Source organism: Saimiri boliviensis, chromosome 2, assembly GCF_048565385.1.
Source record: "Saimiri boliviensis isolate mSaiBol1 chromosome 2, mSaiBol1.pri, whole genome shotgun sequence".
Classification (NCBI taxonomy): Eukaryota; Metazoa; Chordata; class Mammalia; order Primates; family Cebidae; genus Saimiri; species Saimiri boliviensis.
Window position 1 is genome coordinate 67,639,175 of NC_133450.1, and position 71,607 is coordinate 67,710,781.

The 71,607-nt window shown below is 45.7% G+C and overlaps 1 protein-coding gene across 26 annotated transcripts; it reads right to left on the reverse strand.

Annotated features, from left to right (window-relative positions):
* Window positions 1–342: 342 nt before the first annotated feature.
* Window positions 343–28,385, reverse strand: TPM1 (tropomyosin 1). 26 transcript variants are annotated; one of them, XM_003939888.4, is made up of 10 exons: window positions 28,139–28,380; window positions 27,242–27,367; window positions 26,925–27,050; window positions 14,583–14,716; window positions 12,121–12,238; window positions 10,531–10,601; window positions 9,680–9,755; window positions 9,193–9,255; window positions 8,825–8,894; window positions 343–1,173 (listed from the first exon to the last, which is right to left on the reverse strand). In XM_003939888.4, the coding sequence occupies exons 1-10, from the start codon at window positions 28,250–28,252 to the stop codon at window positions 1,091–1,093; spliced, it is 981 nt and encodes a 326-aa protein (XP_003939937.1). In that variant the 5' UTR covers window positions 28,253–28,380; the 3' UTR covers window positions 343–1,090. The 26 variants fall into 26 exon arrangements, with proteins under 26 accessions (XP_003939937.1, XP_074249621.1, XP_003939934.1 ...); XM_074393516.1 differs by lacking the exons at window positions 343–1,173; window positions 9,680–9,755; window positions 26,925–27,050 and adding exons at window positions 5,722–5,919; window positions 7,313–7,391; window positions 10,198–10,273 and having other exon boundaries at window positions 28,139–28,383; XM_010350594.3 differs by lacking the exons at window positions 343–1,173; window positions 9,680–9,755; window positions 27,242–27,367 and adding exons at window positions 5,722–5,919; window positions 7,313–7,391; window positions 10,198–10,273 and having other exon boundaries at window positions 28,139–28,379.
* Window positions 28,386–71,607: the final 43,222 nt, after the last annotated feature.

Genomic DNA, 71,607 nt, shown 5'->3' on the forward strand with positions numbered 1-71,607 from the left:
CATCATTTGTTCATGTGTGGCTATGTCACTTCTGGAGACTTAGCCGATATGTCAGAAGAAAAATCCCCAAACCAGTAAAATCACTGCAGAAGTCCTACATGTATGTGCAGATACACACCAATAACATTGAAAATTACATTTGGAAAGGTGCTCTCTTGCTTGGTTATAACTTTGAGACCAAAATAATGCTGCTTTTAGTGTTTCTGAAAAGGTAACACATGAAACCTAGTTTCTCCTGGACTCTGGGATATTGTTCTGAGAACCCATTTAAGCGGGAAGGCAGGTCAGCTGCACGATCAAAAGTTCACAAATTAAGAACATACAAATGACAGGACCACCAAATTTAGAAAATGTCCTACAATGTGCATTTTATTCCATATCATTATACAATGTTTACATATAGTTATAACTCTCAAAAAATGTCCTTTACCAATTTTATGTAGTGTCTAAATCTTTCACTTTAACATGAAGAAACTGAAAAGAGTGGAAATCCACACTGATTATTATCCTATGGACTGTCATGAGCTGCACGTGTGCCAATCAGAAAGGAATGGAAGTCTCAGAAGAGCAGCGTGGCTTACAGACCCTAGGCTTTCGTGAATTCAGGTATGCGGGATCCACAGTCTCATCTCGTAGTAAAACTCAGAACAAAATAAATTAGCGTTGGACAGAGTTTCTACATTGTACAATATTGAACAAAAGACCACAGGGGGACCTTTGTTGAAAGTAGCACCAATCCACACCTGATTGTGTTTCCAACATTAATCTTCCTGTTGACTCTATCATTGGCACTTTGAATGGAACTTTTTCTGCTTTAGTGAGGATTCCTATGCTGACTAAACATACTGTGTTGCTAAATTCTACAAAGTGTGGCAACATCAACCTGGGAGATGGCACATTTAAACCATTATCGCCCTGACATGGATTTGCCTTTTTGTGTGTGTTTTCCCCACCCCCTGACCTAGCTGGTATAATGTGGATGTTTCTGTGACAGTGGTAAAAGTAAATAAAAATGCATTTAAGGGGTAAGCAGTTGTTTAAAAACAAAACAAAAACGAAATGAAAGAATGTGGTCGCAGCTAAGGAGGTTTCACATGTTGTTTAACTCCAGTAAAGTCTGATCCAGCATCTGATGCATACTAAGGTTTTCTTCTTTGGCATGAGCCACTTTCTCTGTGGTGGGATTAGAAAATTAAGTTATGAATAGCTATGCTTTGGACACAATGGTGGTTTGTACATTTAGGCAAGCAAACATCAATCACAAACACAGGATGAGATGATTAGAACTAGGCATGCTTGTAAGACATTACTCATTTCTAGACACGAATCTAAGTCGGGGGGAGGATGTCTTTGACCCAAAGGAGCCATGGAACGGAGTCTCACAGAGCAGTCAGGTGCACCTCCACCAACAATTCACTATGAAGATAAAATGCACATGGGGTTTGGTGAAGGTTCACTGACTGTGCCATGGGAACAGGGAGAGGTAAAAACCAAATACAGCTGCAGCACTGCTATTCAAACTGGAGAAGTTACTAACAGCAGACATTTCCGAGGTACAGGCAGTTAAAAGTGGGAGTTGTGCAGTAACACAAACTCACAAAAACAAAGATGACATAAATAAGTTTTCTAAGAACTTTTAAAATGATGTATTTCTGTTGCTCATAAAAAAAAAAAAACCAGTATGTTTCATGCACACTTCATTAGGACATTCTTTTATTATTTTTATAATGTTCTATTTATTATTAGCATGACATTCTCCCCAGACTCCAACAGCACCATTAGACTGAATAAAGCCTACCTTTCAGACAACCAGGGCTTCTGGCATGAGTTCCTGTTTTCAAAAGCTATTTTGCCCAAGCATAGGTACATTTAATCATATTTCAGACACTATACCAGATATTTATGTTAGGAATATGAATATGTAATAGGAATATACACACATGCACACACATATATATATATACTTAAAGCAGGACTCGTGGCTGTCAGTGGGAAAAAGAAAATTTGCGGGGGGGCGGGGCGGGGGTCCTCATTATCAGTTCAAACAAAAGGACTTGCTATTTCAAAGAGGAGTGCTGAATTGATGTAAGTATTTTACCATAAAAGCTCTTTTGTGATTAAAGAGAATGTAATTATTCCAGCCATATAGAGGAAAATGCAGGCAAGGCCAGACTTTCAGTCAGTTCCTTGCATTTGCATTTCTGCAGAAAGAAACGGTTTTCAACTCTATTAGTTGAAGGTAGGACAGTCTTAGATTTTCTGCACGTGGGCTCCACTCCTAGAATTCAGCCCAAGTTTTTTCACTCTTAAGTTTAATCCTCATTCAGGGCCAGCTTTAGTTCATTAGTGAGGCGGCGGTTTTGCTCAAGTTGCTGGTAGAGTTGATCTGTACAGTCAGCAAGCAGGTTAGCAGAAAAGAGGCAGAAGGAAGAAAGGTTAGCAGACTCAGTGAGAGGCAGTTAATAGAGAACACAGAGACCTCAAGCAGGACAGCACCTGGTCATTTGCTGAGCAGTTTACTCTTACCCCATAGTCACCTGTCCTGTATCGAGGAAGGGTAGACCCTACAAAGCTTTGTAGACTTAGGGTCAGAATTTCGCTCTTGGTGGGGAAAGAGGGGAGGGGCAGCAACAGGAGGAGGAAGAAAGTGAATGTTCCTCTTATACCGCACTAAACCACTTTGTGAGCTGAGCCATATATAGTTTCTGACAATAGGTTTGGGAATGGAGGCCTGGCTGGAGGCGAGCCAGCATGACATCGACCCCTTACTAGGGCTCAGTGTTGAACTCAGCTGAAACCTCGACCTGCCCAGTGCAACCCACCTCTTCCAGGACCCCTTTCCTCTTGTTCCCAGGGCAGGCTTTCCTCTCAGGTAGTACCAACTGGGGGTTACTGCTTTTGCTGCACTTAAAATATTTTGAAATTCGGAATTAAGTACCTGTCCTTCCCCCAGTCACCAAAACACAGGGTCCACATTCTGACTCTCATCTAGCTTTGACAGTGGTATCCATTCAAATAGCAAAAGAACAAGCACTTGTCTCCACTCAACACTGATTTAGAATTTACCTGTTTGCTTCTTGAAGATGATGACATTCATGTGGCTAAAATGAACAAAGCTTGGAACACCTACATGAAGATCAGCGTGATACACGTTTTACACACTGACACGCGATCTGCTCACAGGGCAAGGAAACCAACTACAGGAGTCCGTCTGTATCTGACGATCCAGGGGACACCTAAGCTGACAAACAAGAGCCCGGTATGCACCGGGAACAGCCGGAGGATGCATGGTGGCTTTGAATGATGGTGACAACTTGGATCTAGAAATATGATCTTGAAAAGCTAACAACCCTACTCCTGGGGAAAATGTGCCTGCAGCCCCCAGGTCTGTCAAGAGATTGAGCAGCTCTCACATTAACATTCTCATAAATGGTAGAAGATGGGAGGATGCTATGCTCTTTACGTTTTCTCACTTGGAATATCTGCGGCTCTGTCCTCTTTGCTCAGTTTCTGAATATGCAAAACCCCTGTCAAATGTCAGCTACCTCCTCCAGGGAGCTCCCAGTCAGAATGGTTCTCTCTTCCTTGTTAACTCCAAATGCACATGCCTATTGGTTCTGACTTGCTTCACTCCTCTCTCCCAGCACCAGCCAGCCAGCTCAAGAGCAAAGAACCTTTCCAGCCTGTCTCTCTACCACACCCCCACTTCTTCCCACGGTGTTTTGCATGTGACATATGCTTGGGGGTTGCAAGACATAGCCCCATTACTACATTTACACTATGGACATAGGGAACTGTCGCCATGGGTAGGGAGCGTGTCTGAGTTTGCTGGGCCCAAATGTTTGGCCAGGCTAGAATGGAAGAATTTTGGAGAAGCTGTGGAGAATCCAGAGGCTCAGTGTGAATTCAGCAGGAAGGACGGTGGTCCCTCCCACAGCCTCCTCTGGACCTGCTCTCCTTCAGCTGCTGTGGAGCTGGTGTGCATGGGTGGCCCAAAGGCAGGGACAAGACATGCTCTTATCCTTGGAAGTGTTCTCCCCTCCCATTCTATGGAGACCCCCAGCTGCCTGAAGCTTCAAGTGCCCAAAAACTCAGTGATGCTTTTGGATTGGCCCACTGGAGCAGCTGTGGCTATGGCCTGGCCCTTTGAACCAGAAGCCTGGGCTCCAACAATTTCCTGATAAACCTGACTAGCTGTTTTCCTCTTGCATATGCACACCCTGGGCTACTCCCGACCTGCCCTTCTGATCCAATAGTGCCTACTTCCCCTTGTAGAGTGTACTTATAGAAAGTGTGAAAGTCTCTGGAAGGGTTTCCAAAAAACAGATGTGCGTCTAGAACTATATGAACATCTGCTCAGCAGAACTTTCACACTTGGCATTTTGTCTACGTCAGGAAGCAGGATTTGATCAGAGAAGGGTACACTTCTCTTATTCTGAATTTAAAAAAGAACAAGGAAGGAGTCATAGTCAGAAGCAGGCCCAAGGAGCCTTAAGAAAAGAAAAACATGAAATTATAGAAGTCTTTATACACTCAAGGGAGAGACATTGTCCAGATTCTAAATTTAAAAGTTCATCATATGACTAAAATACTTTAATTCACAGCTTTTTTTTTTTAAAGTATTTCCTCTCTGCTTTGAAGTCTCTGTAGAGTGAGAATGACATTATCTTCAGAGTTTGTCCAATTTATTTGAGTATGGTGGTATATGGGCTAAAAAACTATATACAAAACATGCAGATCATCCATGTTAAAAAAAAGAAAACCAGGAGAACTATGAAGTCAGATTGTCGAGGAAGGAGAAATGTTGGGAATTAGACACTAAAGTCCCTATTAGTTAAAGTTCTAATTTTTGCAATGTAGTTTTTTTTTTTTTTTTTTTTTTTAATCACTTAATTGCTGTTAACCAAAACAGAAGCCCAAATGAAATACAATTGTTGGGGGAAAAAAAGAAACTTTCATTGCTATATTTTAAAAATGACCACAAATAAAAACATAGCCATTGAACACAAAGATTATGTACAATCCCTCCCAAAGAATATGTGCTGAAGAGCACAAAACAAATCACGACTGAACAGAGTAATCATGTTTAGAAAACCTAAGGTGTCATTTTCATGGTCAAAATAAAGGTAGCTGAGTAATAAATATACTTCGAAAAAGCCTGAACTCTTCTTTGTGCTATAAAAGGATCGACAATAACCAAAACTTACATTGTTTGAATCCAAGTTCTTTTTCACCCTTTTCGGTGTATAACTTCCTAGTAACGGGATAGCTATGGAACCATTCATTATGAGCCTTTCATCAGTCAGCTATGTCCTCCCAAGCAGGGCCACTGAAGTATCAACACAGAGGGGTCACTACATCCCAAGCTAAACCTCCAGCAAAGGAAGACACTGATCAAGACAGAACTTACAACTCTCAATAAGCAGCGTCCCCTGTGTGACCCAGACTGCATACCAGAGCCATCACAATCCCCACAAAACCCCAGAGATGTCCAGACCTCACTCTAACCTTTGAAGGGGTGCAGGTCTGGGCATTTTTTTAAAGTTCAACAAGGAACTACTGTGCTTTAGAAGCTTCTGATACAATTCTGTATAGTGTTCAGAATTTAAAAGAAAGCAGCAGCCAAAAACTAACCCTATGTGTGAAGCAGCTCTGTAGTTTTATTCAATGTTGAAACTAAAATGTCAATAAATAAGAAGTAAAAAGAATAGCAAACAGAAATAGCTTACACAGTGTTTATTTGACACTGAAATGATGAGCTTCTGTACAACAGAAAGCACAGTGTGTGCCTGGCTCTAAGGCAGGATGCTAAGAGACAGAACCAGGGTCAGCTGGAGAACAGACAAATGCAGAGCTCAGAGAGGTGGTACATCCAGCTCGACGAGGGAGTCTTGGGAGAAGTGAAGCAAAGAAACTTATCTGCGTGAAGATAAAAAGGTGGGAGAAAAAGGAAAAAAGTGGTACAATGGGAAAAAAAAAAATAAAACAAACCAATAGATGAGAGCACTTGAAACACAGACAAGAAGCAGTCATGCAAAACCCACTGCCAGCCACACCATCAGTAGGACTGCTGTCTTCTCACCTGAGGCCATCACAGGCTGCCTTTGGGCAAAGGTCCATTTTAAGAAGACCCATGAACAGGATTTAAAAACAAATTTTATGCTACACTCATCTTTTGGAATATTTAATCATACTAGATGCAAAAAGTGTTTCCCAAAGAATCACCATGTTTTAGCACTGGAAAAGACCTTAGAGACAAATGATCTGATCCACCCCCTCAATTACAAATGGGGGATGAGAAGACAGACTTTTCTCTGGTTTCCATGGCAACAGTCATGTCTCTAGGGGCTTTTTTCTTGAGTGTGGGGATTCTATAACCTCTAAGGCAGCAGGCACATGCCACACTCTTCAAGTTACCATTTTTTTTTTTTTTTTTGCATAGGTAAATGAATGACAGGTGGGTTTGGAAAATGACATTTCCAGCTTCAATGGAATTTAGGGTGATATTAGAATGAAGAACTCTGAAATATTACAGATTAGAATTTAGTAGAAAAAGTTTAATGTTTAAGTTTGGTTAGTAATATGTAAATTAGTTGTATCTATTCAAGGTTCTTCTCTTGATAATAGGATTACCTACTCCAACTCTTACTGCCTAACAGTAAAATCTGGGCCATTAACTCCTAAGCTCACATTGTACAATCTGTGTTCCATTTCCCATTTCTTTGACACAGGTTATGGTAAATATTCATTTTAATTCCTGGTTATGGTAAATATTCATTTTAATTCCTTTCATTAAAAAAAATTAAAGGCTTTGTTATTCAGCAGAGGGTTCCTTTTACTCTAGAATTCGTAAAAATAAAAGAGAGGATCTTTTATAGAACTATCCTTCAATTTATATTTACTTGATGAAAATGATTATGTTGTACTTAGTTGAATCTCAGGAAACAAATTTTTGACATTTCTTGAGAATTTTCTGTACAACAGCATGGCCATCTAGTTTTACTTGAGTTTAATTTCCCAAAAGGATAGTGCTCAAGGTCACTCATACTAGTTCATTGCTCTCATTTAGCATTTACAAAATAAAAGGAATCTGAAAGGAAAATGGTTTGTATAGACACACTTAATCTAGTTGGCCTTCGTATTAGTAGAAAGTGAAAAAACAATGACTATTCTAAGTTATGACAAAAAGGGTGAACACAGGAGTGCAAAGATCAAGAGTGCAGAGATCAAGAAGCAAGGAAGGGATGGTGGTGCGTTTATTACATTAGCATGAGGGCATGGGTGCAAGCAGGCAGAGTGGATGAACGTTTACATGGAAGTCATATCGTTGAGAGCGTGGTCCAGCTCCTCGCTGATGGCTTTGTACTTCAGTTTCTGAGCGTACAGCTCGTCTATGACCAGGAAGTGGAAGGCAGAGGTGCAAGAACATGAAGAGTGATCAAGAGATGGAGGGTAAGTGAGGGTGGTGCGCGCACCATCCCAACACAGCAGCAAGAAAAAGGCAATGCATTGAAGGGGTTGGTGCCGCAGCAGGTGGCCAATGCAGGAGGCGTGCGTTTTGTTTTAAATAAATTGAAACAAAAACAAAGAGAACAAAACCCATTAGAAAATAAAATGAGAAAGACTCATTACGAAAATCATAGCAAACATGGTAGGTCTACCAGTAAACCATGTTAAATTCTACATGAAACCACAGAAGGCTGTCTCCTGGTCAATGGGGCAGGGGCTAATGAAACATTTTTCTTTTGCAGAGCTATATTTTAATTACACTGGAGTAGTCAGCCACCTGTAGCTATAAACAATGGGGAAAAAACCCAAGGGCAGTGTGCTGGAAGAACAATTTGCAACTACAGCCTGTAGTCCTTATCTGGCTCCACCTTCAAACCACTGACTTCCTGACCACACCAGACCACTGGGATAGCGATTTCTTAGTGTCATTTAAGCTACTCCTGTGGTCTTCCCATTCCAGCTGCCTATTACTGGTCCAGGAGGCTTGAAAAACAAAGAGCGCCACACTTTATATGGCAAGTCTGCAATTGAGTTTTTGTAATTATGCAGGTTTCCTACTTTGCAGCACTTTGGCAGATCATTTTGCAACCATTCGTCATTCTCTCTTCTCTACTATTTTGGTTATTATCTGCGCCAAACACTAGTTCCTTCTCTAATCCCTTCTGTCTGTGATGTATATGTTTGTCTTTTTTTTTTTTACAGTAACCCTTCACAAGCTTCAAAGCTCAACAGTTAGGATATCCGTGAGACAGAGTGGTTATTACTAATATAAAACCTAAATGCCTTAGGAGAGAAATGCTTAACTATATTTTCTGCTCCTCCTTCAGGATCTAAAGTACTTTGCTAAGATAATATATGACTTTAAAAAAAAAACAACCCAAATCCTTACTTTGAATTCATACTTGGAAGAAGATGGATTCTTCTAAAAACAAGTCCATATCCTTCCCAATTTAATTAGGAAATAACACTAAAGTTTGAAACTATACTAGAGTCATTCTCACCTATAAGCACCTCACTCAGTGAAAAATAAACCTGCCACACTTCTGATGAGCATGAAGTTAAGCTAGATGGTGTCTGCCACTATGGCTGGTGGCTAACTAGTCACCTCTTGAGCAGAAGACTCAGGTTTATGAGTTTAAAAGCCACAGAGGAAAACCCCAGAGGACAGACAGAAAGAATGTGCAAGTGCAAAGGAGTCTATCAAGGTAGATGGAAAATTTGAATTGGACAATCTGCCAGATCAGTATTCAATCATAAGGAGTAAACGAAAAACAGTACTTAAGGAGTAAACAAAAAACAGTACTTAAGATCTTACCTTCTAAGTCATCAATGCTTTTCTCCAATTTAGTTACTGACCTCTCCGCAAACTCAGCCCGAGTCTCAGCCTGTAATGATTTATTTGAGTCAAACTTGGGAAGTTTTATGTTTTCCTTAGCTACAAACATAGGAAAAACTAGAGGATGAAAATGAAGCACATCGCCCATAAAATGGATCTGAGACTACTCGTCAGTTTCAGTCATTAACGTGAGAAATGGCAACTAGTACGGCACATAAACTCCAAGGCGACCTTTGAATATTCCTGACTTGGATCATTGGACCTTTAAAATGAAAAGGCGCTGACTGGTTCCATGAAAACAAACTAATTTAAAATCCAGTTGGCTTTATCCACAACTCTCACATTACCTCCTTCAGCTTGTCGGAAAGGACCTTGATCTCTTCCTCATATTTGTCTTCCTTCTGCGAGTACTGTAATTAGAAAGAGCATTCCAGATGTCAGGCTGCCGCTCACTCTACTCATGCCTTCTCATGCAAAGAACTCGCCAGCCCAGCCAACAGATGTTAAGGATGTCTTAGGAGGTAATGGAACCTCTGATATCAAATGGCACACTGCAATACATTCTCTGCTTTCTTGCCTATTGTTTTACATGGGATAACAAGATAACTTATCCACTTGGCACTTGGTTTAAATTAAATTGATGACTCACAGCCCTAACATAAAATAAATTCTCTAGTTAAAAAAAAAAGAATTTGTTATCTAGTAACTCTCCAAAAATCACCTCATAATATTGTCATTTACTAAAATGTCTATGTACTGTTGCTTTCACCGGCAGGACCTCTTTTGAGCAGCACTTAAAAGATGCCTTTCCCCGACACCATGCTCCTGGCCTACCTTCTCAGCCTGAGCCTCCAGTGACTTCAAGTTGTTCGTCACAGTTTTCAATTCTTCTTCAAGCTCGGCACATTTGCTAATGTTTTCGATCAGAGGCAGAAAGGGTGGGAGACAAGCCAAAGGAAGGAGGAGAGAAAAAGGAGAGGGATGGGAAAAAATGAAAACCAAGTCCTAGAGACGGAGGACTGCCTTAAAGTAGCCAAATCATCAGGTATTAAAATGTTTACTTTTGCCAGGAACACTGTCCTCCAACCTTGCAATAGCAGAAGGCAGGGTGACAAAAATCCAACAACTTTGAAGTGCAATAATTTGGCTCCTTTTTTGGCTGCCCAAAGAGCATTTATGAAGGGAAAACAAAGGAGCTCAAAGGACCAAGGGAAAGCACTTAAAGCAAGATATAAATAGCAGAGGGTGAAGTGAAGGTGCAGTCGTTATACCAAACGAATCAGTAGGCATTGGAAGCTGAAAGACGTCTGGGTTGCAGTTAAACCTAAAAACCACACATGAGCCATCAGTACCTTATCCTCTGCAGCCATTAATGCTTTCAAGGTCTGATCCATTATTCTTAATTGTTCTTCCAGCTGTCGGACTTGGCTGTTAGTGGACACAGGAAATGCACAAGGCCATTCACAAAATCAGTGTGCAGGTAAGGCATGCAGTGATACACGCATTCATACATAGACACCCCAAACGAGTCCTCCATGTTCCATACTCGTGGCTCATCCACATCAAATGAGTACAAAAGGAGCCCGGAGCTGAAACAGGTAATGTGCAGCTGCCAGAAGGTCATGCTGTTTAGTCACTGCTCTGTAGCACCCCATTCGTGGCCTCCTGGTGCCGGGCCCGCTTACCCTTCTGAGAGCTCAGCCCGCTCCTCTGCACGCTCCAGGTCGCTCTCAATGATGACGAGCTTACGGGCCACCTGCAGCAGGAAAACACAGAACACACACACCATGGGTCTTGCAAGCTTAATATAGGAGGGCATAGGGGTAGGGATCAGATCCCATCACTCCCTAAGGGTTTTGTCTACAAACAATATGATTCTCTTTCTGGTAGACCAGAGAGAAGCAAGTCTCCATTAGGAGTGCCAGCAGAGGAGATCAGAGGCTTCTGCTCTGACTCAAGAGTGGTCAGTTGTGATTAAGCAGTCTCCGTTGGAAGTGTGACCCAGGTGAGACGGCAGCCAGACCAGAAGTGGAAGGAGGGAGAAAATGCAAATTCACAATCTCAAAAACAGCAGTAGGATGAGACATGATGCATTTTATACTGAAAAGGTAGGAGCTGCCAGGAAAACAAAATAAACCTAAGGCCTCCATTGACCTGGTGGCTGATCTGTCCATCTACCTCCTTACTGCAGAGGACGAATACAAGAGACACTAACATGAGACCAGTTGGTGAGACAACTGACAAAGTCAAGTTTGTATTTAATGGAAGAAACAGAAAGAGGAAGAGAGGCTCTGAAGCAGATCCAAACTAGTGAGCATAGTGTAATCTGAAAGTAATGATAATAAAAAGGAGGGGCAATACTGTCTCAGGATAGCCACAACATGATCCAATAAGGAAAAAACAAAAACCTTAATAATCATATTGCCTCTCTTATCACAGGAGGTTGTTTTCATGGGGACATGACCAGGAGCAAATTCAGCAGAAAACCTGTGTTGATAATAGTTTTTTTTTTTTTTTTTAACCACCCTTGAGGAGAGAGGCCTCCATGAATCCACTGAGCAACTGTCTGTGGTCTCTAGGCTGCCCAATCTGGATGTGCTAAGTGAATCTGGAAAGAAATGACTGGCACCATGATAGCATGAGAGCCTCCTTTCACAAGACACAGGGCCCAACTCTCCCTTCTGGCCAAAGATCTTTTGTCTTGGTCTTTGTGGCTGGGGGAGAGGAGTTCTGGTCCTTCTTCTCATTGCTACTGATCAGCTTCATGATAATGCCTGGGATCCCCTAGCAGGATCAAAATTACAACCGTTTTCTTTTTTCTTTTTTTTTTTTTAGACGGAGTTTCGCTCTTGTTACCCAGGCTGGAGTGCAATGGTGCGGTCTTGGCTCACCACAACCTCCGCCTCCTGGGCTCAGGCAATTCTCCTGCCTCAGCCTCCTAAGTAGCTGGGATTATAGGCATGTGCCACCACGCCCAGCTAGTTTTTTGTATTTTTAGTAGAGACGGGGTTTCACCATGTTGACCAGGATGGTCTCGATCTCTCGACCTCGTGATCCACCCGCCTTGGCCTCCCAAAGTGCTGGGATTACAGGCTTGAGCCACCGTGCCCGGCTAGAACCGTTTTCTAGAGACAAAGGAACTTTGCTTCTCGAAACCACCCATTTATTCCAGCAAAGCAGATGGCCTCACTCAGGAATCAAGCTTGTGCTCTGCTCCCTGGCCTCCTGTAGGCCACTGCTGAGAGTCCACAAGGCTTTGGGCCCTCGGATCTGACCTCTTCATATTTGCGGTCGGCATCTTCAGCAATGTGCTTGGCCTCTTTCAGTTGGATCTCCTGAATTTCCATTTTTTCTTCATCCTTTTGGGCTCGACTTTCAATGACTTTCATGCCTCTGAAAAGAAAGACAGCAGAAAATCCAAGATTTAGAGCTGAACTCTCCAAATGCACACTGCACTGCTGTGGCCTGTGAGTCTTAGTGTAAGTGGTAGACCAAAATAGAGCACAGAGCTACTTTTATTTTCCAAACCAGGAAACAACACTTTCCAGAGCTAAAGGTAGAAAAAAGAGACACATTTCTCTCTGTTCACTGTGAAGGAACACTTCGTGCACTGATGAAACTATCAGGCATCTAACATTAGATGAAAAGTACCATGTCAGGATCCTGTTTGAATCTTGGCGGCATGAAACTGGAAAAGCCAATACGTTAAATCGATGAGATTTCTTTCCTTTCCTGTGGGAAGCCTCAGCTTGCACATGAACCAAAGCTAGAGTTAAATCAAATTTATCTTTATTTACCTCTTTCTACAAAGAATCCTCTTACTCTGCCAACCATAAGCAAAAATATTAGACTGGCTTACAAAAAAACTGCTGGTATTTGACTATTTCAGACCAGTAATAACAGCAATTTCCTATAATTCAACTGAATGCTTCAGGTTAAGTTTTACCTGTAACGGAACCCTTTCATGACAGCAATGCTGGGAGACAGGCCTGACATCGTCATCTATACTGAGTGTATTAGGGTCCTATGGCATGGTATATATTAGGGTTCTATGGCATGATGTTATGTTTCAGAAAAATACTAACCTATGATATTTTATAGCTATATGGAATAATGAGTCATGTTAAAATGGAATTCATTTATCACAATTTAAGTAGGCAGTATAAGTAAACCACTATTTTATTATCATTTTTTTGAGGCAGAGTCTCACTCTGTCACCCAGGTTAGAGTGCAATGGCGTGATCTTGGCTTGCTGCAACCTCCACCTCCCGGGTTCAAGCGATTCTCCTGCCTCAGCCTCTCGAGCAGCTGGGATTACAGGTATGCGCCACCACACCTGGCTAATTTTTGTATTTTTAGTAGATTTAGGGGTTTTGCTATGTTGTCCAGGCTGGTCTCGAACTCCTGGCCTCAAGTGATCTGCCCGCCTCAGCCTCCTAAAGTGCTGGGATTATAGGCATGAGTCCATTCTCTTTTGATGAAGCACTGGAATATAGTTGAGGAGATCTGGGTTGGAGTCTTGGCTTAGCCACAAATACGCTGTGAGCCTCGGTGTGACTCGTTATCACTCTAAGCCCTAGTTTACTCATTTGTAGAACGAAGGGACTAAACGATCCCCAAGTTCCCTTTGCTCTAAAGTCTGACATTACCAGCCTGCCTTTAAGGCGTACTGCACTAACAAGTATACTTCAGAAAGAAGTCAGCCACAAAACCGCTCTTATGTGTACACTGTAAGAGATGATTAGTCATCTTAAAGAAATGCTTGGTTAGCGAAGAAACACTAAGCAGCAGTGAATAATGGCCTAAAAACTTGGCTAAAAAATCTTCTTTAATCCTAAAGTATGAAATCACTATTTATACCTGATACCTGGTGGCAGGGTCACTTCAAAGATGGCGAAATGAACAAGGTGACTGACTGCTTTCACTTGCCCGGGTCACAGCACAGACAGATACATGTTCAGTGTTCTGAGCCCCTTCATGCTATACCATCCCTCAAGCAGCAGAATGCTCTCTTACCTCATGGAGTCTCTCTTGAAGTACTTCTATGCAATATGGCAAATCATTAATTCCAACAGTTGGGCACAAGGGAAAATGCCTTCTAGACCACACAAGGTTGTCCTGGTCTATACGAACCATGCTTTCCTTTACTACCACAAAGCTGAATCTTGGAGTAGAGCCAGGTTACAGCGGAGGTGGGCTCAGAACACACAAGCATCTGACTACCTGTGTATTAAGACCAAGTCCAAGATATTTTACTTTTGCAGACCGTATTTCTGTTTTGTGTTTTTTCTTCTACCTATTTGTTAAGCTATTTGACAACTGACAGTCCATAGTTCCTTTCTCTAGGCCTAAGACTCCTTGGTATATTTTAAAATAAAGTTATACTTTAAAAAATGCAGAATTGCTTTGTGGTCTGTAAGAATGAAAGGGCCAACTTGTATCCCAAAGTTTCTCCTTTACATACCTGTTTCCCTCATTAGATGGTGAGCTCTGTAATGGCAGGAATAGGATCTTTTTCTTTTTTGTAACCTTAGGGCTTAGGACAGTGCTTTGCACGTTAGGTGTTTCACTAATGCTAAATGAACAAAACCAACTGAGTTATACCTGGGATCCATGGAGGAAATGATCCCACCACCAGGGGACTGAAAAATTCTTAAACCTCAAAGATCACAGGAGCCCTCCAGTTTATTCCACTAGGAAAGGCAGCTGCAAAAGATGGCTGATGAGGCATTCTCACCTCTCACTCTCATCTGCTGCCTTCTCAGCTTCCTCCAGCTTCTGCAAAGCTGTTGCCAGACGCTCCTGGGCACGATCCAACTCTTCCTCAACCAGCTGGATGCGTCTGTTCAGAGAAGCTACGTCGGCTTCAGCCTAGGTAGAGAGTGAAAAGCATTTCAGAGTTGGGGAGAAAATAAGGATTGTACCTTGAGGAAGTGGCTGGAACTGCAATGCTGATTTCAGACAGGAAGACTGTCTTGTGATGAGCTACCTTTAAGTGCATTACAAGCCTTAGTCAATTCTGGAGTTCTCAGATACATTTATACATTGATTTATATAGTGAACATCCATATTTATGTACATACGAATCTATACAAACAATACTCATCAGACAGATCATTAGCAAACGGTCTTTCACATGATTCCTTTCTTCCATAAATTTCAACACCCTGGCTTTACTTGCTTGTTAAACAAGAGCATCATCACAGCCACCTGACTCACTGGGGGCCTGAAGTGTGAACTGAGACAGGACTCACCCAGGCTCAGCCATGTAAGATGATAGCAGTACGGCCAGAAATCAGACTCAAGAGTTTCACTCAACATTCTTTTCTTCTAGCCACTTTATCAAAGGAACTAAAATAGTTTAAAATTCATTGGTTCTAAAATACACACCACATGAAGGCCCAACACAATCCAACGACCCCTTTTAGAATAACTGGCCTCACTGGAACACAGCCAAGACAAATTTCCCAAATGTTTTTGACGTAAGCCTATGAAATTCCTTAGAAGTCAAGGTTAATACAAGAAAAGGTTAATAAAAGAAAAGTTACACAAGTACTGTTTTTACTTAGTATCTATCTCAGGAATAAAATGTTTGTTTGAGAGGCAATGAGCTTTTCCTATCATAAGAAATTGTTGCTATGAGCCTCAGAACACTCGTAAGACTATGACATTCCATTATACACACTTGCACTGGTGGCTGTTTAAATACTGTGCATGGAAGTGGAAGATGGAATTTACTCATCAGGTACAGCACCCTCATCCACTTTGAATATATGCTCACCAAGGGGTAGTGGGGTTTTCAGAACACTGAGGTGTTTCTAGAAATTACAATAAACACTTAGGGACCCATGGTAATAGGATAACAAATTTCTCGACATACAGCCCTGTCTTCATCATTGAACTGTAAACTGCTCACATCCAGAGAACTCACAGTTCTCTGCATAGAGTATGGGCTAAGAGGAATAACACCAATCTAATTTCAATAAAAGCAATTTTCTTAGCTTATGGATCCACAATACAGAGTCAGAAATGCAAATGTAGTTAAAAGACTGAGGTCACAGCTTTTAATCAAAGGAATCTGAGGGCCTTCAGCTATGTGCTCATCCAGATTTCTAAGACTTTAAATGCCAAGTTTTATCTGGGAAGAGAGGTAAGTAGGGCATCTCCAACTACGGTGAAGGACTCTATAAAAATATGTAGGCTGGGCACGGTGGCTCACACTGTAATCCCAGCACTTTGGGAGGCCGACGTGGGAGGATCATGAGGTTAGGAGTTTGAGACCAGCCTGACGAACATGATGAAACTTTGTCTTTACTAAAAAATACAAAAAATTAGCTGGGCATGGTGGCATGTGCCTGTAATCCCAGTTACTCAGGAAGCTGAAGCAGGAGAATTGCTTGAACCCAGGAGGTGGAAGTTGCAGTGAGCCCATGATCGCGCCACTGCTCTCCAGCCTGGGCAACAGAATGAGACCAAAAAAAAAAAAAAAAAAAAAAAAAGCATGTAAATATACTTTCATCCTGACAAAAATGTAGTGATTGGTTGATGGAGGCAGGGAGCAGGGCAAATGTGAAATAAATCAGAAGAGGAACATTTACAACTGTACTGCCTACAAAGTAAATCATTATCAGTGCACAGCTGGTAACTGGGCCCAGCTAGGAATTACTGGCAGATGACAGTTGTTTTGGGGGTTATGAGTATATTGAAGGGTGAGGGTAATACGATAACAAATTTCTTAATTACAGGGAACTGTCTTTTAAAAACCATTAGGCATTTTATTATTATTATTACCGGAAGGATGTATGTATTAAGGATACACTTTTGGGTCATGTAAGATTTCTTCACTTTTCTATATTTCCATTTTCCAGTAAAATTCTATTCCTTTTGCAGGTGGGGGGGGGGGGGCTCAAAGCTGAAGCAAAAACAAAGGGCAAAAAACAAAGCAAAACCAAAAAAACCCCGAAATTTAACACCACACAAGAAACCAAGCACACAAACCAAAGCCCTACAACAGCAGAAAGCCTCTGCAGCGTGTCTAGGTTATGTACTCCAAAGTACTGTACACTTTCTTTTCTTTCCCCCTTTCTTCTATTTAACATGAAGGCAAATATCCTTGTTACAGAGGCTATGGCCTATGAGAGAAATGCCAGCAAGATTTTCAAAACCTTTTTGTAGCCACCAGGTTGTAAGTTCTCTGCTGTGCTTTAGATCTGGGCCTAAACCTCAAGGACTTTGTACTCACTGAAAGTCAACTGTTTATGCTCTGGGGAAAGAACTCTGAGTGACAGGTCTCTGTCCCCAGCTCCCCACACAACTGAGTCACCAGAAAGGAAGGAGACAGCACCTCATGTTCATTCCAGCCTTGCACATGAGATCTCCCTACCCAAAGGGCCCCCAGCAATCCATCTACATCTTCCCGCCGATCACCCCCACCCCCATTCTTTCCCTTAGCTCTTGGCACTGAGTTTACAGAATGCTATTGTCTAAAAGTCATCTCTGTGTTTCCCCAGGGGCATTCTGTAGAACCTCAGACTCCTGGACATCAGAGAATATATCCTACAGGAAGACCAGCCAGCAGGGCTTCACAGAGGGTGCCCCAGCAGCGACTGGGCATGGAGACCCACGTCGAGGTGCCAGTTTGTGATATGGAGGGAGGAATGGTAGCACATACACAGCAGACCTGAGGGTGGCTGCCCCTTCCTGAGGAGTCCCTGCAAATCCAAAAAATGGGGTCTCAATGTTTTAGCTGGAAGGATCCCGAGGTCAGCAGTTCCCACGAGTGGCTTAGTGTCAGAATCAACTCAGAGATGAATATTAAAAAAAAAAAAAAATCAAACTTCCAGGCCCTATCCCTAGACTCTAGGGCCTAGAGATTCTGATTCAGGAGATCAAAGGGGGAGGTCAGGAATCTGTACTAAAAATAAACAACCCCCTTCACTACCACCTGAAGAAGCTGGCCATTCTTCTAGCTCTTCACTAAAAAGAGGTGGCAGGAGGGAACTCTGACCCTGACCACTGAAGTATGCAGAGGCCATATAGCCATCAGTGGGAGACAGGATTAAAACCCACGTCACCAGGCTCCTGGTGTGCTGGCTCTTCACTCTTCACTTCTCCTGGCTTCCTGGAACATGGAAGCCTTGGAACTGGCAGTTCTCACTCCTGTGTGGTCTTTATCTCTCCTGACATCAGATTTAGATGTTCTCTGGGCCCCACCCCAACTCCCCAAGAAAGGCCTCAGGGACAGACCCTAACCAGGACTAGGAGAACAGCTGCTGTAATGCAAATCATCCACTAAAGTATTTATCACAATCTTTTCGAAATTTGACAGGATATAAAATTGAAAACTTCATAAAACAACGCTAATGGGTAATAGGAAGCTCACATAAGGACACGGAGCATTTACTCCCTGGCCCCGAATTCAATGCCTACTGCTCCAGAGGTTTCAGAGCAGGACAGGTAGAGGGGCTTCGAGGTTAAAGCCAGGACCTAGCAGTAGTATCTGAGGTCACCTATCTTTATGGGAAAACCCTGAACCCATGACAGGCTCTGCAGGCCCTAGTATACTGGTCTAATAGAATTTTTGTTTAATTCCTTAGAATTCACGATCTGTTTAATTTTATAATTCAATTAGGGCTACCTTCTCTTTCTTATTTTTACTTTTTATTCTGATTTATTATGTTGTATGCTCCAAAAGCTCCACACCTGTCATCTTCACTAGCTTTTATTTCTGGTATGTTTTTTCTAAGTTTTGAGGTTATTTAGATATTTTCTTTCTTCCTTTCTTTTTTTTTAAGATGGGGTTTCACCATGTTGGCCAGGCTGGTCTCGAACTCCTGACGTCTAGTGATCTGCCCACCTTGGCCTCCCAAAGTGCTGGGATTACAGGCATGAGCCACCATACCCAGCCTTATTTAGTTATTTTCTAAGATTCTTTTCATCACAGCACCTGGGAGGGTCTTAAGAACCTGCTCTTGCCTCTGCCTTTGAGCCCACAGACACATGACCATCTGTTACTTAAAAGCAGATATAAATAACAAGGCATTTGGGGGAGGGTCAAGACCCCAGAGGCAAATTATTTCCAGGCATGTAAATCACTCTTAGTGTACTGAGTTAGCTTTCTTCTTTTTTTTGTTTTTGAGGTGGAGTCTTGCTTGCTCTGTCACCCAGGCTGGAGTGCAGTGGCGTGACCTCGGCTTACTGCAACCTCTGCCTCCTGGGGTTCAAACAATTCTGCCTCAGCCTCCCGAGTAGCTGGGCTTACAGGCATGTGCCCCACCTGGCTAATTTTTGTATTTTTAGTAGAGATGGGGTTTTGCCATGTTGGCCAGGCTGGTTTCTAACTGCTGACCTCAGGTGATCCACGCCCCTCTGCATCCCAAAGTGTTGGGATTTACAGGCGTGAGCCACCGTGCCCGGCCAAGTTAGCTTTCTTCTAACAGCAGCACACGTGCCGACTGCCAGTGAAGTCAGCTTCACTTCCGATGCCAGTTTCTTTTATTTCAAAAGTGCTATTGTGTTCTAACATGTAATGAACTACTCAAAAAAGAGACTGCTGTATTAGTAAAGGCTACTTCCTGCAAATCTGTTTTTAAATACTTCCGCTGCTCTGTACTTGAGGTGCCTTATAATGCATAGGCTTCTCCTCCAAGGTAACAGCTAAGGGCATGCACCCCATTCCCCCACCCCCCACATGGTACTATATGGAAATCAAGGGCCTCCCCACCCCAACATAGTAAAATATTACTCAAAATCAGATTTGAAAAAAAAAAAAACCACACAACTTTTATAAAGCCTAGATTTTCATGAAATCCAGATGTTTTAGCCAATACAACAACAGAAAATTTAAAATGGCAGTGACTTTTACTTTTTAAAAACGTATTCCAGTTAAGGCTATTAAGAAAAAATACTGGTGGGAGAATATTATATTCTAGAAATCAATCCTCTGGAATATGTTTCCAAAGTCCTGCCTGAACCAGAGTGGAACTTGGGACGAACAAAAGTCAGATCTTTTTATTTCATGCAAACTGTAGTTATACGAAGGTTTCAACCAACTTGCTGTGTAAGACCAAGTGACCACAGCCAAGCTAAACTTCTGCCCTTATATGGTAAAGAAAGGGGGAAAAAAAAAACACTGATGACATTAAGGGGCACTCCCATGGATAACAGATAAACACAACCTCCTCTGGGTGTGCCAAAGCCCATAATTTATGAGGCATATTTGTATAATGAGGGAGAAGAGACATGAACAAGGCATTGTAGTGCCTCTGCCTTGCCTACATGTAAAAGCGGAAATTGAGAGTATACATTCCACTTACAGCCTCTCCGGGAGTGCCAATGCAAGCACAAAATGCACCCTCGATTTTCCTATCCCGGAAATATTTACCAAGTCTGAAGAGGGAAAGTGCTGGAAATTTTCATAAATTGGAAATTTTCATAAATCCCATGATTTATTCACATTACCAATTAAGAACCTTCTGGCTACTACTCCCTGTCTCCTTGTTTGCTGGCTATTACTAAGAAAGGAAGAAAGAAATCAGCTTCTTCTTGCTTTAAAAAAAAAAAAAAACATAATGACAAAAAGCAAACAAAACCCTAGTGGGTCACAAGACCTAGAGTCAGTCATGTAAAGCAAAGTAGCCTCATTCCAACATTTTGAAGGATCCACACACCTTGGAAACATAAACTAGGAGGAAATAAGGGATGCTTTTTCCAAGGTAAGGGCTGGTTTAATAGGGGCTATTAACTACAGTCTGAACCTCTGAGTATTTGAGTTTAGGCCAACTCTGTGGTCAAGTATTTTTTAGAGTTGCTCATGGTTTTGTCACTAAACCTTTATCTTTGCTGCCAAAAGAAGCTGTTGCTGCTAGCTGAACTCACAGCCCAAGCTACATCTAACTACCTGAGTTAGCTACGTTTAAGTTCCAGTTTCAGAAGTTGGGAACAACTCACAGCCTGAAGGTCTCTCTTCAATAGTCTCTGACCCAGTACTCAAGTTGTTGTTTTAAAAGGTTCTGTGTTCAATCACCCAGGTAAACCATTTTCAAAAATTACTTGAGAAAACGTAAACTACTTAAGCCACTTCTGATACAAAGCCGTGAAGAGAATGAAAGCATTATCTTTAGCCAACTGGCACAGGAAGAGTTGTTATAAAAACGATGCCCAAAAGAGAAGGTAAGAATAAAAGTAATAACATGCCCTTCATAAAATTTATCTTTTGTGTCTAACATCAATCACCAGGCCAGGAGTCAATACAAGGCTCTCCTGCATAGAGTCACACATTCTCTTTCTTAGCAGGGTAAAGAGGCTTCAGACTTCTAGTAATACCACTTCAACCCACCAAACATTTTTCTGGTCTGTCCACTTCCTCGTCATTCAAATCCCCACCTTAACAAATGTTGATTAAAAGCAGTAAATGAACTGTTTTATGATGTCATGAATGAGCAAGGCATCTTTAAGTCCCCTTGCTGGGTGGGGAACTGGTGAAGGAGCACTGTGCTGCCAGGGCTGTGCAATTTTAATAACAGTGGACATGGGCTGGGCGCTGTGGCTCACACCTGTGATCGCAGCACTTTGGGAGGCTGAGGAGGGCAGATAACCTGAGGTCAGGAGTTCAAGACCAGCCTGGCCAACATGGTGAAACCCGGTATCTACTTAAAAAACAAAATTAGCTGGGCATGCTGGTGCCCGCCCATAATCCCAGCTACACGGTAGGCTGAGGCGGGACAATTGCTTGAACCTGAGAGACAGAGGCTGCAGTAAGCCAAAATCGTGCCATTGCATTCCAGCCTGGGTGACAGAGTGAGACTCCATCTCAATAATAATAATAAAATAACAGCGGACTGTTAATAAATAATCATAAAATAACACAGGACTTACCCTGCTGTGCCAAGCACCACTGTATTGTCTTTACATGTAACTCCTTTAACCAACAGGTAGATGCTGTTACTATCCACACTTTACACTGAGGGAACTGAAAACAGAGGTTAAGTAACTTGCCCATAGCTAGTAAGTAGTGGAGCCAGGATTCAAGTTCTGACAGTCTGGGTCCAAAGTTCTTGTTCTTATCCATCATATTCTATAGTTCTAGTGGTTCAAGGACAGCTGCTAGCCAGTTAGGGAGTCGGAAACAGTTTAACACCCAGCCAAGTTCAGGGATATCCACAGGACTTTTGTTGACTCTTCGTATAAAGCAAATACTGATAGTTATCTTTTGCCTGTTGATTTCCTTATTCCTGTCTGCATTTTATCTGAAATTTTCTCTAGTTGAGCTTTCCTCTGAAGAGGATCATTTCAGATCTTGAAGTTTCTGTGGCCAGCCATACAGCCATTACAATAACCAGAACGATTTACTCAACTCAGAAGAGCCCTGTATATTCAACACGGCAGGACAACACATTATCGCTTGTCATAGAATTCCCAAGGTGTTTCAGTATCTTGATTAAAACACACACACACACACACACACAATCGACAAATATCAAATACTAGACTACCTCTGAGAACCTGTTCCTGTTTGTTGGATACATTTGCCTTAGAAGAAAGGAAGCCAGGTATTACATTCAACTAGGGGGAGGGGAAGCCCGCAAGAGAATACACCCAATAACTGTGGACATTTCGCCAACTTTTTCCAAGACATTAACAAAGGATTATCTATCTGTGTGAGAGAACTGGGGAGGAGGGCTGCTGAAGAAAGGGAAGGGTGAAGGGTTTTGCATACTGTATGTCAGCTCTTCTAACACAATCCTGCACGGTCAAGCTGTCAATGTCTCTCAACCGCCTCCGCGACACAGGCCTCCGGGAAACCAGAGTCGACCGGGACGGCGAAGTTTAGCATCCCGGGGCCCCAAGTCCGCAGTGCCTCTCCCACTTGACCTGTGGGCGCCCCGTCTCAAAGGTACGGATCTCCAAGAGGAAGGACCTATTCTCTCCTACTCTCAAAGCAAGCCAGCAGCGCAAAGTGCACCTTCCGGGGACGCAGAAACACGACCGAACGCCACCACACCAGAAACAGACCCTTCCTGGGAAAATGCTGCTTCCAGAACCTTCTCAACACCACGCCTGTTTCTCCTGGGAGGGTTTACTGTAGACCAGCGAAAGGGAAAGGAAAGGCTAAGGAGAACAAGCCGGGCCCCTCCCCAGAGCCCGCCGCCAGCAGGCCCAGGTGTGCCAGGTGTGCCAGGTGCGCCCTGGACGCGTGGGGTCGGGGCTGGGGCCTCCAGGAGGGCCTTGCGGGGCCGCCCGGGGAGGATGCGCCCGCCTCTGGGGGCTGCAAGGTGATGGGTGGGTCCCTTACGGTCTCCCTCAGCTTCCTCTCGCGGTCCAGCTCGCGCTGCAGGCTGCCCGCGCGCTCCTCCGCGGCGTCCGCCTGCTCTTGCAGGCTCCGGATCTTCCTCCGCACCGCCTCCAGCGAGCTGCTCCCCGCCATCGCGCCGGACGGGTAGGCGGGCGGGAGGGCTGCAGTGAGAGAGGCCGGCTGCCGCGCTGCGGACCCGGCTGCCGCGGCTGCCCCGGTTGCCCAGCGCCGGTCCGCCCCGCCCAGGCCGCTCCTTGCAACGACGGCGCCCCCTGCGGCCAGGAGCGGTCCGGAAGTCACGGCCTCCCGGGCGGCGCAAGCGAACCGCACGCGGGCGCGCACGGCCGGGCGGGGTGAGACGGGGCGCGCGCCGGGGATTCCGGGACCAGCCGGAGGCACTGCGCATGCTCGCGGCGGCGGCGAGAAAGGCGCCGGAGGCACGCTGTGGAGGTACCTGGTGGACTGGACGCTCCGGGAGGCCTCAGCGCCAGGGCTTTGGCTTCCACTCCTAGTGCCCCTCCCCGGCGCCGGGATGACCCGGGGTAACGGAGCTGGCTGCTAAGGGCAAGAGCGACTCCTGCTGGCCGCGGGAACGCTCCGCTCCGGAGTCCAGATTCCCATGCCCAGCAGCGAGAGAAGCTGAGCGGCGGGTCTGCGCCGGAATATACCCTAACGGGACTGATCCTAACCGCAATATTATAACCACCGCACTACCCCCATCCCCAAAAACGTTACGAAGTGAAAACCACCAACGTGTAGAGCATAGTGGTTAGCCCTCCTGTTCTAAATGCAGTTTTCCTACGTTGACTCTGGCTCCTACTCTCCTGCTGCTTGGCTTCGGACAAATAACTTGTCGTCTCTGGTCCTCATCTGTAAAAGTGGAAATAATAATAGCACTTTCCCCGTGGAGCTGCTGTGAGAATTATGAAGAACTACAAAGCGCTTAGCACCATACCTTATACATAGTTTAAAACTCAAATGATAGCTACGATTAAGAAATACACAAGCACTGTTTTAAGAAACAGGCTGCCGCCCATAATCAGCTGTGTGATCTCAGGCCAACCTCGCTGGGGCTCCCTTTCCATGGGAAAAAAAAAAAAAAGCCAGTCATCCTAAGGGTCTCTGCTTCTTACAGCCTTCTTTGGTGTCAGACCAGGCTCTGAGATCTCCTGGAATCCGATCAATTCTGGGATGGACTGGGACGCCTTTAAAAGGCACCCTAGGGAAAGCCACAGAACGCTAAGAGATAGCCTCTGGCTACAGGTGGAGAAAACCACTGCGGACACAGTCTCTGCCGATTTTCCCCTTCTTAAATGCCTTCTAAGTCTCAGGGCTTTTCCTCCTCAGCTTTGTCACAGAAAGCTCTTAAAGCCAGCTCCCTAAGTGTGGGTATAATAAAGAAAACATGCTTGATAACCCTCTCCTCCTCCAAGCCCTAACAAGGACCTTTGGCTTTCCTGACTCATTTTCTGTGGAGTTTCTCACAGCCTCTGCTGAGACTCTCACAAATCCTTGCTTGGGTCCTTGCATCCTGTAGGTGGGAGTTTCTCACTTTGTTTCAATACAGTTCAACAGGTCAGGTGGGGAGGTTACAGCTGGTCCCCTAAGTGCAGAGTCTGGGCCTCCAACATTGACAATGGGAGAATGAGCGTCTGGGAACCTCCAGGAGCAGCCAGGAAACTGCTGGATACTGGCAAGTGCTCTAAGCAGCCAACTAGTGACTTAATGTTCTGGGAAAGTCAGTTTCAGGTGAGTTCATTTTCATGCTGATGTCATTATACAAGAGTTTGGGAGAGTTTTCTCATCCCTGGCTGCAGGTTGGAATCACCTGGTATTTTTTAAATGCGCTGCCTGGGTTCTACCCCTAGGGATTGTGATTTAATTGGTCTTGGGTGCATCCTAACTTTGGGTTTTAAAAGCTCTCAGACCTTATCCCCCTTCGTTCATCAACAAACGACTGTATAGCATTTCTTCACAAACTTCTTCAATATCCCTATGGGCTCGAAACTCCAAACAACCTAAAGTGTCCTAAAAGGGAATATGATCAATACACTACCAAAAAAACCATATATGCCAGATTTAGGGACAGTTTCCCAGTGGGAAAAAGAACCAAAGCAAGATTCAAGAACCTCCCTCCCCTGCTGCTCCCCACACCAGCTGACTTTAAATAACTTTTTTTCCATTGCTGCCCCACCCCACTCCACTCCCTTCAACAAGACTTTTCAATAAAGACATGTTAGCACTACATAGTTACAATAATTATTATCCTCCATTTCCTTAAGAATTGTAGTAACCTTTTTCTCCCTCTTTTGCCTTCAGTCTTACTGGGCTATTTTCAAATTCTCTGCATTCTTTTCCTTATAAGGAATATCTTTCCTTGATCTATCAGTAGCTCTTTTGAAAAAGCTAAATAAACGTCCTGCTGGAGAATTTGCGGGAGACAGGCATCTTCCATTTAGCCATATATAGAACAGGCATCTGATCTGCATTAAACAAAGCAGGCTCAGAGTTATATATGGTTTTTGGCTCTTTTTCCAAAGCCAGGTAAGTTTATGATTTAAATATTTTTGTGAAATCAGTGCTTCCCCCAAACCTCCTTTCCAGGAATCTTGATTTTCACTGAAAATTTCTTTTCGGCAGATTCCAAATGTCCTGTCTGGATTTCTCATTTACAAAGCACACCTGCACATATATCTCCAGGCTTTCATGCTAAAGAGAGACTTTACTAATTTCAAGACCTGAGACCCTTCAGTAATTTGCATGTTACTTTCATACAAAAAATTCTGCTGTTGCCCTTGGTGTTTCAACTGCTGGCATAGCTTTCCCTGGTGCTCATGAATTCTTGGAATTGTTACCAACTTCCCAAGGAATTCTTTTCTAATTGGGCCTCTAGGCTTAATTAGCTTTTAGAATGGAATCCAACGGTGTGAAAAGAAGTTGGTCCTTTGGCTTGACTTTCAGAGGCAGAAGAGACAAGCTCTCAATTAAAAAGCTTCCAAAGGGCGGTGGACAAAGAGCTAGTAGAGCCTTAGCTGTGTGCATCACCCCTGCAACTATGTGGTGGTTGTCAGAAGGCTGACAGGTGGGGGCGAGGTGAGCAGGAGGGGCAGGGGGCAGCTAGCTCACTATACCATATAAAGCACTGAGCTATATATAACTCAAAGCTTACTTTCTGAATGTAGTGCCTTCAGACTGCAGACCCAAGCAAGTATCACCTTCCCAGGCAGACCTTAAGGGGTCGATTAAGGCTTCGCTAGTGAGAAAGGAAGCCTCAAAGTGTCTCTGTGCCCCACCATGAAGTGCAGCCTTCTAAGTAAAAGTACTGCTGTCATTTCTTTCATTTAGAGGCCAGATTCTCTGTACCTGACTAGACCCACCACCAAAACCAGAACTTCCCACCCACTGGAGATGGTGAAAGGAAACAAAGTGAAGAACACTTGGCATTCTCGGCACAAACCTTGGTGATGACACCTGAGGGGTTTTCTGCCACCAGGGAAGCGAAGTTCACCTCCAGAGTCCAATTTCAGCTGCTGTATTCTCCCAGCCTCTCATCCGCCCACCTCCACCCCCAGGAAGGTAAAGGAAAGAAGAGAGGAGTAGATGAAATATAAATGAATGTGTGCAGTAGCAGTCAGAGGCGGCATCCAATGCTCTGGGCCATGGCGGGGCTGTGTGCAGGTGTCCAGCAGGAGGAGGTAACCTTCCTCCATTGCTCTCCAGCCCTGTGGTGACCAAGAGTGGCCACGCAGGCAAAAGGTGAGGGAAGCAGTGTGAGCGTGCACTTACATCGGTGGCCTTTTTCTCTGCCAGCTCCAGCTTCTCCTGGGCATCTTTGAGAGCCTCAGAGTATTTGTCCAGTTCATCTTCGGTGCCCTTGAGTTTCTTTTGCAGCGACACCAGCTCATCTTCCAGCTGGGAGTTGGCCAGGGGGTATGGGGGGGTGCAGCAGGCAGCGTGATCCCAAAGGGGAGGGGTGTGGGTGCACAGAACCAGAAGGACAGGGACAGCGGGAGAGAGAGAGAGGGAAAGACAGGGAGGGAAAGAGAGAGAAAGAGAAAGAGTTAGCCATTCGTGCGCCGTGCAGTGCCGCGCGTCCCGGATACCTTGGCGGCGGCCTCCTCGGCGGCCAGGAGGCTGTCCTCCGCCTTGTGCAGCTCCTCCAGCACCCGGTCCCGCTCGTCCTCCGACACCCGCAGCAGCTTCTCCTTGGCCGCGATGTCCTCCTCGAGCTGGGTGCAGCGGCGGGCGGGCGCGGGCGGCCGGCACGGACCGGGTGTTAGACACACACAACACACGGGCGTCGGATTGGCTGGGGCCCCTCGTTCTTGGGGCGCCGCCGAGTTGGAGTGCAAGGGACCCGAGGTAACCTCCTCTTGACCCTAGCTGGAACCGCTCCGCGGCTCACCCCGCACACCCACCTGCCCTGGGACGGGACTCCTGCCGAGGTCTCAGCGGGCTCAAGTCCACTACTTGGGGATACAGAAAAACGCCACTGCTGGCCTGGCTTTCGGGCTATAGCCCCCATTCCGTCCCATCTTATTTCTTAGGAAACAACTCCATGACCCCCCTCTCCTCCCCCGTTCCTTTCTCCCCAGTCAAAAGTCAAAGAACTTGTAACACTTGAGTTACTTGAGTCCCTTTCTCCATCCCTCGCCCTTCCTTCAAACATTCCCAGGAACCCGGTGTCCTCCTCCCTTCCCCAAACTGATTCCTGGTCCTGAGAATAAAGCTCCTCTAGGACTTGACTTCGCGGGCCATGGGAACCAGAGAAAAGAAATAAGCGTCCTTAGACCAGACTACAAAGTTAATCTAAGCCTGGCTCTTGCGTTTCCCTTCCTTCTTTCCAGACGCGCGCCCTGGCCGCCCTGGGTGGTGGTGGGGCTAGGGTAGTGGCTCTCCGACTCCTCTGGGTGGGGGATCCAGGCGGGGGTGCCAGGCTGGGGTCCCAGGCTGGGGTTCCGGCGCTCGGGGCTCTGGCGCAGGGCGGGGGAGGCGCAGACCTGCTTGCTCCTGTCTTCCGCCGCCTTCTTGTCGGCCTCCGCCTGCTCAGCTCGATCCAAGGCGTTCTCCTTGTCGAGCTTCAGCATCTGCATCTTCTTCTTGATGGCGTCCATGGTGGCGGCGGCGAGGGGCCCTGGGGCTGCAGCAGGAGCGGTCGGGCGAGCGCGCGGTCAGGCGGAGGAGCGGGAGTGCAAGCGCGGAGCCGCCTGCTGCTCCCAGATATGTACTTTCCCAAGGGGGCGACCGCATTCCTCAAGACAGCCAATACTTTTTTGGAAAAGCTTTTTTCTCCTGCCCCCCTTCCTCCTTTCCTCCCTCCGCCCCGTGCCCCCTCCCCGCTCCTCCCGCGGGGGCTGCTCGCCCATTCGCTGCCGCCCGCCGGCCTCCCAGTTGACGGTGGATATGACTATATATGGGGACCCGAGCCGCCGAGGCGGTGGCCGGGCGAGGACGCCCTGTTTCTAAACGTGCACGCCTGGGAGAGGGCGTTGGGGCCGAGCCGGGGCCGAGTCGGCTCAACCCTCCGCCCTCCGCGCCCCCTTCTCCCAGGGCCCGCAGCCCGCTATTAGGGTCCCCAGCCGAGCTCACCCTGAGCCGCCGGGGTCCGGGGCAGCGCGGGGCAGGTGGTGGATGCCCGTCGCCCCCCTGCTTAGCTGAAGACCCGGGGGATTCCCAGCCGCCGCCGCACCCCGCGTCCGGGACCCTGTGCTCTGGGCACCCGCCAGCGCCTCCCTGGCAGCTCTCAGCCCGCCAGGTGTCATCCTGGGCGCTCACGCTCTGGAAACTCAACTGGAGCAGAGAAAGGGAAAGCGTGGGGGGAAAGCCTGGGGCAGCTTCTGAGACTTTCTCTGCGGGAGCGGGTCAGAAAGGCAGGGGGCGGCACAGTGACGGTACACGGAGTCTTGCTTTCTGTGTGCCCTTTCCCCCAGCGGAGGGACAGTCAAATACTTTAGGGACACAGGACTCAGTGGCGTAGTTCTGCGCCTGCTGTGTGGTGCCTCCAAAAAGGTGCGCGCGTGCGTGTGCGTGTGTGTGTGTGTGCGCGCGCGCGCGCGCCGCGCGAGTGGCAGTTTAAGGGGAAAGAACACTGAGTTTAGACTCACGCAACTTGGCCCGTGGTCTCTACTCTGCCACCAGCGACCATGAGACCTTGTTTGCTGCCCGCGGCTTCCTCAACTTTAAATCCATGGCATAGATGATCCCTGAGATCCCTCCAGATCTAACATCATTTTTCCTGCATTGATTTTAGGGAGTCGGCCTTTCCATGTTAGATGGTTAGGTGCCAGGTTTCAGAAAACAAGAGATCGGTGTCATCCTGGCTAAGTCATTGCAACCACAGCTGCAACTGTGAGGAGGGAGTAGGCCTGGCAGGCTCTGCCTTGAGCAGTGCTTGGAAGCAGGAGGGTTTTCCCCCAACACTTTGGATTTTTAACTCTACTCCTTCCATCCCCCAAGGGGGAAAGTCTACTTTTTTTCAGAGCTTCAGTGGAAAGGGAGGTGAGGGAGTTGCTCCCAGCCCCTGAGATCAGCTGAGGCAGGGTTGTGGTTGTGAGGGTCTTGTTAATAGTCCCCACAGAATAATTCACAGTCTGTACTGCATGGATACCGAATATTCCCCAGACGGTATCTGAGCAGATTAGGCAGGTCAAACAACTTGTTAAGCCCTTCAGAGAATGCTCAAGTTCCTCTCTAGGATTTTATCAGGTTTCTTCCACTAACCCAACTGCCTAGGAGGGAAAAAATTCACCGACCTAATGGTCAGAACATTAGATCTGTGTGCATAGGGGCTGCATGGTGTGGAAATTAACCAGAGCCCTTTAATCACAGTGGGTCAACTTAGCCACTGAAACAGTGACAAAATTCCAGGCCCGTGGATGATATCCAGATGCATGGACTCTAGGGAGCTGACTCCCCAGGCTGGAGATCAGCAGAGGAGTCAAGAATAGGGAGGTTGGAGTTAGTTCCCGGGATCCAAACCTGGCCTGGCCACTTCCTTGCAGTGTGACCTTAGCCATGTTACAACCTTTCTAAGCCTGTATTCTCACTTGTAAAAAGAGGCAACTGACTTGAGAAACTCCTTGAGGGACCGCATATTACTGACTTTTCTTTTTTCCTTGTGCCATATGTAGCCAAGGAACTCATTAAATCTTCCTTAAGAGAATTCATGCTACAGGCAATTTATCAAACATGGCGTTATTGAGCACCTGCTGTATACTAGGCAGGTACTGGGCTCTGGAATCCAAAGAATGAGTAGCACAGGTCTTTGTCCTCCAGGTGTTTGTGTGAGCAGGGAATAAGTCTTCACAGGAGGAAGAAACAGAAATGACCGGGTCAGAGCAGCTGGGAAAACCTTCTCTGAAAAGTTGGTGACTTCTAAACGGATTTTATTTTTTTTTTAATTTAATTTTTTTCTTGAGACAGAGTCTCGCTCTGTCACCAGGCTGGAGTGCAGTGGTGCAATCTCTGCTTACTGCAATCTCTGCCTCCTGGGTTCAAGTGATTCCCCTGCCTCAGCCTCCTGAGTAGCTGGGACTACAGGTGCACCACCATACCCAGCTAACTTTTTGTATCTTAGTTGAGATGGGGTTTCGTCATGTTGGCCAGGATGGTCTCAGTCTCCTGACCTCATGATCTACCCGCCTTGGCTTCCCAAAGTGCTGGGATTACAGGTGTGAGCCACCGTACCCGGCCTTAAACTGATTTTAAAGGAAGGGTAGTGGTTAGCTAGAGAGGAGGGCCATTGTATGAGCCAAGGAAAGAAAAAGGAATGTTTGGAGGTGGTTAGACAGTAGGATTTGGGGGTGAGTGGGAACATGATACTGGAAAGGAAGGTTGGGGCCATCCGATAAAGGGCCCTGAATTCCAGATTCAGACATTCAGACCTTACTGTGTAGTTTAAAGCCATCAATGTCTCTTCTTTTCACATCTCCTTCGCCCGGACCCCCTCACCTAGGGCTATATTCAGAGGTCGAAGCCTGTGGTGTCCAAGTATGGAAATGGAGCTATACAACACTAACTTAAAAAATCCTGTGGTAGCATATCACTGATCCCTAGACTTCTGGGTTAACAAAGCAGGTCCTGAATTCAATCATTTCTTTTCACCCCTGTTGAGATTCTGCCACATGTCAGGCCCAAGTCAGCTTTATGGACTGCACCGCCTGTGACCTTTTTGTCATCAAGGCCTAGGACAAGGCTAGGACAACCAAAACATCATGCCTTAACACTTTCTTCCGTAGTGAACAGGTCCTCTGATCCTCTCCAGGGGTAGGCTTGACAGTCATGAGCTGTATGTAGTATGTATTCCTGTTCTCCAGCAGACTGGTCATGACTCAAGGACAGATCTAAAGACTAACTAGGGACCTGGTGGTGTGGCCTGTCAGGCAACGATGGACTGGGCCACTCAGCTTCTTTCATTACAGTTTGAACTAAGGAACATAAAAAATAGGAATCATTAGCTGTGGCTGCTGAAACAAAAAGGGATTGCAGTGTTGGGCTGGAAATGCCACGTATAAAGATGATTAAGTTTATTCACAAATTTTTAGGCTTTCTCCCCAGTCAAGGTCTTGGTAGTATTGCACGTCCCACCCAATTAAGTTGGCTGTGGCCATTTGACCTGCTTGGGCCAAGGAAATATGAGCGGAAATATGGTGGATACTTAAAGCGTTAGCTCATGTCTAACCATGTTCATTTTTCAAGATGTGGCTGCTTTGTCATTGTGGGTTTTCAAGTGTCTCCTTCTTTCCCCAGCTAACCCTTGGCAGACATGTAGTGACAACAAGATGTAAATGTTTGTTATTTTAGGCCACTGAGATTGGGGGTTGTTTGTTACAGAAGCATAACTAGCTTCTTCTGACTGATACAGTACAAAAGGTATGCATCATTTAAGTTATGAAGAAGCAGAGAAGTGATTATAGAGAAAGAATGAAGCAGGCATATCAAGATAAATAGAAGCACCATTTAGAGAAAGAGATTGGGAGAATATGACAAAATTTCAGTTCCAGGGGTCCTTATAATAACCCCCTGTATTTCTTGAGGTTACATGAGTGAGTCTATATTCCTTTAAAGTAAAAACCTTACCAAATCATGGTGGCATGACAACCTGCATGACATTCTTGGCCTAGAGGCTCTGTGTGAGCACCACGAACATGCTTGGAATTTCCAGATTTCTCCAATGCTTGGTATCCATTCATTTCTCAATGAATGTTTGTTGAATGCTTTTTTTTTAAAAAAATGACTGACAAGTCCAACTTTCTTACTGACTTACAAGTAAGTCTGGGAAGATAAAGCAACAAAACTAGGTTCAAAAGATCTTGTTTCCATTCAAAATATGGGCTCCATATTGTATTTAATGAAGAATGAATATAAGTATTGTGATAGGGTAAGACAAATGTCTCGAAATATTTAACACCTTTTGTGTGCAAGACATTTAGGGCTTAAGGGATCAAGGGAAGCAGATAAAAGACATGGATCTTCTTTTGTAGGAAAACTCTCTATGTATGATGTGGGGAGAACCCTCTGTTTGGGGGTCATTTAAGGTATATGTCCAATTTCATGACCGTCAGCCCAGATGGTCACCTGGGGCCCCCTATAGTTATGAGGACCACATATCCTGGGTCTTCTAGGAAAGCTTTAATATTAAATATATTATCTTTTTCCCCTCCATAAAAGCACTTGTATATGTCATACTGCAGTTTTCAATATTTGGTTACAAAGGAGAGTTAACATGAGCATCGTTTCCCAGTGTGGCACCTTTAACAGGAATACTCACTGGAATATGTACATCAGGGTTGGTTTGTTTGAAGAAATAAAATGAAAACCTAATTACCTGAGAGTTGCTCCTTGTTTAACAGCAATAGCCCCCTGTGTCTACTGGGACTCCCTCAGAGACAACAGTCCTGACTCAAGGAATTAAGGGAAAGTGAGGAATCTATAATTAAACGGAGAGACGATTGCTTCTTCCACTGGGTTTTGGAATGCAGTGTTTTATGCTCACAGCTTAGTGTCCCCGGAACAAGATATGGCATGCTCTCCTCAGACACTGGGGAGTTTTGTTTCCCAACGGTTTGCGATGCCACCATCAAGGGCCCACAGAAAATATGCTGTGCTTCGTAGGGGTGGGGGGTGGGGCTGCTTTGGAGCTCTGAGAAAGGTCTTTAGGCCAGTTTTGAGGCTTGCCTGCCTTTATTGTTTAGTAACACACAGCTGGTTCTGATCCTGCAGAGAGGCTCTTGAGTACACTTGTCACCTGAAATGTTTGCATGGGCAAAATGATTCTCCCAGTACAAAAAAAAAAAAAAAAAAAAAAAAAAGGGCATAGGAGTTTTCCTGCCTTACCTCTTATTGTCTTTCAACAGGAGCAACTCAGTGTAGATTTAATCAAGCTCCAAATGTGGGGGAATGTAGCTGTGTTAAGAAAGGCATTATTCCCTCATGTCTGTATAGCTTATAAAGCACTTTCAAGTTCATTACCTCCTCCTCCCAACCTCTTATGACAGCATCAGGATGAGTTCTCTGATTTTCACTCTGCAGATGAGAAAAACCAGGCCAAGCACAGTGGCTCATGCTTGTAATCCCAACACTTTGGGAGGCCAAAGCAGAACTGGGCAAATCTGTAGAAGCCCGCTCCCGCCTCCATCTTTACAAACAAATTTAAAAATTAGCTGGGCATGATGGTGCACACCTGTGGTTCCAGCTACTCGGCAGCCTGAGGCCGGAGGATCCTTGAACCCAGAAGTTCAGGTTGTAATGAGCTATAATCATGCCACTGTACTGTAGCCTGGGTAACAGAACAAGACCCTATCTTGAAACAACAACAAAAATAACCAAATCCTAAACCAAAACAAAACCACACACACCAAATGCAGTGACTAGTTCAAGACCACTGAGCTGGGAGGTAGCAGTGCAGGGACAAAAATGCAGATATCCAAACTCTCAGTAACAATGCTCTTTTCATTCATTCATTCATTCCCAGCCTGTTTCTACGTTCAGTTTGATTTCATATTTATTTTATTTTATTATTATTCTTGAGACAGAGTCTCGCTCTGTTTCCTAGACAGGAGTGCAGTGGCACAATCTCCACTCACTGCAACCTCTGCCTCCTGGGTTCCAGCGTTTCTCCCGCCTCAGCCTCCCAAAGAACTGGGATTACAGCCATGTGCCACCACACCCAGCTAATTTTCGTATTTTGAGTAGAGACAGGGTTTCACCATGTTGTCAAGTCTGGTCTCAAACTCCTGACCTCAGGTGATCCACCCACCTCGGCCTCCCAAAGTGCTGGGATTACAGGCATGAGCCACCGCACCTGGCCTGATTTTATATGTAAAAGCAATACACTATAAGGTGAAGAGGAGAGGGGGCCTTTAGAGGTCTTTTCTACATGCAGAACATGGTCAAAACATGATACTAACAAGGCTAAGACTGAAGGGGTGACTTAGCCTGCACGGGCCAGCTCACTACAGCAGCCTGGCCTCCTAAACAAGGCGTCCCCAAACTACGGCCCACGGGCCGCATGCGGCCCCCTGAGGCCATTTATCTGCCCCCTCACTGCACTTCAGGAAGGGGCACCTCTTTCATTGGTGGTCAGTGAGAGGAGCACAGTATGTGGAGGCCCTCCAACGGTCTGAGGGACAGTGAACTGGCCCCCTGTGTAAAAAGTTTGGGGACGCCCGTCCTAAACCCTCTCACCCACTGTCAGTGACAGGAGAACCTGATGAGAAAATGTTAAGCCAACAAAATCTTCCACTCTTGTGTTTATGACCAAAGATGGGATAATAAGGACATCTTGAAAATAGAAAGGCGAGTATGTAAATTTTCTTCCCAGTAGCTTTAACGGAGGATTTGAGGTAATCAATAGAAATCTATACTCGATTCCCTCAAAACCCTTGGGTTTGCAAAGGATTGAGTTACCAGTTAATCCAGGCAGTATGTTTGGGGGGGAAATGAAGACAAAATTTGGGATAAAACAGCATCTAGTGCCTCCTTAAGACTCGGCCTGTGCAGAAACAAAAGCATATGTACAGACTTTGCAGTCGAGAGCCTTGAGGACCACATCGAAGCCTTGGGATGGTTTCAATCATGACTTCCTGGCAAACCCCTCATTCTTTTCATATTGAATGCCACCTGTTCATTTTTATATTTTTATACTTGCTTCTCAAGTTTCTGCTGATGTCCTTAACAGGAGCATATGTGGAAGTGACCTTTGCAGCCTCCTGCATGGCAAGTAGAGCTTCACCCTTCCTTTGCAGATCATGAAATCTGATGCAAAAAGCCCATGGAGGCAGACGGCCCAGGTGCCTCTCCTCGACTTGAGGTCTCGCCACAACTCATTTGGGCTCTAGGAGGCAGCCGTGTTAGGTAAATTCAAAATTAGGATTTCTAAAATTTTGTTTCTGCACTTACGCCAGCTCCACTGCTAACAGCTTAGTTCTCAGTGGTGGTTATTTGATTTAGAGGCCTATGGGTGGGCCTAGGGTACTGAAAGTAAGCAATGGACTTCCTTTTGTTTTTGTAAAGACCCTTTCTTGGCAGACTAGCCACACCCATTCCCCCAGCATTTAATTGGTTTACATGTAGGTTTAATCAAGCTCTGTATGTGGAGGAATTTAGCTGTTTCAAGAATGGTGATATTCCCTTATATATGTATAATTTAAAAAGCACTTAGAAATTCACTGCCTCCTCCTACCTGCCTCTTATGACAGCATCAGGATGAGGGCACTAAAAGCAAAACCTTTACCCCAAGGTGTAGCACTTTGTCCTGGGACCCTAAGTTCTTAAGAGAATCTGTTTTCTTGCTTTGATGGAAATTGCTGTTCCTCAATAGAAAAGCTTCTTTGAGTATTTTCTCCTGAGGACCGTTCTACCTCCGTAACTTCAGTGGAGGAGGAAGCCAGACTTTTCTTACTGCTTAAGGGAGAGGAAACTCTGTTCTTTTGCTGAGGTCCTGCTGCTTGAGGAGGGAGCTCCGTCAGGGCTGCAGGCAGAGTTCCAGAAGAGGCCCATATTTTTAGCATGGCCTTCTTCACTTCCCAGCACCTGCCATGATCTGTAATCCAAGGGGCTACTTAAATGCCAGTGAGATGACTGAGGACAAGGCAGCCTGAGCTAATGTCCTAAAATACCACCCAAGGGAGGTTTTTGTTTTGGGAGCCATTTCATTTCTACCTCTTCTTGTTCCTTCCTCGGTGGTGGGGCTATTATAGATCCTGGCTGAGAAGTGTGACATCTGGCCTGGGAAGAAGTTAGAAAAAAAATCACTGGATCTGTCTACCTTGATGCCAGCCATCTACTCTGGGCTCCCAGTTGTGTGTGTGTGTGTGTGTTGTTGTTGCCATTTGTTTGCTTGTTTTATTTTGTAATTTTGTTGTTCCTTCTTCCCTAAGGCTTCCAGTTTCAATCTTTCTACTGTCCTAGCCAGATGGAAGCAACAAAAGCATGCCTGCGCGTATTTTTCCTGAAGCAAAGTCCTCTTTTGAAATCCCTGAAAACAGATGAAGATGAGAGACAAAGTCAGGTAATTTTTCAGATGAGATTATGGTAAAGGGGAGGCAGACCCCTCTCCTGGCAAATATAACTCGTGAAGCCCATTCGCCCTTAAAGATGGTACAAGCTGGAAATAGAAATATGTTCTCAAGAAGCTCGATACATTTGTGGAGGGCAGATGCACTGTGGGCCATGAGGGATAATGAGAACGTCTTAGGATGTCTCTAATCCTAGAGTTTGACATCAGCCCGTCTGTCCACAGCATTCCTTGGCATCACTGTCAGATATACAAGGCTGGGCTGCTAAATCCTAGGGCTAACCCACTGTGGAAGTTCTTATGTGCCTCTGCTGATTTCTCAGGCAACTCGAAATTCTTCCAAATACTGTGGAAGGCCTGGCATGAAGTCAAGAGTTTATTTTAAAAGGAAGCAAACCAGAACTTATATATTGAAATGGATTTTGTCACCATGATCAGTTTTCCTTTAGTTGAGCAAAAAATGTAAGCAGTAAAATCATACATATGGTAACACAAATTAGTTAAAAATGATATGTATTATATATATGCAATGTATGTCACAAATGTGTATGATTACACACACACATGCACACACACGTGCGTGTGCACACACACACACACACACACACACACGATGTGGGAAGTTGCCATCAATTTGATAACTGAATTCACTTCCTTTGAAGAAGTAGGAGGGGTGTTAGGATCAGATTTAGTCTTCAAAAAGGAATATAGCCGTATCTTTATGGTTTAATTTTTAAAGTAGAATATATTTATGAATTATATAAAGTATTAATCTCCTAGTTTCCCTTCATTATTATTTAAAAATATATTCTTGAGTGTATTACAGAAAATTTTGGAGGGTTTATAATTGCTTGAGTCTCTTAAAGGAAGAAAAATCCACTTTGGCATGTACATAAGCCAGAGCCTTACAGCAAGTAAAAACTAATTTAAAAATAAAGTGGTCAATTTCCTTTGGGGCATCCAACTGTTTTTCAGTGCCTACTATTTGTCAGGCATAAAACTGGATGCCAGAAATTTAAAAGTGAACAACCTAGAATTCTGGCCCTCTGTGAGATCCTTTATTTCTCAGTTGTGGCAAACCCGAATTTCGAACGACCTACCAGAACTGTTGTCAGTGGTCTTTTACAAGCCACCCAATAAAATTAGCTTTATTGCTTTACCATCTTGTGTTTGGACCAAAAGCAACATGCCTCAGCTCGATCATTTATTAAGTTTGTCACACCTGGTTCCTGATGTCTTACGGATGTTTCCAAAACTTCAGCCTTCCTACAAAGGATAAAGATTTGCTTCATCAGGCAAAGTCAAAAGAATGTGCTACAAGCTGGGCATGGTGGCTCACGCCTGTAATCTCAGCACTTTAGGAGGCTGAGACAGGTGAATCATGAGGTCAAAAGTTCGAGACCAGCCTGGCCAACATGTTGAAATTCCATCTCTGCTAAAAATATAAAAAATTAACAGGATGTGGTGGCAGGTACCTGTAATCCCAGCTACTTGGGAGGCTGAGGCAGGAGAATCGTTTGAACCCGGGAGGTCGAGGTTGTAGTGAACTGATTGCTCCACTGCTCTCCAGCCCAGGTGACAGTGTTAGACTCTGCCTGAAAAAAAAAAAAAAAAAAGGAATGTGCTGCAGAGTCTAAAGGAACAGCAGCTCCAAATGTGGAGCTAAAAAATGCTTTTTAAAACAAATCCAAATAAAAAACAGACAGCAAAATGTTGACTGTTTTTTTTTTTTTTTTTGGATGATGGAGTTGTTAGTAATTTCAGAAATTCTTTATTTTCCAATGTTTGAAAAATGAGCATGTTCCTCTTTTATAATAACGAGTTCATAAGCTTGCCTAAAAGCTCCTTAACCATCCACAACAGTGCTTTACATATAAACAAGAGGCCTCCCAAAGAGACAGTTTTGAAAGAAATAGTACTTGTGACTCCGAATTCTGTTAGGTTACATGCCAGATTCTGCCTGTTCTGTCTTCACCATCACAGGCGCTTGCGTACTCGTCCTAACGCCTCTCCTAGAAGGCATGCTCCTCACTGGCACTCACCTTAGAACTTCCACTGAGTCATAATACAAGTAATCATAGCCACAGACCCTCACTGGACAAGGCTTGGATGAAGCTAGGTCTTGAACCCAGTTCAGACAGGCAGCACAGTCCATGTTCTTAACCAAGAGACTCTGTCTCCCCTCCTGATGACTGATGGGAGTAGGCCCACAACACATTATTTACTGAGTGAACAGTTGTTCCTAAGTGCATTGGAAAAGTACGGCCCTGATATCTTGTAGTTACACGTCGTTAGCAGCGATAGGAAAGCCAGCAGCCAGGATCTTCTCAGCTTGAGAAGAGAGAAAGCAAAGTTCACTGTGGCCTCCCCTCCGCTCCCTCTCCTCAGCCTTGCAGTCTGAGTAGGGACAGTGAGCTCGTGGCTGGAACGAATGTGCTTCTCGTGTCCTCCCATCCGAGGAACCTGGTTTGGCTTGTGACTTCTTGGTCTGCAGCCAAATTTCTCCAAGGCATATGTGCTGGTGGCTGCTCCCTGGGTTCCTCGCTTCCTCCATGAAGGGGAGTCCAGGGTGAATTTTCTCCTCGGCGTCATCATTTCTTGGCTCTTGCTGGGCTGGTCGACCTGAGCATCCCAGCATTGCCAGAGGCAGAGAGAAGGCCTGAGAGTGACAGCCCAGTCACTGAGCACGCCTGGCCTGGTGCAAGTCCCGTTATACATGAGCCCTCCTATCTGACCCAATGACCCAGTGGGGCTGGTTCAAAGGTTAGCACAAGGATGTAGATGGCCTTGTTTGGGAGTGAACATGCCTCCTTGAGCTTTGGAGTCACTCAGGCAAGGGTCTGATGAAGGCCCTTAATTGCATCCGGCCTCAGTTTCTTTTTGTAAACTAGAGATAAGAATATGTACCTCATCAAATTGTTGGGAGGGTTAAGCGTGCTAGCAGAACCACCATGTCTGCCGCTTCTTCTCCAACATTCACATATGCGAAACTGATCAGCAAATTAACTGTCTCCTATTTACACCTTGAGACAAACAAGCTCACTTGTCTTGCTGTTGGATGTGTTAGCCATAGAAGCCATTGATGAATGAAAAGGAACATATCCTGTCTTATATTTCACACAGAGGTGTTAAGCGTTCCAGTATCTGTGTCTGCACGTTTTTGGGGAGTTGGAAAGTGTTATTTTAAAAGCATAGGTTTTGTAGTTAGACCAACCTAATTTTGCAATTTATTAGCAGGGTGACAGTAGCCGAATCCCTACCTCTTTGAACCTTGATTTCCTCATCTGAAAAATGGGGATAATAATAGTACACATTTCACCAGATTATTATCATGATTGAGCTATTTAATGAATGTAAAACATAGTGCCTACCACACAGAAAAGTTAAATATTCTCTCTCTCTCTTTTTTATTTTTTTTGAGACAAGGTCTCACTCTGTTACCCAGGCTGGTGTGAGTGCAATGGCATGATCTTGGCTCATTGCAACCTCCACCTCCCGGGTTCAAGCGATTCTCCTGCCTCAGCCTCCCGAGTAGCTGGGATTACAGATGTCTAACACCACACCTGGCTAATTTTTTGCATCTTTAGTAGAGATAGGGTTTCACCATGTTGGCCCGGCTAGTCTTGAACTCCTGACCTCGCGATCCGCCCGCCTTGGCCTCCCAAAGTGCTGGGAGGCCTCCCAAAGTTATAGGCGTAAGCCACCGCTTCCAGCTAAATATTCTCTTTATAATTGTTATAAATTTATCAAAAGGTCCAAGGCGTTTGTATACATGTACACACGTGTGTGTGTTTGTGGGTTCATGTATAAAACATTAGCCCAAACATATTTACTGTTACTGCATCATTTGGGATTGTCTTCTTGGCAATGAGTTTTTTTCTGCCCCCGAATTCTTCTGAGCACAAAGGTACCCTTCTCTGACTTGGCCGATTCCTATTTTCTTCCACGCCTCTTTGGTTTTTAGTTTTAATCAGATATTGCTTGTATGAAAATGCCAGGGAGATGGAACCTTGAATTCCTGCCAGGACTGTATCAGGTGGGCTCTGGGTGAGTCAAGATCTGGCCTCTGCTTGTTGTACCATTAAACTTTTTCTTGACATATACCATACAGACAGAGACGTGCTTATGTCATACTCACGTAGCTCATCGAATTTTCACAAACCCAACAGACCCTTGTAACCAGCACCCAGACTGGGAATCCAAACGTTCCAGAAGCCCCTTGTGCCCCCTTCCACATATTATACCCCTTGCAGCCACCACCATCCCGACTAGTTTTTTCCTGGTTTTGAGCTTTATATAAATCTGGCCCCCTGATTTTAAGGACCTCAGTGGCTCTTTGTTTCTCCCTTAAATCTACACTGTGATTAGATCCCCACTTGGTTTTGAGTATTAATTAGTGTCAAAAAACTTGTATTCAGTAGCACCTGTGTGCACAAGGCGCTCTGTTACTTCACTAAAGCGATGAGGCAAGAGAGATTGGTGCCTTCAGTGTGTTTTTTCGCAGTGTTCCTCATGCAGGGCTGCCTGCTTGAGCAGTTTCTCCTGGAATGGGGCACGCGTTTCCCATACTCTTCTCTCTTGTCTGGCTTCCAGTCTGTATTCCATTCATGAAAGTGAGTCTTCTGGGTAAAGATCCCAACAGAAGCTGACCAGTGTCCAGTTTCCAATTCCAGAATCCCAGGAGACAGTGTTTGACTGGCCCAGCTTGGTCCACTCTCGCTCATGGCAGCTGTGGCTGGGGGATACAGGGACACATGATGCTAAAAGGATGTGGACCCAGCCCCAGAAAGAAAAAGAGAAAGGGGTAGGGAGGGGCTTGGAAGTTTGCAGCCAGGATGTTGGTCTGTCTGAGCTGGTTCCTTCCAACTCTGATAGTTTATCACTTCCTTTTCTTCTCAGATGCAGATTCTCCACCCAATGTCTAAGCTAATTTTTAAATTCACCTTCCGCATCAAAGTTGCAATTCAGTAACATGGCTCGTGGAGCACTAGGGCCGATACTCCCCAAACTGCCTTTGTGGGGGCATTTCTGACTCCAATGCCACAGCTGGCCACTCAGGAAGCTGGCTCTTTCATCTGGCTCTGAGGATTAGCTGTGGTTTTATAGACACACAGGCTCTGCAGACTCTCCCTCTGAGGGAGGGGCATGTTCTCTCACAGCACAGACCTGGCCCCTGAAAACTAATTTCCTGGATGCAGGGACCACCAACTGTTTATGATGATGATGATTATGGCAGAGCATTGGAATTCCTGTCCAGGTTCCAAAAGTCACCCCCATGAAAGAGTGTTTGCAGCACCATCCTGAATCCTGCACAATGTCATGGTCAGAGTGAAAAATAGATCGTGGGGTCTGCAGTCCCAGCTCTGCTGTGACGTGTACAGGGCCAGAGATGGAGGCAGGGGACTGTGCTCACTTTGCCTTATTCACACGATCTGATCGAATCGTCACTGCAAATCCAGGTGGGAGACATATCACTACTCCTGTTTTCATGGATGTGCCAACAGAGGCAGAGAGAGGTCAAGCATAACATGAGTAAAGCCCACTATTGTTTATGAAGCGCTTTCTCTTTGTTATCTCATTTTATCCTCACGAGACCCCACTTCGTAGATGAATTTCTTGTGGCTCAGTTTCCCAATTTTGCATGTGTCATAGTGCCAGAGGTTGGACAGACTCAGAACTCTGACCCCTATCCCCTAAGACTAGTCTGCAAATGTGCTTCTGCAGTAAGAAGCAGATAGAGATGAACACCTTTAGATGATCCAGTTGTAATTTGATGCTGTTTCCGAGAAAGGCCAGCTCATATATGGATAGAGAAAATCAGGAAAGGATTGAAGGAGGAGGTGATATTTAGGCCTAGTTTTTGTAGTCTGAGCAGTAATTTGTCAAGCATTAGTTGAGAGAAGAACATTCCAGGAGGAGGAAAGGACAGGCCCCCAAGCCTGGGGAGGGGTTATGTTCAGGAAATAGTGGGAAGTCATTTGATATACTGGGGAGTCTGATACGCAGAGTGGGGGATGAGGGTGGAAAACCAGAGTGCCTCTCACATGGGCTGTGGCAATTGTCTCCTTGACAGCTTGGGGCAGAAGGGTCAGTGGGTCGACCACCCACAGCTGGAGGTCTGTGACCTCAGAAGAATCTCCTGACTAAGCTTCGTTGGGGTATTCTTGTTGCTTCCTTGTTGGCTGTTGAATTATTATCCACTGGGTCCCAGTGGTTAGGAACAGGGTGGAGATAGGGTCTGGAGCGCCACATTATTTACGAGTGCTAGGGAGATCTAGCAACTTTCTAAAAGAAGGAACAATAAAACTTTTATAGACTATTACAGAGTCAGATGTTCCAATAAGATAGGGTTGGAGTGTGTATGTGTGTGCTTGTACATGTGTGTTGTAAAGTTTTCAGGTCACAGAGGGTAGGGAGCAAGACAGCCAGGGGAAACAGCTAGACACGATCTCCTCTGGCCCCATGTTAGCTTCCTCCCTCCAGAGGCAAGGCTTATGGGAGGATGGCATAGCCTCAGTTTCCTTACCTACAAAATGGGAAATTGTAACACCTATCACCCAGGATTGCTCTGCAAATCCAATGATATGTGCCAGTGTGTCCTGAGATGTTACTTTCATTGCTATTTTGTACTATTATTAACCTAAAACCTTCCCATGGGTACATGCCTTCCTAAGTAGAAAATTAAAGTCTTTAGGAGTAGTGGCCACGTCATCTATTCCTTTTAAGCTTTAGTGGTGCCTAACAAGCATGCAACAAATTGTTTCAACAAACAAAACAGACAAATTCTTAGTAAGGTACATTTGCCCATGGCACGAGCACTGCCATGGTTTCTGGGAGCCGCATCTTAGCTTCTGAAATGGTAATGAGACAGGGGTCAGAGAGCTGAAAGAAACAAGGTGGGTTCCACCCAATCCGTCAATACTTGCACAACAACCCTGCGCTGAGCTCTGTGAGGGTGGCAGGACTGGGGTGCTGTGGCTGGCTGGAACCTTTTTTTTTTTTTTTTAATTTATTTATTTACTTGAGGTGCATACTATATCTGGCATTTCTCCCCATGTTATCCCTCCCCACCCCCGCTCCCTCTCCACTCCCTGCTGTCTCTCCCTACCCCTCTCAACTGCCCCCAGTGTGTGATGCTCCTCTCCCTGAGTCCACATGTTCTCATTGTTCGACACCTGCCTGGAACCTTAAGGACCACGGCACCTGTGGAGTTGGCTTCTGCCTGTGGCTGAGCTTCACATGGTGATTGTGGACATATTTGTGGAACAGCCTACCTTTGAATGGACCCCATAGCTTGGACCAGGGACCCTAACAGTGACCATGGTGGACCACAGCTAGACGTCTTGCCCCCATTTTCTCATGGTTTATAAAAGCCCTGGGGAGAAGGAAGCCACAAAAACTGACCAACATGAGACACTACGCTGAGCTTGGTTAGTAAGCAATTGGAGCCTAGCTGATTTAATTCAGAAGCATTTCCAATAGAGACAATTCTTAGAGCTCCAATGAGGTGCAAAGATTCACGTCAATTCTGTTTACAATGATGAACATTATATAAAGAAATTGTTGACCGGGTGTGGTGGCTCATGCCTGTAATCCCATCACTTTGGAGAGCCGTGGTGGGTGGATCACAAGGTCAGGAGATTGAGACCATCCTGGCTAACACGGTGAAACCCTGGGTAATTTTTTGTCTCTCTACTAAAAATACAAAAAATTACCCGGGCATGGTGGCACATGCCTGTAGTCCCAGCTACTCGAGAGGCTGAGGCAGGAGAATTGCTTAGACCTGGGAGGCGGAGGTTGCAGTGAGCCGAGATTGCTCCACTGCACTCCAGCCTGGGGGACAGAGCGAGATTCCATCTCAAAAAAAAAAAAAAAAAATTGTCGTCAAAAAATTGTCCCAGGACCTGAACACTGGGGTGAGGAAGGTGGGAGGGAGAGGACAGAAGCTGATATGGAAGAGCTCAGGACCAATCTGCACCCTTTTTGGGTGATGTATGTCCTGTTGTTGTTGTTGTCGTTGTTTTGGAGAATTTACCTTTGGGACGAATGCTTGGAAAATTAGGGCCTTTGATATATTTGAAAAACTAGGAAATGCTACAAAACCACAGTGGTCTCTGTAAGTGATAGGATGGAGTTTGGATTTGAGCCTGTCATCCCACATCGTGTCATACTTTTGTGGTTGGAGAATATGGCTTTCAGAGAAGGCAAAGGTATTTATGGGAAGTGAGGGCCTTATCTTGGTGACTCTTAATTTTATTGTCATCTTAGTGTCCCCAGAATTCCTGTGTTGACTAAGTCCTCCTTTTGTCAATAAAGTTTCCTGCCTTGACTCCACATTGGAGTCTCAGAGTCTGGTGTCATCCCTGTCATTGTTGTCGCCTGTTTTGAAGATAGTGTTAGTTATCTCAGAAACCCAGAGACTACACAAAGGAAAACTGTGGAGGTGCGGTTAAGGAGAGGCTGCTTCTCTTGAGATTTCAATATGAAGGAAACTGGAGGTGTTGTCAAGGAGAGGCTGCTTCCCCTGAGATTTCAATATGAAGGACTGTGTTACAATCCCATCATCCCCAATCAAAGTGAATTCCAGACTTTAGAGCTGTACATCTTTGAGGCAAGTCTGTGGGGAGCTCTACAGGTAAGAGGGATGCCTGGCTAGGCGGGTCCAGGTGCCAGGTGAGGGGGAGTCGGTGTTACCTAGAGCAGCAGAGGAAGGACGCCTTTCCAGGTTGAGGATAGTCTCGTATCACTACAAACTGATATTTGTTTTGTGACAATCTCCACTTGGCTGAGGAACTTCCATTGTACCAATCATAGAGTTGGCACTCCTTAAACACTTCCTTGTTGGCTATTGGATTCATGACTTTAGAACTGAGGGGCACAGCTGTGGGGCCTGCAGCTGAAGTCCTGCAGACACTCCCTGAGTCATCCTGGGCCTTCTGCAGCCTGGCTGCCCCCTCAGCCCCACCTGGGCCTGAGCTCCAGGGATGGGCTTCTGACTCACCTACCATTTCTACATTGACTCCCTAATCCTCCAATACTGGGTTCCTCTTCCTCCAGTACTGGGCTCCCCTATCTTGACCCTCACGCCCACCTTGCTGTCATCTCTTGGTCTGAAGTCTTGCCCTTGGGCCTCGATTCCTGTCTTTTCATGATAACATTTCCTCCCTCCAATCCGTACTGTCCATCAGACATGGATCTGCATGAATGCAGTGCTCTGTCTGGCCACCAAAATCATGTCCCTCAGGCCGTCCTGAGGGTTTGTCTATCTGGATTCCTAGGATCACCTATTGCCAAAACTGTCCTTTCCCTGGTCCTGCCTGGGGGAGTATCTCCATATCTTAGCCAACGTTTGTGTGACCTCATCCCTGCCCACCAAGCCATAGCTCATCAGCTCAAGAATCATGAATCCAACAGCCAACAATTAAGTATTATGGAGCACCAACTATATGATTGGTACCGTAGGAGTTCCTCAACCAAATGGAGATTGTTAGGTAACAAATACCTGTTTATAGTGATATGAGACCAAAGGTGGAATTATCTTCCTTTACCCTTCTGGAAGAATTATGTGATGAAATGTATTAGTTATATATTGCTGCATAGCAACTTACCTCAAAATGTAGTGGCTTAGAATAAGAAAAAAATGTTTATTTCTTGTATTATGGGTCAGATATGAAGAAGTGGTTTAGCTGGCAGCTGTGGCTTGAGGTCTCTTATGAGGTTGTACTCAAGATGTGAGCTAGACTGCAAATGTCTGAGGCTTTCTGGCACTGGAAGATTGACTTCTAAGGTAGTACATGGCTGCATTTTGGTGCTGGTTGCTGAGAGAACACCGCATTTCTCCTTGCCAGCCTCATGCTGGCTTCTTGAGCGTCCATGTGACATGGTGGCTGAATTCCCCGAGCGGGTAGTCCAGGAGGCCAGAGATGAGGCAGCAATGTCTTTTATGGCCCAGTCTTGGAAGTCATAGACTGTTGGCTTTACCATGTTCTCATGCATAGGTCAGCCCCAATTCAGTGTGGTGGGGACAACGGTAGGAGGTGGGGTCCCTGGGGGCCATCTTGGAGATTGACTGCTATCCCACAGGCTAGTCAGCTTAAAGGCCAGCTTATCTCTCTCTTTTTTTTTTTTTTCTGAGACGGAGTTTCGCTCTTGTTACCCAGGCTGGAGTGCAATGGCGCGATCTCCGCTCACCGCAACCTCCGCCTCCTGGGTTCAGGCAATTCTCCTGCCTCAGCCTCCTGAGTAGCTGGGATTACAGGCATGGGCCACCATGCCCAGCTAATTTTTTTGTATTTTTATTTTTATTTTTATTTTTTTTTGAGACGGAGTTTCGCTCTTGTTGCCCAGGCTGGAGTGCAATGGCGCGATCTCGGCTCGCGGCAACCTCCGCCTCCCGGGCTCAGGCAATTCTCCTGCCTCAGCCTCCTGAGTAGCTGGGATTACAGGCACGTGCCACCATGCCCAGCTAATTTTTTGTATTTTTAGTAGAGACGGGGTTTCACCATGTTGACCAGGATGGTCTCGATCTCTTGACCTTGTGATCTGCCCGCCTCGGCCTCCCAAAGTGCTGGGATTACAGGCTTGAGCCACCGTGCCCGGCCTCTTTTTTTTTTTTTAAGCTGGAGTCTTGCTCTGTCACCCAGGCTGGACTGCAGTGGTGTAATCTCGGCTCACTGCAACCTCCGCCTCCCAGGTTCAAGCGATTCTCCTGCCTCAGCCTCCTGAGTAGCTGGGACTCCATGCACAGGCCACCATGCCTGGATAATTTTTTGTATTTTTTTAGTAGAGACTGGGTTTCACTGTGTTAGCCAGGGTGGTTTAGATTTCCTGACTTTGTGATCCCCTGGCCTTGGCCTCCCAAAGTACTGAGATTACACGTGTGAGCCATTGCACCAGGCCACATTTTTTTCTCTTAAAGAGATAGTCATATTTGTTTACTGCTGTATCTCCAATGCTGCAACAGTACCTAGTATATAGTAGGTGCTCAATACATATTTAGAGAATGCATGATTTTATGAACAAAAGACATTACTTTCAAGAAGTACTTTCTAATTTGTAAAGTAATTTTCCAGATGTTTTACAAGTTGGTTCCTACCTCCATGAGGTATAAAGGGCTCGTATTATGAATACACTTTAGAGAAAAGTGAACGTATAGTCACATATGAAAACCATTGTCCAAATTCACCCAGCCTGGAATCTGATGCTCTTTACTTCATGTTCTACTCCTATCACATGATCATGTCATGACCCCAGTTCCCTGGGCTTCATCCATGTTCACTGACTGTGAGGTGGGTGTCATGAAGGGTAGAAAAAATGACCTCTGGGAGGCTGGGACAAACCCTTTTTATATTATGGGCAGGTCTGCTGTGATGCGGGACATTTAAGCAAAAAGGCTCGCAGTTGCATGGATGCTTTCAGGACAATTCTTAACTTTGTTTTCCAAGTGCAAACCATCTATGTGTGATTACATTTGATAAACTGATACAAATTCTAGAAGATGGTGACCTGCTGTTTAGCAATATTGACAGTCATTAATGACAGTGCAGCTGTAAGCATCCCTTGAAGGCACCAATGGGTTCTTAGAATAGATGCTGTGAACATATAGATGATTTACTTGATCTCACAGAAGAAATGTTTTTAAGGATACCTGAAGCCATTGACAATTTCAGTGTTTTCCAACAGTTATTTTTTCCCCTTTTTAATATATTTTAGAGATGAGGTCTTACTCTGTTACCCAGGCTGGATTGCAGTGGCACGAACTTAGCATACTGCAGCCTTGAACTCCCGGACTCAAGTGATCCTCCCACCTCAGCCTCCTGAGTAGCTGGGATTGCATGTACATACCACCATGTCTGGCTATTTATTTAATTTTTTTGTAGAGATCGGGTCTTTCTATGTTGCCCAGGCTTCAGAGAAGAAATATTTTAAATATAGATACAAACTCAAATTTTTCTTTAGCTAAACAACTGAGAAAAATCAGATAAAAGTTAATAAATTATGAAAGTGATAAAATCAACCCAAATTATTTTGATTTTAAGAACAGGTTGTATCAAAAGAACTCTTAGTGCCAAAGACATTCCTTCATTAAGAAGAAGAGGCACATTTTGAAGATAAGTAATGAACAGGGTCTTGGACAGTTGGTAGTCCCATCTCTAGGGAGGGCTCATCTGGGGATGCAGGGGCTTCCGAGAGAAGGCACGTCTCCCTCTCATCCCAGGCCCTGTGGGATGCAGCTCCTGACAGCCCTGGCCAGACAGGGAGTTCCAGTGAGCTGGGGTTTCTCCTGCAGGCTCATGCCCACCCAGCTTCTCTTCTGATCTATGGGACCCTTGGCTCTCTAAGGAGCCAATTAGGGGTTCTTAGACATGAGCAAATAAAAAAAAAAACCAGAAGAAACATTCTGGGGCTGAACATGGTGGCTCACACCTGCAATCCCAGCAATGAGGCAGGAGGATCACTGGGATTTGGAGGCCGCACTGGTCCATAACCACATGCCACTGCACTCCAGCCTGGGCAACAAGGGAGACTCTGTCTCTAAAACAAAACAAAGAAACATTCTGTGTTTATTTAAAAGAAATGTTTGCTCCCCTCCAATTCTATCCTTTTGCAGTTTCAGAAGAAACTTTGTCTGGATTAGTCCAGCTGAAGTTATTTTTCTTGCCATCGGTATGGGGAATTTTTCCATTTTTCAACAAGAAAATAACCCTTGGGCCAAAGGAACTGTGAAAATGTTTAGTCTCCAGAAAGGCATGCAGTCTTTCAGAGCAGCGGAAGCTCTGCAGCTCAACTTTGGAGAGTGCCATTGTGTCATTTATGAAACAACCTTTCTTGCTTTTCCTTTGCGCACCCAGCATCCAACTTCTGCACCCCCACCCCGATTCATAATAACTGCCCTTTAGGATGTCATGGTGAGATTTATTAGGGTGGGGTGCTACTGGAATGCCACACGATTATCCGGATAAGAGGCATTTCAGAACCAGAGTGTGGATGTGGGCGTGGAGCTTGGAGTCTCAGTTCACTTGCTGGGTGGTCACGGAAAAGTAGTCTCCTCTCCTTGTGTCTCAGTTTCCCCACTTGTCAAAACACAGCGTTTGAATGGGATCATTTCAATGCTGAATGATTTTTATGAATTATCCTGAAGGGCAGAGGGTGAAGCTCAGACCAGGGTAGTTTCTACAACGATTTACATGAAATGAGTGATGAAGAAGGCCATTCTCTGTATATTCTTGGGGCGTGGATGGGGGATGGGGCACAGCTCTGATTTTTAAAGTATATATTCATATTACTTGATGTTCTTTAATACATTAATTTATTTTGGGTTTGTGATATGTGAGAGCTGTTAAAGCATGGGCTCAGAGAAGGAGACCCTTTTGCCTGGGTCTTGCCCAGATGGTGGACGATTCATTTAGTAGATGCCAGTGTGGATGGATGATGGATAACGATTATACTCTTAAACTAGAAAATAATTTGAATCATAGATAAAGTTCCATTTAGTAAGTGTTTCTCTGGGAAGCCTCCCTAATCTCTCTTCCTCCCTTATTGACAGAATTAATCACCATCCTTTGATCCATTCCCACACATATTTTTTATTGCAACAAATATCGCACTGTAATATATAATTCAAAAACATGTTAAGATTTGTTTCACCGTATCATTGCAGGCCAATGAATATCAGGAAATACTTGGTGGGGAGGAAGCAAGGGCTGTGATGGTCAAAGCAAGGTTGACAAAGACGTGGCTCAAGAGTCAGTGACTGAAGCTATTGGTCAAGGCAGATCAGGAAGCCAGGTAAATAGTTAGGTACCAGGAGACAGTCAGAAGGCCCAGGTCAAAGCAAGACAGAGTGAGGCTCTGAGCAGTAGATGTAGTAGCCGTGAAAATAACTTGCTGCTGAGGCCCCTCCCATCCCGGCCTGGGGGCCTTTCACATGCTTCCTGCTGAGCCAGGTGCGGAGAGTGAGGACCCACACCTGGCCAACCTGCCATTTGCTGGCCCAGGAGGGATCCTGAGGGAGGTAGGTGAGTGAGGCTAAACAGGGGAGCAAACCCATCTGTCTGGGTCAGTTTGGGTTGTATGGCAAAGTACCATAGACTGCTGACTTCTCAACCGTTTATTCCTCACTGTTCTGGAGGCTGGAAGTCTGAGATCGCGGTGCCAGCTCGTCGGTTTCTGGTGAGGGCCCTCTTCCAGGTGGCAGAGTCCTGACTTCCGGTTGCATCTTCACAAGGTGGAAAGAGAGCTAGCCAGCTCGCTGGCATCTTCTTATGAGGACACTAATCGCATTCCTGAGGGCTTCCCCCTCAGGACCTAATTACCTCCCAAAGGTCCCACCTCCAAATACCATCACATTGGATTAGGATTTCAACACATGGCTTTTGGCAAGACATATAATACTCAGCTCATTGCACCACCTCATGTTTTTCTATGACTGAATTTTCATGCAAATAAAATATGCAAAGCAATCTATTGAAATTAAAAAACAAAATACAACATAATAAATTCGTATCAACTTTAAAAATCAGTATCACTTAGATTAAAATTATTTAATCTTTTGAAAATGCAATTAAATCTTTAGGCATATTTTAGTAAAATGAAACCTATTTATTAATACAATTCTAGCCTTCAAGGTCTGCCTGTGGCCAACATAAAGAATTAATATCAGGCTTTTTGTAGTTATGGATAGGCCTGCAAATACACAAATTAAAAGTATTGTGTATTTGCAGGCCTATATTTGTATTTGCAGGCCTAATATTAAAAGTAGTTTTAAAAAGGATTTGTTTAATACTGCAAAATATTTTCCAGCCATCATGTCTAGCTGTTGTGAATACTGCATTCATTTCTGACTGCTTCCAGAATCGCAGATTGGGGCATTGAGAGAAGCAAGAAGTAGACACTCAGCACTCCCAGGAAAAGATACTTCACTTTGCATGAGTCTGTGCATTCATGCAATCTGTGAGGAGGAACAAGGTAAGTTAATTAACTTGCCTTAATTCTTATCTGAGTTCATCTGGGGCTCACGTCCTGCCCATCCTCCAAAGGGAGGAGTCCATCTCCAATGCTGGCAGTGGCACAACCCACAGATCTTCATGGATGGGATTTGGACAAGGTTTCTTTTGATTCCCAGACACAGGACAGGAGATGTGGAGAAGTGTTTCTCTGGGGCCTGAATGGTTTTCCTCATCCGAGTGGTGTCTAGGGTTATGGCTGTGCTGTGCCAATGCTGAGTTCTGGATCCTGAGTGACAGAAATGCTCTCAAGTTCTTTAATACATTAATCTATTTTGGGTTTGTGATATGTGAGACCTATAGAGTGTGGGCTCAGAGAAGGGGACCCTTTTGCCTGGGTTTTTCCCAGATGATGGATGACTCATTCAGTAGATGCCAGTGTGGACAGATGATGGCTAAAGATCACACACTCCAAATAGTAAACAAATGGAATCATAAAGTTTCATTTTTTGAATGTCCTCTGTGATGCCTTCTCTAATTTCTCTTCCTCCATTACTGACAGAATTCATCATCATCCTTCCATTCCTACATCTAATTTTTAATATTACAAATATCACACTGTCATATAGAATTAAAAAGTATGCTAATGTTTGCTTCTTTGGCTAGGTTGAGATCTCGAGCATCGTGACCTTAATTGTCCCTGTGTTTCCAGCAGGTAGCACAGTGCTTGATATTTCATAAAGATGTGGGCAGAAGTGGACTATGAGCGTTGGGAGTCTGTGCTTTGAAGCCAAATCTTCCTGGGTTTGAATCCTGGTCTTACCACTTCCCAGTTGGGTGACTTTGGAAGTTTCTTAACACCTCTAAGCCTCAGTTTACTCCTCTGAAACTGGGGATAGTGACATTCCCTGCTTCATGTGGTTGTTCTGAGGCTTCCTTATTTGTAAAATGTTTAGTACAATGTTAGCTCTTATAGCTGTTCCATTATTTATCACTCAGGACATCTCCAAATCGAACAATCTCGGTGTCCCGCCTCATAGTACTGACATGTGGGCAAACCAGGCAGTGCATACCAGGCCACCTGCAAGGACATTGCAAGGAGGCATTATTGTTAGGTCAATTTCTAAACTTAAAAGGGAGACTGAGTGTGTGGAAGATTTGCAAGTCTTTGAGCCGACGGGTAGGGAAGAAGGATTAAGGATTAAGCTAAAAGAGTCCTGGGACAGATGAAATATTGCCCTTCAGTTGTTACTCTCCTCCTGGAGGGTGACGCTCTCTGGCAAATATTTCCTACGCTAATGGGCTGGTGGTGATGGCCCTGTCCAGAAGCAGCTCCCGTCAAAAGCTGAGAAGATGAAGAGCTGGTGTAACCTGAGACCTCACTCCAGCAGGCCTGAAATCGCAGCTGAGATTGCAGGAGCATTCTGAGCAGCAGCCTTGCGGGGGCTCTACTCTGTGTCTAGGGTGGCTGTGTCTTGTTTATCAGGAATGACCTGGCTGTGTCCTGCCACTCCAACCTGGACAAAATGCGCAGGCTATTGTGGACTGATATGTTCCTATCTCTCAGCTGATTTTCTTCATCATCTGCTTTGGCCCTGGGAGGCACCTCAGCTTTCCACGGCCCTGTGGACCACAGTATTTGCTATTTTGGGCTGGGTAGTCAGGGTCTGCAGCTGTGTTCTGTGTCATCCGTGGAGCAGCCATTCGAAAAGTATTTCATCAGCTCTGATTCATCTTCAGGCAGGGTTCCAGGTGCAGAGGACAGGGCAAGTGGAAGAAGGCTCTCATTCCAGGTGGCTTAGACTCTTGCTGGGAAAAGATAGAGGCTGCTACTAAGCTGCTAGTCTAACAAATCTAGGTCCTAAGTGGCAACTCAGTGCTTTGAAAGGTGAATGAGGGGCCGATAGGGTTAACTGGGTTGTTCAAGGAGGCAGTCTTACAACAAGAGATGTTTCTTTCCATGTTAGGATGATTTCCTGACCTTGCAGTTGCCCATTTATTTGTAGTGCCCACAAAAGCAGCATAGGTGCCACCACCACCCAATTGTCACGATTTGGGGTGAAGGTGGGGGTCAGAGTCTTTCCCAGACTGGTACGAGAGTGTAATTCTTAGAGCAACCTGGATGGAGTTTGCAAATTACTGCTCATGAACACCTTAGACTCTGGAACAACTTAGAAAAATTGAAACACTGTGCAAAAACAGCTCTGCCAGCTCAGAGATGGGATGGGAGAAACCACAGCTCCTGTTGGAGTGCAGTGTCTTAGAGTGTGGCCTGCCATCCAGAATGTATCTCTAGCAGCTGTGAGGCTATGTCAGGCTGTGAGGCCAGGTCAAGGGTCTGGCTGACCTGAGATCAGATTGCAAGGACCACACTGGGGCTTGAAGTTACACGCCCATCTTAGATGCTCTAGGATCTCAGGGCAGGCCAAAAAGAGCTCCATTTGCAAAGCATTGCAGATAGGAGAGGGTGAGGAGGTATATCTCTGAATCATGCTCTGAACTAGTCCCAAGGGACTTACAGCAAGTTCCTTATTTAAAAGTTTATTCAACTTTATGAGTAAGACCAGCTTGGAGGGTTCTAAAGAGCAATTAGTACTGAGTGGACAGACCATTCAAGGTAGTTCCAAAGACCTGTCATCAAATGGGGGTAGCTTTCCCACTGCAAAAAAAACCCTGGATGGGGTTCACATAAGGAGAAACTTCAGCACATGTCTACGATCATCATCATACTTTATTATACAAGAGGATTCATTAAGTACCTACTGTGTGCCAGGCACACAGTATGTGCAGATCCTCATAGCAGTCTTGCAAGCTAAATGTCACTTCCCTCATTGTGCAGGGGAAGCAACAGAAGTCCAGAGATGTTAAATAACTTGTAGAAAGTCACACTGCATTAAAGTGGCAGGGCTGGGACTCAAATCTAGATCTGTCTGACTCTTAAGTCTGTGCTCAACTTCACAACTGTATCCACGGCAGCAGCACAGAGGTAGTAGCTCTGGCACCAGGAGAGCTTTGTCTGAGAGTAAGTGCTGGAGACTCAGAACCAGCTAGAATTCTAGGTTGGAAGCAAAAGAAACTGAGTAATTCCCTTTCTCTCCCTCTCTCTCTCTTTTTTTTTTTTTTTTTTTGAGATAGAGTCTTGCTCTGTCACCCAGGCTAGAGTACAGTGGCACGATCTTGGCTCCCTGCAACCTCTGCCTCACAGGTTCAAGTGATTCTCCTGCCTCAGCCTCTTGAGTAGCTTGGATTACAGGTGTGCACCACCATGCCGGGCTAATTTTTGTATTTTCAGTAGAGACGGAGTTTCACCATGTTGACCAGGCTGGTCTTGAACTCCTGATCTCAGGTGATCTGTCTGCCTCGGCCTCCCAAAGTGCTGGGGTTATAGGTGTGACTGATTAGCTAATTTAAACAGCAAGAGGGTTATTGGAGCCACATAGAGTCAGTCAAATACTGACTGAAGAATCAGGCAGGGTCCTGCCCCCACAAAGAGTCACACAATGAGAAGTTCCTCTAGGCAAGTGCTGGATGCTGGGAAGCCAGAACAGAATGACAAACATCTACTGCAGATTCCTAAGATGTCAGAAGAATAAGGAAGACTGGATTGGAACCCTAGCAATGAAAACTTGTGGTCAAATATAGCTAAAAACTATAGCCATTGGTCCCCAAATCTCAATATCACCTATGAACAAGTCACCTAGGCAGATCTGAGCAAACAGATGATAGAACGCTGGGCACACTATGGCTCATGCCTATAATCCCCAGCGCTTTGGGAGACCGAGGCAGGTGGATCGCTTGAGTTTAAGAGTTTGAGACTAGCCTGGGCCACATGGTGAAACCCCGTCTCTACAAAAAATGCAAAAATTAGATGAGCATGGTGGTGCGCGTCTATAATCCCAGCTACTTGGGAGTCTGAAGTGGGAGGATCCCTTGAGCCCAGAAGGTCGAGGCTGCAATGAGCCCTGATTGTGCTACTGCACTGCAGCCTGGGTGACATGGCGAGACCCAGTTTCAAACAAACAACATAACAGGTGTTGGAGTCCTTCCTCACACAACCACCACAGTGGCAAGCTTTTGTAGTGATCACTCCCACGTGGCACGAACCTCAGGACCCACTCATTCTACCCAGCCTCCACGATGCAGGTCCTTGCCTGCTGGTATCTGCGCCTGCGTATCCATCCCCTCTCACGTTGGATCAGGGCTGACCTGATTCACCTGACCTGGTTCAGGTGATTCACATCCACCTAAACAGTGGCCGTGCTGATGCGTGACTTCCAGAGCTAGGTCTGAGAGGCATTGCAGCTTCTTACTTGGTCTCCGGGACAGGCAGTTGCGGGGGAAGCCCGTCGCCACACTGTGAGAACACCCAGGTGGCCTCATGGAGAAGTTTGTTTGGAGAGGAACCAACCTGCCAGCCATGTAAGTTATTGAGTTTCGGGGTTCATTTGTTACACAACAATAATTGCAGGTGAGAAAGAAAGGAGGTAATATGTGTGCGAGCGGTAACTGCTGGAGCAGTGTCTGGACGCTGTTGCTCCCAGGGCTGAAAGAGACCTTCTGGCTTGTGTGGACATTTCCTTAGTAATATCCCTCACAGGTGCTCAGACTCTCAGCAAACCTGGAGCTCCCTTAGCTGTCTTCAGATGTGGTGGTTGTTTGCAAGATGTAATAAATATCTTGGCTTCCTGGGGCAAAGGAAGAGCAATGGGGGGGCCAAGGGTAGGGCAGTTTAGGAACAGCCTCCCCTCTATGGGAAGCGTCCTGTGGGCTCTTTAAGCCTGCCTGACCACAGACCTTCATGTACTATTTTTCCTTTCTCCAAACCAGGGATTAGCACAGTATGGCCCTCGAGTCAGCCACTTGATTTTGTAAATAAAGCTTTTTTAGAATCAGCCGTGCCCATTTGTTTATGGATTGTCTAATGCTATTTTGGTGCTTTCATGGCAGAGTTGAGTAGTTGCGACGGATACTGTATGTGGCCTGCAAAGCCTAAAATACTTACCATCAGACCTTCTAAGAAAAATGTTGCTGATTCTTGGTGGAAACCGTCAAGTATTGCTGACTAGCACGGCCGAGAGCCAGAAAGGCAGCATCAGTTGTCCACTCTGTCCCCAGCTCTCCAGCCTCTCCCTTTCCCTCTCTCTTGATGAAGGACTTTCCAGTAGGACAGAGAGTGGAAGTGTCAGAGGGAATGTACTCAAATCCTGACACATGAGCCAATAGATGTTTACCCTCTATTGGTTATTTATTGCCATGTCACAAATCATCTCAACATGTAGTGACTTAAATAATCATGATTTCTCATCGTTTCTGTGAGTCCAAAATCTAGGAGCGGCTTAGCTTGTTGGTTCTGGCTTGGGGCCTTTCATGAGGTTGCAGTCAAGATGCTGTCGTTTGGGCAGAAGAAATGGACGCTCTTCTTCGTCTCTGTGTGGTGGGGTGGAGAGAACTATGAGCAGGCAGTCAGGAGACCTGGATGTCAGTCCTTGCTTGGTGCCTGAGCTCCGGAGTCTGAGTCACGTTTCCTGTTGGGGCTGCGGTTTTCTGATCCTTCGAACTCGGGTCAGTTTTGCATAGAGGTCCAGACCCCAACACTTAGCAAGTTCCTTCATCCCTGTGAACTTGTTTTCTCATCTACAAAATGAGGATAAAAACACCTGCCTCTTAAAGTATGAAGAGTGAAAGAGCCAGGCCATATAGTGTGCCTAGCACATAGAAAGTGTTCACTATCTTTTAGCTGTCATTATCGGCAACAGATAGCAATATTAAAATATCTGATGCCACGATTTGCTCTGAGCCCTAAGAACAAAGGGCTTCAGCATCTTCCCTCCTCCTTCGTCACCTCAGCTTCTTGCTGATTGCTTCCAAGGCTGGCTCTAGGTGGTTATGCTCAGGCCCCTGGCGTAGGCCATGGTATCTGTTTCCTTCCTCAGCCTCTGGTGGTGAAGGCACTTGCATATTGGTTAACAGCTATTTGAAATTAGAAATCAAACAACCAGCGTGTCTCGTGGTTGAGCCAATCTTTGGAACAGCTGTGAAGGCACAGGTGGCAGTGATAGAATGGATTTCAGACCTCATCGAGTCCTTGATCCCACCACCTGTCCAGCCCGTGGGGTCGCCATCCCTCCTCACAAGTCCCGTGTGAGCGGTTAACTGAAGCACCATCCACCATGCAGGGTTTCTGGAAGCAGCCCTTCACCGCCTGCAGACCCGAGGCCTGCCAAAGCCATCGTGGCTGCTTGCCCAGGCCCACTCTGTGGTCAAGCCATTGCGTGAAGCCTTTTTTCCCAAGTCCTCACCCCCCTGTAGAGACTCAGCGGATGAAACCCCTTGGGCCCATTCCTGTTCTTCTGAGTCTCAGCCCAGGCCTCTTCCTGTACCCATCGGCTCCCAGACTCTCTCCCTACACTGTTCTGTTTTCTTCTTGGCTGCTCTGGCCCCCATCTCCCTTTCCCTGACCCCTTCACTGCTCCAAGCAGCACATTCCTCTGTACCCATAACCTTTTCCTGGAACATCCCCTTCTCTTTGTACTCTGACCTTTCAGATAGGGGCGTTTTATCCTCACATGACCCTCAGGAGCAGGGGGACAGTCTGCAATCCTCCTGGCTCCCCTTCTAAACTCTTCGTCTTGTGAGAGCCCAGTTCCTTTAGAGTAATGCCATTCAGCCCCCTCCCCATCGCTGGTGCTCACCGCAGCCTTATAGTCATCCCCTTCAATGCTCTGACCACCTTGGCTCTGGGGGTCCTGGATCCTTTCCATCCCACCTCCCTCATCATCCCTGGGCCCTTTATCATCTATGAGGATGACTTTTCCAGGATCCCAAACCTGACCTCCTCATTGCCAAGAACAGTTTCAGACCTCAGCTACCGACTCCCTTCCCGTCACCAAAATGACATTCCCTTCAAAACCTCAAACCCAGACACCTTACTTTACAGATTATCTCTTGACCTCCCAGCTTGCTTCTTCTAGGTGCCTACATCCATTTTTCAACCTCCTCGTCAACCCAGACCTACTGGGCCCAGTTCTTTCTCACTGTCCACCAGCCTCCTCCTGGCTTCATGTCCTTTTTCTTTTGTCTCGGATTCCATGGTTCTTCACTGGAATCACTCCCTTGCAGACACCTCCAATTCCTTTGCTTTTCTTCCTCCCCTTCTCACTACCCTATTTATCATAGAGCTTGGCATGAGTACAAGGCTCTTGAGTTCGCAGAGCTTTTGAAAAGGCATGGTTTCATTTTGGTATTTCAGTGGTCACGTATGATGCAGGACAGGTAGCGTGGAAGGTTGTCTATTTCTGGCCGACAGATGAGTTATGAAGTGGCTTTTCCAGAGGTGCCCAGAGCTGAGGTGCAAACCCATGTCTCCTGGCCTGTAGTTCACCTTGCCTCTAGATCAGGGTGGGCTTTGGATCCATACCTTCCTCACCAAGTATCCAAAGCCCAGCAGAGGGAAGTGTTCCCAAAGTGTGCCCAAATGACGATGAGGGCAGGAAAGGCGGCATCCAGGGGAGTGTGACTTCACAGGCCATGGATTGCCGAGAAATCCTTTCCGAGAGGCCGACCTCCTGAGCCACGCCAGCTGCCAAATGCAAAACCAGATGCCATTGGTAACACACACACTGTCTGAAACAAAATTCCTCCAGCTTCCCAGCCTTCTGCAAATCCCATTTTCTTTCCTTATTGGGGCTCCGGGGGCCCAGGGCCCCGCATCACTCCACACATCAAAGGCGTCATCAGCTTTCCCAGCACAACTCCCAGAGGCTTTTAACCAGCCTTTGACAATAAAATCGCTTTTAAATAAAAACCAAGACTCAGTATTCGGCAGGAAAGGGATTAACAGGATCAGCAGGGGGATGACATCATTCTATTTTTGTTGGCATTTCCCCAACTTAAATGTGAGGAGTCTGGGTGTGGAGGGAGAATATATATACTTTTTTTTTTTTTCCAACTGCCTTGGCCACTCTAAATCTAGGTCTGGAAAATCCAGGGACTGGCAGTGGCTGGCACAGCTGGAGGTGGCCTCTAGCACAGTCAGGGCATCCACCAGCCTGAGGGTTAGGACATGGGGCCTGCATGGGAAGAGGGGGGACTGGGATGGGCTTTTTGCTGAGTCATCCTCCCAGGGCCTCAGGCAAGTGGAAAGGAAAGGCCCCTTTTGGTGATCAGACCCAGAACTTGCAGAAAGTTTCCCTCTACAGTGGGCAAACATCCAAGTACAGCTCTCAGAGACAGGGGGGCTGGAGCAGAGGTCCCTAACATTTTTGGCACCTGGGAACAGTTTTGTGAAAGAGAATTTTTCCATGGACCAATGTGGGTGGGAGGGATGGTTTTGGGATGATTCAAGTACATTACTTTTATTGTGCATCTTCTATTATTATTCCATTTTAGGATATAATGAAGTAATTCTATAACTCACCATAACATAGAGTCAGTGAGAGCCCTGAGCTTGTTTTCCTGCAACTAGAGGGTCCCATCTGGGGGTGATGGGAGACAGTGACAGATCATCAGGCATTAGATTTTCATAAGGAGTGTGCAGCCTAGATCCCCTGCATGCGCAGTTCACAATAGGGTTTGTGCTCCTATAAGGATAGAATGCCACTGCTGATCTGACAGGAGGCAGAGCTCAGAGGGTAATGCAAGCGATGGGGAGTGGCTGTAAATACAGATGAATCTTCTCTGGCTCACCCACCACTCACCTCCTGCTGTGTGGCCAGTTCCTAACAGGCCATGGACCAGTACGGGTTTGGGGGTCGCAGGGCTGGAGAATCTGGGCCTGGCTTATCCATATACCGGCCTCTGGGTGATGGCCACCAGGATAGAACAGTAATGGCCTTTGAGGACACCTGCTCCAGTGGCTTCCAAATTTATATGATTTTTAGTTAAGGACTTCTTGCTTCAAATGAGATAATATACATACTGGCTACAGATGGCTGGAGGAAGTGGAACTACCACACTTGGAGCCTCCTGGCTGGGCCTCCCCAGTGCCTGAGGCTGCCTTGAATTCTAACACCAAAAATACAAATAGAAAATCTCTGACCATTCATTAATGTAGTGACCAGTCACCAAGCGTTTGCTCCATGCCTAGCAGTTTTCCAAGTAAGCCAAGTCAGGCACAGTGCCCTTTGCCCTCTTGGGGCTTACAGTTTGATGCACGAGATAGACATCAATCAAATAAGCACACAAATAAATGTGAACTCCCCCTCCTTTCCCTTGACTTATACATAAGGAAAGTGAGTCATGAAAGTGTCATATTCTTAGCCAGGCACTCAGGCTATCATTATCAAGTCTCAAGCAGCCTTTCCAGCTTCGTTTCATGTTACTCTCCCACCTGAACCCCCAGGAGCATCTGGAGCCTCAGGTGATGCATGTTCCTCAGGTATAACTTACCTTTTCTCACCTGCAGTTTCTCTAGCCCACCTGGTGCTCCCTCCCATCTTTCTCCCTGCCAAACATCGCTAACCACCACTGGGAAATCCACTGACAACCCCACGTGTCCAGACGTCCTCTCAGTTGGAGATATTCTCCCCCTGTCCTCAGCCTCCCTCGGCACCTATGCCTGGTCCAGAGAGGAGGGGAGCTGCTGGCATCCATTAAGGAGCAGGAAACCTTGGCAGCATCTTTATCCAGCTACAGAGACCTTAGATGGGTCTCCCAGCCTCACAGAGGAGCCCGTGAGCTCACCCTCGGAATTAATGATTTGTGCCTATTTCCACTCAGGGAATTCCCTGAGGGCCAGGATTGATTTTTTTCCTTCTTTGTCCTTTACCAGTAACAAGTCCGGTGGCTCACTGGAAGCCAAAAATGGCCTTTGTTCATTAACTGGGGTATCATTTTGGGGTCTCCCTGGTGCGAAGTCTGTCAGTTTTACTGCTTCAGGGCTGGCTCCACAAAAGCTTCACTGAGTTTTCTTTTCATGGGAAGACTGGAGGCACATTTTTATCAAGAGTCTAGGTCTTCAAGTTTCCATCCACCTGTCCTGCCTTGGGAAACTCCTGCCCCTCCCCACCAAAATTTCTAACTCTCCGGTTGCATCCTTTCCATGGCTCCTTTCCATGGCTCCTTCCAGTGCCCCTGCCCAGGAACATCAATTCTAGAATGTTGGCCATTCAGCCCTTTGCTAAGCCGTCCCTTTCTCTCCACTCAAATCCTAGGGCCCAGTGGGGACAAAAGAGGGGGGAATTCTGAGTCCTGCAGTCCGTGGCCAGTGGTGGATGTGGATGCTTCTCACTGGATTTCTTCTCAACAGTCCCATCAGTGTGAGCTGCAGGCATGCGGGTTCTGTGATGTATAGCACCATTAAATTATAAATGTGCTCTTCTCCCCAGACAGTAATTAACTTTGGGAACTGTTTAAGACATACAAGAGAAATTTGGCTGTTCGGTGATGTGCTGGAGGTGGTCTGTGCTGGCTTACAAGAACTGTAGGATATAAATTTTCAGGGATTCTGTCAGCCAACTGTTAAACATTGCCACCATTATTAAATTATAAATCCCATAAACTTGTCATTAAATACATTATATTAAAATGTGTAAAACATGCTAAAAATGCATTATTTCCTAATTATGTTGCTACACTTTACTATTATCTATTGTGTCTTTAATGGTGGAATACCATGTGTGTGCTACTGCACATCATTACCCAACTCCAGGGCCATTGAAGTCAGCCATTGTGGGAATATTTACACCATGGAGATTGGCAAACACTCCAAATCAAGGCTGTCCTCCCACACCCAGGTTAATGAACCTTCACTAGCACTTCACTGGAGAAAGGCACCTTCCTCAATTCACTCTGTACTCCTCCATCTTCCTCACTGGGTCACATTATTTTGCAGGGTAGCATTTGGTTTTTTGCCTCTTCTGCCTGGGGCCTGTTGGTGCTAATACTGAATGTCAACTGCCTTAATTACTCAGGGAAGGACAAGTCACTATCTTAGGGGATGAGTTGATGATCCTTTTGGAAATGAGAAGTATGCTTTGGCTGCTTGGGGAGCACAGGCCTTAGCCCTGCTTGGTGGGGTGGGGTTAGGGAAGGCTTACCTAAAGAAGTGGTGTTTGAACTAAAGTAGATTTCACATTCCTGGAGAATGTGTGGCTTGTGCGATGGGGTAGGTAAAGTCATTGGATAAACCTATGTTTATCATAGCCACCATAGGATAAACCTGGTGCCTCTCTCTAGAGCATTGGTTTGCTCCGTCGTAAGCAGTTAAAAACATCATTAAAACAAACAAACAAACAAACAAAACAGGCCAGGTGCTGTGGCTCACACCTATAATCCCAGCACTTTGGGAGGCCAGGCTGGTGGATCAGGAGTGAGGAAATGAAGACTGTCCTAGCCAACATAGTGAAACCCCCGCCTCTGCTAAAAATACAAAAATTAGCTGGGCATGGTTGTGCATACCTGTAGTTCCAAGTACTCAAGAGGCTGAGGCAGGAGACTCACTTGAACCTGGGAGGTGGAGGTTGCAGTGAGCCGAGATCATGTCACTGCACTCCAGCCTGACAACAGAGTAAGACTGTCTCAAAAAAAAAAAAAAAAAAAAGAAAAAAAAAAAGGAAACAAAAAAACAAACATGAAAATATTATGTAGAGGAGTACAAAATTTGGACGAATTTTAAAATTAAAACAAGAGACTGCAAAGACATTTTCCCCACATGACAGGCTCTTGAGGCTACAGCCCCAGACCCCACGAACACATATTGGCTCTCCTCCGACATTAAAAGTCCTCTGGTAGAACATTTTGAGGATCCCTTAGCTAAAGGCTTTTGAGACAACAATAGAAATTAATTGAACAGAGGGAGGGGAGGAAGTAGCTAGGGCATTCCAGAAAGCAGAATTCAGTAGGAAACAGCAAGGGCTTGGATTAGATTCCTTGGGTTTGAATTCCTACCCTGCCACGTCTTGACTGTGTGACCTTGAGTAGGTTACATAACTGTTCTGTGCTTCTGTTTCCAACAGATTTAAGCTGGGAATAGTAATGGTACCCAACTAACAGGTTGTTTCAAAGATGAAATTAGAAGCGTGTACAGCACTTGAAACAATGTTAGGGCTTGCTCTTTCTAGTTCTCCTAAGGAGAAGGACTAGTGCCAGTGAAGCCTGGAGCCTGGGCAGCCGTGCTCAAGAAACAGCCAGCTCTTCCGCATGGTCAGGCATAGTGTGTGTGTAGGGAGAGGTGGCAGAGGCTGGGGAGCTTTCCAGCCTCATCTGCAAGGAGACCCACGGTGCCACACACTCAACTGCCCCTCGGTGACTCAGTTGCCCTGGCAGGGTCTCTCTGTGCAATGGGGGTGGGCTGGGGGCTTGCTGACCTCCAAAGTCCCTTCTGGTATCCATAGCTTGCATTTTATTTCATCTTTTCTCTGTCTGTTCTCTTTGAACACTTACACAGGATTTTCAGATTTCCACAGTTTAGCAATTAAAATAAGTTTTATCTGGCTCACCAGTTACCCTGAGAATTTCTTTCCATTTTCAAATAACTAAATTATATACAAGTTATTTGATTTTTTTTTTTTAAGATGGAGTCTCATCCTGTTGCCAGGCTGGAGTGCAGTGGCTTGATCTTGGCTCACTGCAACCTCTGCCTCCCGGGTTCAAACGATTTTCCTGCCTCAGTCTCCCGAGTAGCTGTGACTACAGGTACACACCACCATGCCCAGTTAGTTTTTGTATTTTTAGTAGAGACAGGGTTTCACCGTGTTGGCCAGGGTGGTCTCGATTTCTTGACCTTGTGGTCTGCCCGCCTTGGCCTCCCAAAGTGCTGGGATTACAGGTATCAGCTACCATGCCTGGCCTATTTTATTTTTTGAAAGGGGGTGAAAGGGGCATCAACACTTTAAGGTAAGAGGAATAGGTAATCTAGTTTTATAAAGTTATTTTTCAAAATAAATTTTGCCAATTTCACAGCAGGTTTATGACATGACGAAAGTTTACCCTGCAGACTATGGTGTATGGAATTAGAGAGATTTAGTTTAAATCTTGGCCTGCTGATTGCCACAAGTGGGCAACCTGTTTCTTCTTTTAACTCAGTTTTCTCTTCTCTAAAATGGGGCTGGTGATAACTGTACCTACTTTATAGGATTATCAAGAAAATTAAATGACACAAACCAGGCAGATCTTGAGAGGATGGGATAGCTACTGTTTGCTCCTCTGACCCTGTAGGGAGGGACAAGGGTGAGTCCAGCACCCTGCCTTCTGGGCACTGTCAGCAGGCTGCGTCCCTTCGCCCCGTCTCGGCTCCTGTCACACTGCCTTCTCCACACACCTCCCTTCGTCTCCCACCTCTTATCCTTCAGCCTAGGGGGCAATGGCTGGCACTGGGCACCCTGGCTACCACATGCACCTGTGGGGTTTCCCCACACTCTGCTCACAGCTTTGTAAATAGTTCCTTTATTCAACTCTCCTCAAATTACCTGCTGTAGTGTTCAACTTGCTCCCTGACTGATATATACTTAGTATACTATATGTACTTAGATATATACTTAGTAAACTATATATATTTAGATATATACTAAGAATATATCAGTCAGGGAGCAAGTTGAACACTCATATCGGCTAATTTGAGGAGAGTTGAACAAGGAACTGATATATACTAAGTATATCAGTCAGGGATAGATGAGCATCTGATACATCAAACTGGTATATTGAGCATCTACTATAGGCCAAGTATTATGCTAAGTATATAATTCAGGCCCTGATATACTTAGCATAATACTTGGCCCATAGTACATGCTCAATAAACAGAACTATTATTAATAAGTAGAAGAGAAAAGTTCATGCCCTTTTAAACAATGCCTGGGCATATTTATTGAACAACATTCATTGACTCAATAGATACTGAATTCAATGTCCTATTGAGTCAATATCAAAATTGTATGTTATTTATTAGGTTTTCCCCATTTATTATGCAGCACCTTCATGTGGCATGAGCAGCATGGAGATGAACTTCCTGCCTGTTGGTTTCAGCAGGGAAGGGAGCTCACTGGGTTTCCTCTGTCGTGGCAGCTGTCAAGCAAACTCATCAGTCACCAGTTGCCTGACTTATCAGTCAGAGCTCTTACCTAGAACTCAACAGTAAATCATGATCAGGAAAAGTGAATTGTACTCACTGAGTGCTGTCTGGGGAGGACACAGGCACAGAGGGCTGAGTGGCCTGTCGAAATGGGCCTTTTGTCTGGCTGTAATCTAGATATGAAGTCCTATTTGACGTCAAGGCCTCGGGGGATTCTGTAAAGTGGGAGAAGAGCCCCGAATGAGGGCTAGGAGACTGGGTTCTAGCCCCTGTTTGGCTGATAGTTTTCCGTGAGTGGATGGTGACTGTCATCTTTAGGATTTGGTTTCTTCCTCTGAGAATTGAGATGGTTGGTCTGTTAATCGCCTGTGGCTGCTGTAATAAATTACCACAAACTGGCTGGCTTAGAACAATGGGAACTTACTCTCTCCCAGTTCTGGAGGCCAGAAGTCGGGCATCAAGGCATCAGCAGGGCCCTGCTCCCCATAGCTTCTAGGCAAGACTCTTTCCTTGCCTTCTACAAGCTCCAGTGGCTCCTAGTACTCTCTGGCTTGTAGTAGCATAACTCCAATGTCTGATTCTGTCTTCCTGTGGCCTTCTCCCTCTGAGTCTCTCTGTTTGTCCTCTTCTTACAAGAACACCAGCCATTGGATTTAGGGCCCACTCAAATTCAGTGGGGTCTCATCTTGATCCTTAACTAATGATATTTGCAAAGAGTTTATTTCTGAATTAGATCCCATTCTGAGGTTCAGGGTGGACATGAGTTTGGGGGAACACTCTGCAACCCAGTACAGTTGGATTCTGGGTTCTCAAGAGTTCTTACCGGTCTCACTGGCTCTTGGAAGTCGATGGGAATGTGACATTCCCTTGTCGGGCGCTTCTCTTTGCTAGGACTGCTTTGAAAGAGATTGTGTAAGGCAACATTACACCACTCAGCACTCTATCATGCCCCTCCCTTTCCTCTTCCCTCCCTCAGTGTTACCACTTCACATTACTACAGCTCTCCCTTCCACTTCCCTCCCCCTGACTCCTACTCGTGGGATCGGTGGGTGCCTGTCTGTGTGCTAGGCACCGACCCCTTTTTCTTCCAGTGGTGCTGTGAAATTAGTATTATTACCATCCCCATGAAAGTTGATGAAACTGAGGCTCACACAGCTGTGAAGTGGCAGAACCAGGATGTGAGCACAGGTCGAGCTGAGCCAAAGCTCAGACTCTTGACACAGCTGGAGGTTTGAACAGCAGGGAAACAGGCCTGGCTTCTCTGCAACCATACTTGATTTTCTTTTTTTTTTTTTGAGACTGAATTTCGCTCTTGTTAGCCAGGCTAGGGTGCAATGGCGCGATCTCGGCTCTCCGCAACCTCCGCCTCCCGGGTTCAGGCAATTCTCCTGCCTCAGCCTCCTGAGTAGCTGGGATTAAGGCATGCACCACCATGCCCAGCTAATTTTTTGTATTTTTAGTAGAGATGGGGTTTCCCCATGTTGACCAGGATGGTCTTGATCTCTTGACCTCGTGATCCGCCCGCCTCGGCCTCCCAAAGTGCTGGGATTACAGGCTTGAGCCACCGCGCCCGGCAGACCATACTTGATTTTCAAGGCAAACTGGCAAACTGGCAAAAGTAAAACTACAATTTCCCTCTGAATTTCCTGTTCTTGTCTTTGTCTTTCTCTCATGCCCCAGTCCCCCATGGCGGAGTCTAATACTCTAAGACATGCTCTGGCCTCTCTGCTCTCTTAGACACCTCATTCTCACTAAGGCAGCACTGTCTGATGATGGCATAGAGCACAGCTTCACCTCACCCTCAACCTGAAGGGCTGTGCAGTAGCATGTGGTCTCCTGTGTGCCTGCCTGCGTGTGTGTAAGCCAGGGTTTTTCCCTCACTTTGCCTTGCCTTGCCCCCGTTCTTTCTTTTTTCTTGTTTTTGAGATGGGGTCTTGCATTGTTGCCCAGGCTGGAGTGCAGTGGTGCGATCTCAGCTCACTGCAACCTCTGCCTCCCAGGTTCATGCAGTTCTCCTGCCTCCACCTCCCAAGTAGCTAGGATTACAGGTGCACGCCACCACACCCAGCTAAATTTTTGTATTTTTAGTAGAGACGGGGTTTCACTATGTTGGTTCAAAACCACTGGTCTCAAACTTCTGATCTTGTGATCTACCTGCCTTGGCCTCCCAAAGTGCTGGGATTACAGGTGTGAGCCACTGTGCCCAGCGTCTCTGTTCTTTCTAAGGGCATGACTGTGCTTTGCCTGACAGACCAGGGCAGTTTCCTGTTCCATGTTTACAGCTTTTGTCATAGTAGTGTACAGTTTGAACTCAATACACTTAAAAAAAAACCTTAAATGCACACTTTAGTCAAGGCCTGATAATAATATTGAAAGAAACACAAATTTTGAGTGTTGCTTAGTTTTTCTAATATATACTGAAAATTTATGCTCTGTTCTCACTCATACGTGGGAGTTGAACAATGAGAACACACGGTCCCAGGGAGGGAACATCACACTCTGGGGCCTGTTAGGGGGTGGGGGGCAAGGGGAGGGAGGGCATTAGGACAAATACCTAATGCGTGCGGGGCTTAAAACCAAGATGACGGGTTGATGGGTGCAGCAAACCTCCATGGCACATGTATACCTATATAACCTGAACATTCTGCACATGTATCCCATAACTTCAGGTAAAAAAAAAATTTTATATTCTAATATGTCCTGTACTACAGTGGCATGGAAGGGAGCCACATTTTGGGAAGTGACGGCTTAATGTTCTGCTGTCTACTTGAGACATCTCTAAAGATGTTGGGAATTTTTTTTTTTTTTTTTTTTGGTGAGTGGATATCTGTGAAGATCAGGAGCAAAAGTTGAGCGGTATATACATTCATATAACTCTTTTGGAAATTAGGTTGGTGATACATATTAGGGACCTTATAACAGTTAACCTTATACTTAACATTCCAGAAAATAATTCTTGAGATAATAACCCTCAAAGCAGGCTGGATGTGGTGGCTCATGCCTGTAATCCCAGCACTTTGGGAGGGGAAAGCAGGTAGATGATTTGAGCCCAGGAGTTTGAGACTAGCCTGTGCAACATGAGGAAACCCCATCTCTACTAAAAATAAAAAAATTAGCCGGGTGTGGTGGTGAGTGCCTGTAGTCCTGGCTACTGGGGAGGTTGAGGTAGAAGGATCACCTGAGCCTGGGAGGCCAAGGTTGCAGTGAGCTATGATGGTGCCACAGTACTCCAGCCTGGGTGACAGAGTGAGGCCCTGCCCAAAAAAACCCAAAAACAAACAAATAAACAAAACCAATAAGAAACTCAAAGCAGGAAAGGTTTGATTTGTTTCACAATGCCATTTACAATAGCAAATATTTTGGCAACAATCTGAGATTCCAGTGATTGGGAGGTGGTTGCATACATCATGATGCATCCTTTCTTAGAGCGTATTATGCAACTATTAAAATAATGCTCAATCTGTCAAATTAGGTAAGAGAAGCAGGACCCATACATGAATATAAATACCTAAGACGATCATTACTATGTAAAATGAAATATGCATAAAGACTTGCAAGAGATATTGCTAAATGTTAGCGAAAAGTTGTTGGAGGCTGGGACTGCTGATAGTTTTCCCCCGTCATTTCTACCTCTGTATTATCTCCAAGGTTTAAATAGTAAACTTAAGGGTAGGGGAATTAAACCATTGACAAGATTATTCATGTATCTTTACGTTCACTTTCTGAACAGAGAGATTGTGATGATGGCCCTGATTCATTTAGTTGGAGCCACAGTTTCCAAAACAGAAGCTGATGCTCTTGTTGTTGTTGTTGTTCGTGGTGGTGGTGGTGGTGGTGGCAGTGGTGTGTGTGTGTGTGTGTGTGTGTGTGTGTGTTTAGTGGGATGTGGTGTCAGGTGAGTGCCTCCTGAGGAACACTGAAGATCAACAGGGGCTCTCTAGGAAAGGGAGACCCAAATACAGTCCTCCAGGGTCCCAGGCACAACCTGCTCGTCACTGCCCTGGCAGTACTGGAAGACACATTGTCCTCTAAGAGAAACAGCCAGGCTGACATCTCAGATTACTGCTCAGAACCAGGGAAAGAGAGAGAAGAGATTCCCCAGGGGTGGGGTGCCTCCTCCTGGTTGTCTTTAGGACAGTTCATTTGGCCATGGAGGTGCTGGAAGGCCCTAGTTGGAGGAGCCCTGAGGTAGCTGTGAGTTGGGCCCTGCAGGAACTAGGAAACGAGCCTGGAAGAATAGCTGCTGTTGATTGTGTGCCTCCAGTGCATGTGCAGACAGTGAGATAGTCCATGAATTTTTCTAACTTAACACTCACAATCATCATAGGAGAAAGGTTTCCAGCCGCCATTCTGTGAATGGGAAACAGACCCAGAGAGGTTAAGTCACCTGTGCAGTCACACAGCAGGGATTCACACTCAGGTTCAGCTGAATCTAACACTCCCACTCTTTCAGTGATGCTGCTGTGACTCTCCATGGAAGGGAACTAACACTATTTGGCCCCCACCCCTGCCTGATCAGTTCTGTCAAGCACTGGGTAATTGGGGATGTGGTAATCAACCCATACTTGGGAGGTGGGGGATACAAACCACATTGCTACTTTCACTTTTTAGAGTCAAGTTCATCTTAGCCTTGGGGCTGCCACCAAAGCCCAGCCACAGAGAGGGCCAGGGTCCATGGAAAGTGCTGAGATGCTGATGTGTACACATGTGCTCTATTGTGGCCTCATGGACCATCCTCTACTTCATCTGACAGTCATGCTGCTTACCTTCATATGAATAGGACAGTGTTTGGTTGGTCACCCCCCTTTCCTCCCTGCCTCCTTCCCACTCATTGGCTTTCAGCCTGGAGCACATACTTGTGGTTAAATTATTAACCCTTACAGCAGGATAGAAATGATGACAGCTGTAATCCCTACACACACACACACACACACACACACACACTCACTCTCTCTCTCTCTCTCTCTCACGCCACTAACAATTTGCTGAAAATGCTGACTTAATAGTATTAACCTAATTGCTGGGTTGAAATAATGATGATGTTAGGAATAACAGAATCACTCTCAAATCACTCTGAGAAATATTGCAACTTCAGTTGCCATACTCATTCCCCAAGAAAGAATTTGCATTTTAAGTTTCAGTTCGTTTCAGGCAAACGGCTCCGCAGGAAGATAAACGAGCCTTTAATGAGATTTTTCCTTGCCCAGAGTGAAATCTTACTCCTTTCTGCAAAAGCAGGTGAACACCAATTTCCAGACAGAAATCAAGCTAACCCTCTACATTTCCAGAGTTCCAGGGGACATATTGGAAAATGACATCTATTAAAAATCGTGGGCTGTGGCTGGGAGCGGTGGCTCAAGCCTGTAATCCCAGCACTTTGGGAGGCTTAGGCAGGTGGATCACCTGAGGTCAGGAGTTTGAGACCAGCCTGGCCAACATGGCGAAACCCCATCTCTACTAAAAATACAAAAATTAGTTGGGAGTGGTGGTGTGTGCCTGTAATCCCAGCTACTGGTCAGGGCTGGGGCAGGAGAATTGCTTGAACCCAGGAGGCAGAGGTTGCAGTGAGCTGAGATTGTGCCACTGCACTCCAGCCTGGGCAACAGAGCAAGAATCTGTCTTAAAAAGAAAAAAAAAATCCTGGGCTCTGGCTGGTCGCTGTGGCTCACACCTGTAATCCCAGAACTTTGGGAGGCCAAGGCAGATGGAATGCCTGAGATCAGAGTTCAAGACCAGCCTGGCCAACATAGTGAAACCCTGTTTGTACTAAAAATACAAAAATTACCCAGGCGTGGTGGTGGGAGCCTGTAATTCCAACTCCTTGAGAGGATGAGACAGGAGAATTGCTTGAATCCAGGAGGCAGAGGTTGCAGTGAGCTGAAATCGTACCATTGCACTCCAGCTTTGGTGACAGAGTGAGACTGTCTAAAATAAAAATAAATCCTGGGCTTTGATTAAAGTGGTCCCCAGTGGGGTGTTGTTGCACTTTAGCTGTGTTTTGGA

Bases quoted from the DNA above. Each gene is read 5' to 3' on its own strand.
- TPM1 (XM_003939888.4), bottom strand. From the start codon at position 28,252: ATGGACGCCATCAAGAAGAAGATGCAGATGCTGAAGCTCGACAAGGAG. The intron at 12,239-14,582 runs GTGAGAATGCCT...CTTTCTTTTCAG, and splicing joins GCAGCAGATGAGAGTGAGAG to AGGCATGAAAGTCATTGAAA. The intron at 10,602-12,120 runs GTCAGATCCGAG...TTCCTGCTGCAG, and splicing joins CCGACCGCAAATATGAAGAG to GTGGCCCGTAAGCTCGTCAT.